The 72,089-nt window shown below is 31.3% G+C and overlaps 4 protein-coding genes across 6 annotated transcripts; 3 read left to right on the top strand and 1 right to left on the bottom strand.

The window, feature by feature from the left end:
- Positions 1–20,810: 20,810 nt before the first annotated feature.
- Positions 20,811–24,231, top strand: LOC100252982 (fasciclin-like arabinogalactan protein 17). Of its 3 annotated transcripts, none has more exons than XR_786348.3 (3): positions 20,846–22,310; positions 23,682–23,815; positions 23,930–24,231. XR_786348.3 is itself a non-coding variant. In XM_019221776.2 (3 exons), the coding sequence occupies exons 1-2, from the start codon at positions 20,984–20,986 to the stop codon at positions 23,753–23,755; spliced, it is 1,401 nt and encodes a 466-aa protein (XP_019077321.1). In that variant the 5' UTR covers positions 20,846–20,983; the 3' UTR covers positions 23,756–23,798; positions 23,930–24,231. The 3 variants fall into 3 exon arrangements, 2 of the variants coding, with proteins under 2 accessions (XP_002270321.1, XP_019077321.1); XM_019221776.2 differs by having other exon boundaries at positions 23,682–23,798; XM_002270285.5 differs by having other exon boundaries at positions 20,811–22,310; positions 23,682–24,231.
- Positions 24,232–30,233: 6,002 nt separating this feature from the next.
- Positions 30,234–32,491, top strand: LOC104879996 (uncharacterized). Its single transcript, XM_059738834.1, has 3 exons — positions 30,234–30,690; positions 30,934–31,412; positions 31,523–32,491. Exons 1-3 carry the CDS (start codon positions 30,234–30,236, stop codon positions 32,489–32,491), a joined length of 1,905 nt encoding a protein of 634 aa, XP_059594817.1.
- Positions 32,492–40,582: 8,091 nt separating this feature from the next.
- LOC100247863 (ubiquitin-ribosomal protein eS31 fusion protein) lies at positions 40,583–41,449 on the bottom strand. Its single transcript, XM_002270134.5, has one exon. It carries the CDS (start codon positions 41,244–41,246, stop codon positions 40,776–40,778), a length of 471 nt encoding a protein of 156 aa, XP_002270170.1. The 5' UTR covers positions 41,247–41,449; the 3' UTR covers positions 40,583–40,775.
- Positions 41,450–51,207: 9,758 nt separating this feature from the next.
- Positions 51,208–55,404, top strand: LOC100247929 (beta-xylosidase/alpha-L-arabinofuranosidase 2). Its single transcript, XM_002268590.5, has 7 exons — positions 51,208–51,774; positions 52,802–53,089; positions 53,177–53,346; positions 53,439–53,536; positions 53,695–54,045; positions 54,161–54,571; positions 54,663–55,404. Exons 1-7 carry the CDS (start codon positions 51,340–51,342, stop codon positions 55,232–55,234), a joined length of 2,325 nt encoding a protein of 774 aa, XP_002268626.2. The 5' UTR covers positions 51,208–51,339; the 3' UTR covers positions 55,235–55,404.
- The last annotated feature ends 16,685 nt before the right edge of the window (positions 55,405–72,089 follow it).

The following is a 72,089-nucleotide window of genomic DNA, read 5'->3' as shown; positions in this document are numbered from 1 at the left end:
TGTTACAAAATCACAAATTCATGTAAAACATTAGGTGGTGTTTTTTTTTTTTACTTAATTTTAAATAGAACTTTAATATTTAATAATATTAAATATTAGGTTGTTTGTTTTTATAATATTTTATTTCTATTAAGTATTAAAAAGTAAAGAAAAATCAATATATTATTTTTTCTATTTAAAAAAAAACTACATATTTTAGCTTTTTCTATTTAGTAAAAAGTTTATAATAAATTATAAAAAAAATAGAAAAATAAATAACCTAAATTCAGAAAACAAAAAACAAAAAAAACAAACAGCACCAAGACTTGAATTAATAAATTACCGCAACCGGAGAAAAAGTCAATTGTAAATGATATTTTCAAAAGACCTCTAAATTTCACAGATGGATGTTAATTGTTGAAGTTGGTGTGGTAGGTCAAAATATGGAGTTGGGGCAACTTTGCTTTAAAGGCAAAATATCCATGTATCATTGTATCATTGTGTAAAAATTAAGTTCAAGAAATGTCCAAGCATGTAAAAATGAGTCACACAAACAAACCTTTCACCGGTTATTTTTTAATTTTTTTAAAAAAAATTTTGTGGATGTTTCTAGAAAGTTATTCTCTCTCTCTCTCTCTTTCTCTCTCTCTATTTTTATTTTTTTTTTAATTGTTGGTAATATATAAGCATGTTTGCGATAAAAAAAAATAGTATCAATTTCTCCGATTACTAGCATTTATCACATTTTATTTTATTTTATTTAAAAAAAAAAAAAAAAAAAACGAGCCACCGACCAGAGGGTGGGGAGTGGGCGAGAGCAGAGTGTGTTTATTCCAAGAAACCCAACCCCATATGCCAAATGCCAAAGTCTGGTTAATGAGGAAAGAAGTGTGAGAGCGACAAAGGATCTTCCGGTGGGCGAAACGTCGCCGTTTTGAGGAACGCTCTCGTCACTCCTCCTTAAAATAATAAAATATGAAACAATGCAAGGCTTGGCGTAGAAATGAGGCCATTTCTTCAATGGTCAGACACCGACACTCTACTTGTTAGCCAATAGCCACCCCCACTTCCCACTCGGCTCCAGCCGCCTCTTCTCTTTCTCTCTCCCACTCGGCTAAGACTTTTACAACCATGCCCCTTCAAGTATTTTCAGCCTCATAGTCCTTGTTTGCTATTTAATTATTGATTAATTATTTATTACTTATTCGGTAGTCAGTAGCATCCCTCACTGCGACCATTGAATGAAGGGAGTCCAAACAAATCTTTATCATTGATGACATAGTTTGAACTGCAACTTACCAAGTTTAAGTAACCGTATATTCTTGTCAATTACCAGAGAATTGTGTCGGTGGGATCCCATATACATAATCATTGAAAATAAAGCCCAATACTATATTATATAAATGTAACGCTTAGTTGAGATGCCCAATCCAACTAAATGAAACGTGTTTTGATTAAGACCCTTTGTTTGTTGAGTTTCTACCAATTTTTTCAGTTCATCAAATTCTACAAATGTGGGTATTTACTTTTTGAAGAGGAGAGGCCATACGGCAGATCACATCATTGGACACAGCCGTCTCTGTAGTTGTGGGCTCGCCATGTGTCCTTTTTTCTAATTAAACTTTGAAGCACGACCACAGGCTCGTGGGTCCCATTTCTGGCTTTATTGGCCGAACCTCCCTATTTTTTCCCCCCTTCTTAATATTTGTCTTAATTTATTTTTAGGTGGATAAAAACTCAATCATATGATAAATTATTATTAAATAATGGTATAATAATTAAAATTAATTATTTCTTTTATCTTTATTCTTGAAATGGGACAACATGATGAAATATCTGCAATTTTATCCTTGAAAGAGAGCAATAATTGTCTTTTTTTTTTTTACTATTTTTATAAATCATGTTGAAATCATTTAAAAATAATTTATAGTTATATATTAAATGAATTTTTCAAATTAAGATTTTACTTTCTACGGGTTTAATTTATTTATTTTTATCATTTTAAAAAATAAATCCCTAAGAAAATTATAAGCCCAAAGAAAAAAAAAAAGTAAGGTATATTATAAATGATACAATATAAATTCATTTTATATCATTTTCTTATTCTTTACGTATTTTGGCATTATAAAAAAATCGTATCCTTTACACATTTTGTGTGCGTTACGTTAGGCGATTATCATATTTATCTACATAATTGTCTCATGTATGAATTATAGAGCAATAACTTGTTTGTATAGGTTGGTAGATTGAGAGAGATGACAAGGTTTCCAAACCCACCACCCTAAAAGGGGAATGCATTATGGACTGCCAATGTTGAAAGGTGGGGTCACATTTTGAACAGAGAGCACCATCTTTATGGGAAATTTGATGTGCTTAAATGGTTGGCTCACACTTTCAATACTCCAGAGAAAGGCCACCGCCTTATTTATGGAAAAATTGTTGTTGATATTCATTTAAAAGGGAAAAAAAGACATTAACATTGAGGTTAATGCCCTTAAAGGAATTTTATTAATTGGATAGCAACGACAGTCATAATAATTAACCCTCTCTCAACCAAGACAACAACACCTCACCACACAATCAAAATAAAATTGATATTTAGAAACTTTTTCAAGATTTTATTTTAATTTTTTTAATTTTTTTTTTGCTTTAACTTTAAATAGAGATTTAAAGTATTAAATTCTTTTATAAGTTCATAGTTTTAATAGTTAGATATTATCAAGAAATATGAAGAATATTAGATAGAAATTAAGAATAAAAATATAAATAACACGAATATTGATCAAAATTTATAGAAATGTAAAAAAAACTTTGAAAATCATATATATATAAAAGTTCATAGTTTTAATAGTTAGATATTATCAAGAAATATGGAGAATATAGGATAGAAATTAAGATTATAAATATAAATTACACGAATATTGATCAAAATTTATAGAAATGTCAAAAAAAAACTTTGAAAATCATATATATACATAAGTTCATATATATATAAAAGTTCATAGTTTTAATAGTTAGATATTATCAAGAAATATGGAGAATATCGGATAGAAATTAAGATTAAAAATATAAATAACATGAATATTGATCAAAATTTATAGAAATATAAATAAAAACTTAGAAAATGATATATATATATATATATATATATATAACAATTTTGAAAATATGCATTCAATACAAATGTGAAATAAATAATTTTTTTTATATATACATTTAAGGATCATAAAAAATTATAAAAATTAAATTTTAAGAGGAATCACATAAAATAAAAATATAAAATAAAAACAAATTAGAGTAGTATGAAAGCATTAAGGATTGCAAGTGAATTTTTGATATATAATAGGATGAAAATGAGGTACTTATAGTTAACAAAAAAAAAAAAAGGCCAAAATGGGTCATTGGAAAGTTGGTTAGCAGTTACAAAATTTTTACCATTGAATCACATCCATATTGAAATCTAGTTGTTAGATCATAGAAATAGCAATTGGGAATTGTTTATGACGGTTGGATCACATATAAAGGAAATTTGGCCCTTGAATGCAGGAATATTACCTTTAGCCCTTTTTTATTTTTTTATTTTTTATTTTTTTGGAGAAAAGGGCAAAAAAAAATTGCCAATATTTCATTGATTTAGCATCACTTTTTTACCCCTACATAGGCTCAATCATTTGACTTTTTTTTTTTTTCTGGATTTATTGTCCATAAAATGTGGATTAATCTGTGATTTTTTTGTCGCCTTTCCACATCATAGATTATCCATGCAATATTTTCTTTCAAACCTTAATTCCTAACATTTTAATCATTGTTTATACGAAGCCCAGTATAATGACATTCCTCATTACCTAATATTCGACTTAGAAAGTATTTGGCTTTTCGTAGATATTATTTACTGTGAACAATTTTACAACTCACTCTCTCATATAAGCTTGATATATCATCATCCCCATCAATCCATGGCTCACAAGTTGCACTTTGTATAATTTCGACAAAAGACTGACAAACTTACTACAACTTCACAATTCATGTGCTCATATAAGCTCAACATAATGTCATCCCTATTAGTCCACAACTTTTGATTGAGAATGAGTAAAGTTTCAAATTCAACAGACCTTTTTCTCTCTAGTTGAATGATTTTTATAGCATATTGTTCATATTGTTTGGTTAAGTTTGACTATGCCACTAATTAAGCACTTTAAGTCATTTTGCACCTTATTAGTGTGCTATAGGTGTTGGTTACTATGGGAAAACATGAATTATGGTTGAAAATTAATGGCTTGTATTTTGCTGTGTATAGTAATTATGCTAGTTTAGGAGAGTTTGTTTGTAACAGCCAGAATTCCTAGAATTAGGTTAATTTAGTTAGTTTCCTATTTTGTTAGAATATCCCATAAATCATGGGATTTGATATAGCCTAGTAATTAGTTTCCTTTTCTATAGCTAGGATTTTTCTGTATAAAGCTAACACCAAATGTAGTTTTCTAATATGAATGAAAATAAAATTATTCCATAATTCTGCTCTCTCAATTTACGACATGGTATCAGAGCTAAATTAGGATCCTTGGAATTTATTTTGTTTTGGCCTTCATTGTTGAATACAGTGCCCTATTTTTCTTCTGTTTTTGAAACTCAAAACCGAGCATTTGTTTCATCTCTTGGAATTTTCATTTTCTTCTTAGCCTTCATTGCCATTCATTTGTTTTTTTTGCCTTCATTGTCAATCTGATCTCTTGACCTTCAACACTGTCTATTGTTGACCTACGTGCTTTGCTTGAATCACCTAGAAATTGCCGTTTTTTTTTTGTAAAAAAATGTCAGAGATTGCATAAACAACCGCTACAGCCCAATCAGAGGAGATTATTCGACCCCAACATTCCGGAGAATTGTAGAATATCCAGACTACATATAGGCTAAATGGAAAAAATTATCTGAAATGGTCCTAACTTGTTCGCACCGTGTTGAAAGGGAAAAGGAAGATCAGCCATCTTATGGGTACAGGGCCGAAACTAGGAGATCCTCATTTTGAAACATGGGATGAAGAAGACTCCATGATTATGGCATGGCTGTGGAATTCTATGATTCCTAAAATCAGTGACACATGCATGTTCCTAGCTACTGCCAAAGACATTTGGGATGCGATCCAACAAACGTACTCTAAGGCGAGAAATGCGACCCAAGCATACGAGATCAAGGTGAAAATTGTTGCTGCTAAACAGGGAGATAAAACTGTTACTGAGTATGCTAATCAATTGAAATCTTTACGACAATAACTTGATCATTATAGGGTGATAAAGACCAAGTGTCCCGAAGATGCTGCTATTCTCAAGGATTTCATAGAACAAGATCGAGTTTATGATTTTCTTGTTGGACTCAATCCAAAATTTGACCAAGTGCGAATCCAGATTCTTGGCAAGCAAGAAGTTCTGTGCTTTAATAAGGTGGTGGCATTAATTCGAGGAGAGGAAAGCAGAAGATGCCTGATGCTTAATCCACATAACACGGACAGCTCGACTATAGTGGTTGGCAGTGGTAACAATTTAGCCACAAATATGGAAAGAGTACTAGTTTCTGGAAATGGAAGATCTAGTCAACCAAAGACTCAAAATCGTGACTATAAGGACAACTTATGGTGCACTTATTGTAAGAAGGCACGCCATACCCATGAGCGGTGCTGGAAACTACATGGAAAACCACCAAGTCGAGAGTGGGGACAAAATGGAGAACAACCAAGTAATAATGGTCAGGCCCATGTTACAATAGTACAACAGAATGAAGCAACATCGCAAGAGATAGGCAGTCTTAATCAAGAAGAAGTTGAGAGGGTGAGGTCTCTTATTTGCAACCTTGACAAACTAGTAGGTACTGGTTTATTGGCGTATTAAGGTAAGTTTCCATTCTCTATTGGATTAAATGTCTCGGATATAACCTTTGCCAACTCCTGGGTCATTGACTGAGATGCTATCGACCATATGACTCATTCACCAAACATTTTTTCCACATATTTCCCATGTTCAAGCAGTAGAAAAATAGCCACAGCTGATGGCTCCTTGACCACTGTAGCAGGTATATGAGATGTCAAAATAAGCCCATCACTAATGTTAAAAAAATGTTTTTCACGTCCCTAGGTTAACCACGAACCTCATTTCTATCCAAAAACTCACTCAAGATTTACATTGCAATGTGGTTTTTTATCATAGTCATTGTGTATTTCAGGACGAGGATTCGGGGAGGATGATTGGATATGATAGAGAACGGGATGGACTCTACTATCTCAAAGCACCAAGTCAATCAAAATTACCAAAGGCAAATCATCTCATTCTTTTGTCTCAGAAGTTTTTTCATTCAATAAAAAAAAATTTGGTTTCATCATCGCCGACTTGGACATCCATCATTTAGGGTTATTAAAATTTTGTTTCCTTCTTTATTTAAAGGTCTAGACATCGAACATTTTCATTATGAAGCGTGTTAACTTGCTAAACACAAACATGTGTCTTTTCCAATTAGCAATAAAAGAAGTTCTATTCTTTTTTATCTCATACACAATGACATTTGGGGTCCTTCTCCTATTCCTAACATTACTGGGGCTAAATAGTTTGTTTCATTCATTGATGATTGTACTCGAGTCACTTGGATTTTTTTGCTCAAACATAAATTTGATGTCAGTACCGTCCTTCCAAATTTTTGTTCTATGATTAAGACTCAATTTGGAGTCAATGTCAAAAGATTTAGGTCAGATAATGCTACGGATTATTTCAATCAAATCCTAACTCCATACTTTCAGAGGGAAGGAATAATACATGAGTCATCTTGTGTTAACACTCCACAAAAAAACGGAGTGGCAGAAAGAAAAAAACGGTCGCCTTCTTGACTCAACCCGATCCTTCATTTTTCAGAAATATGTGCCTAAATCCTTTTGGGGAGAAGCAGTTCTTCCAGTTGCTTATCTCATAAATAGATTACCTTCTAGGATCTTGGGATTCAAGAGTCCAATGGACATACTTTCAACATTCTATCCAAACCTACACACTACAAATAATCTTGTTCCTATGATATTTGGGTTTGTGGCATTTGTCCATGTTCATAATCAAAACAGAGGGAAGTTAGATCCACGTGCATTAAAATGTGTTTTTGTGGGTTATTCTTCAACTCAGAAAGGGTATAAGTGTTACCATCCTCCATAAAAAAATATTCTCTGTCTCGGTAGATGTTACTTTCCATGAACAAGAATCTTATTTCACCATTCCTTATCTTCAGGGGGAGAATTCAGTAATGGAAGATAAGGATATGGGGGTTTTTTATTCCTTGATCTGTCATCACTTCCTTTGTTAAAACAATCTCGTCCCACTGATCCTTTGATTGAAACCTTACCTAAATTGCCCAATCAGCCTGAACTTGTGCCTTAAAATCCAAAATTTGCCCCTGAGAATGTGAGATTTGACAAAGTGTTTTCGAGGAAGAAGACAATTGTCCCTGAATCTGTGCAAATCCAAGACTTCAACCCAAATTCTGAGAATGAGGTAACAATTTCTAATCCTTCATTGCAATCGGAATCTTATGTGAATAATGATGACCAGGACCTCCCTATTGTTGTTAGGAAATGGATTAAAGAATGCACAAATCGACCTCTATACCCTTTTACACACTTCCTATCCTTTAAAAAAATTTCACCATCTCATAGAGCCTTCCTTGTCAGCCTAAACACTATTTCTATCCCTACCACCGTATCCGAGGCTTTGACCAATGAAAAATGGAAACAAGCTATGAATGTGGAGATGGAGGCATTAAAAAAAAACAAAACTTGGGAGTTGGTAAAATTGTCGGCAGGAAAGAAACCCGTGGGATGTAAATGGGTTTATACTGTGAAATACAGAGCAGATGGATCAATTGAAAGATACAAGGTTAGATTGGTTGCCAAGGGTTATACTCAAACCTATGGGATTGATTGCCAAGAAACTTTTGCTCCGATTGCAAAGATGAACACTATTAGAGTCTTGTTGTCATTAGCAGCTAATAACAATTGGGATTTACAGCAATTTGATGTCAAGAATGCTTTTTTTTCATGGAGAACTAGAGGAAGAAATTTATATGGAGGTCCTGCCAGGTTATGACAATAATTTAGCTGCTCATATTGTATGTAAATTAAAATAGGCCTTGTACGGACTTAAGAAATCACCACGAGCATGGTTTGGAAGATTCGTAAGAGTGATGATAACCATGGGATATAGGCAAAGTCAAGGAGATCATACGTTGTTCATTAAACACTCATCTTCAGGAGGACTCACAGCTTTCTTGGTGTATGTCGATGACATAATAGTGACAGGAAATAATGACAAGGAGAGACAAGTTCTAAATCAATGTTTGGCTAAGAAATTTGAGATCAAGGCGTTAAGGAGTGTAGACCCTCAATTTTGTCCCTTTAGCACATGTCTTTAAAATTCATTTTCAATGCTCCACAATAGTTCCTTGGTGGCCCATGGCTACTCATACCACTTACCTTTTTCTGAGTCACCTCGGAGATTTTGGTTGAGGGATTATTTGATCCCTTATTGTGACCCTTGGCAGCCCTAACTTAGACTTAGGCTTTTCTTGTTTTTTTAGGATAGCTTTTAGATACACTTGGCCCATTAGGCACTACCCTAGGCCCACTTAGTCTCACCTTAGGCCCGTTTAGGCACACTAGGCCTACGAAGACTTTTATTTTATTTTATTTTATTTTATTTATTTATTTATTTATTTTGTTTTTAATTTTAATTTTATGATTATCATTCACTTTTTATTGGTTATCTTCCTCTTTATATTATTTTCCTTAACTTATTTATTTATTTATTATTTTTACCATTTTTTAATTTATTTACTTATTTATCTATACATGCAATTATTTAACTTCAAAAATTTCATGTTTTTGCAAGGAAACTTACCATTGGAGTTTAAGGAAGATGGGACTCTCCTTGGAAGGTTTTGGAGGGGAATTTGAAATTGGGAAGATTGCTTTTGATTGGAGGATTTAAAAAAAGAAGAGAAGAAGAAAGGAAGGAGGAGAATTTTCCTTTTTGGAAACAAATTTAGGTCTTGAGGGGTGATATATATAGGTGAGAAAAGGAAAAGAAGATGAGATTTTTCTTGGGGGGCAAAGCACACGGAATTTTGGAAAAAAGCAAGGGACTTCGAACGGAGATAGGGCTGTCATTTAATCATCAAGAGAGGATTTTCTCTTTCACTTCAAAGGTTAGTTTTCTATATAGTACTTTTATTTAGCCTAGATTTTTTTTTTTTTTTGGAAATTTTAGTTTTTGATTAATTCTTTGTGTTAAAGTTTATATTTTTTTCTTTTTAAATCCCCAATTAGTTTAATTCTAATCTATCTTTTAGTTTAAGTTTGTTAATGATTTTAATTCTTAAGTTTAAATAATCATATTGAATAAAGTTTGTATTTTTAATCCCAATTAGTTTGATTTCAATTCGTTTTTAATTTAAATGCATTAGTTGATCTTAATTCTTTGTTTTAAATAATCACGTTAAATAAAGTTTGTATTTTTAATCCCAATTAATTTGATTTCAATTCGTTTTTTAGTTTAAATGTATTTTGTTGATCTTAATTCTTTAGTTTAAATAATCATATCGAATAAATTTTGTATTTTTAATCCCAATTAGTTTGATTTTAATTTGTTTTTTAGTTTAAATGTATTTTGTTGATCTTAATTCTTGACTTTAAATAATCACGTTAAATAAAGTTTATGTTTTTAATCTCAATTAGTTTGATTCCAATTCGTTTTTAGTTTAAATACATTTTATTGATCTTAATTCTTAAGTTTAAATAATCATATCGAATAAAGTTTGTATTTTTAATCCCAATTAGTTTGATTTTAACTTGTTTTTTTAGTTTAAATGTATTTTGTTGATTTTAATTCTTAAGTTTAAATAATTGTATTGAATAAAGTTTGTACTTTTAATCCCAATTAGTTTGATTTCAATTCATTTTTAATCTAAATGCATTAGTTGATTTTAATTCTTAAGTTTAAATAATTGTATTGAATAAAGTTTGTATTTTTAATCCCAATTAGTTTGATTTCAATTCATTTTTAATTTAAATGCATTAGTTGATCTTAATTCTTTGTTTTAAATAATCACGTTAAATAAAGTTTGTATTTTTAATCCCAATTAATTTGATTTCAATTCGTTTATAGTTTAAATGTATTTTGTTGATCTTAATTCTTAAGTTTAAATAATTGTATTGAATAAAGTTTGTATTTTTAATCCCAATTAGTTTGATTTTAATTCATTTTTAATTTAAATGCATTAGTTGATCTTAATTCTTTGTTTTAAATAATCACGTTAAATAAAGCTTGTATTTTTAATCCCAATTAATTTGATTTCAATTCATTTTTTAGTTTAAATATATTTTGTTGATCTTAATTCTTGACTTTTAATAATCACGTTAAATAAAGTTTGTGTTTTTAATCTCAATTAGTTTGATTTCAATTCGTTTTTAGTTTAAATACATTTTGTTGATCTTAATTCTTAAGTTTAAATAATCATATCGAATAAATTTTGTATTTTTAATCCCAATTAATTTGATTTTAATTTGTTTTTAGTTTAAATGTATTTTGTTGATTTTAATTCTTTACTTTAAATAATCACGTTAAATAAAGTTTGTGTTTTTAATCTCAATTAGTTTGATTTCAATTCGTTTTTAGTTTAAATGCATTAGTTGATCTTAATCCTTAAGTTTAAATAATTATGTTAGATAAAGTTCATGTTTTTAATCCCAAAATAGTTTATTTTTAATTTATTTGTTAGTTTAAATATGTATGTGATTTTAATTTATTAGTTTAAATAATCATGTTAGATAAAGTTTATATTTTTTTAATTCTAAATTAGTTCAGTTTTAACCTATCTTTTAGTTTAAGTATATTTGTGATTTTAATTCATTAGTTTAAATAATCTTGTTAGATAAAGTTCATATTTGAAATTCCGATTTAGTTTAGCTTTTATTTATTTTTAATTTGGATGTGTTTGTAATTGTAATTTAGTAGTTTAATTAATCTTATTAAATAAAGTTCATGTTTTTAATTACAATTTAATTTAGTTTTAATTTGTTCTTCACTTGTATGTGTTTGTGATTTGAATACATTAGTTTAATTAATCCCATTAGATAAAGTTTAATCTTGATTTAATTTATTTTTTTAGTCTAGAGGCATTTATGTGTTTAGTTAATCTTATGTTAATTATGGATTGTTATTCTCAATTTATGCGCTTCTTGAATCCTTGTTGCTAATTCTTGATGGATATTTCATTAGCTTATTTGATCTAAATATTAATAATTTATTGCTTTGATAGTTTCCTTTTTGTTCAAAGGCCATTGGAAAATCATGAAGATTGGCCTCTACCATCACCATTATCATTTTTGTTAATTACTAAAAAAATTTTACTTTGAGGTTTCATTTTTGTTTTGTTGGGTATTTTATTTCTTATATTTTATTTTTTCCAAATTAATTCCTTTTATTTTAAAATAAAATACTTTTCTCAAAAAAATCATTTTAAAAATCTATTTCAAAAACTCATTTAGAGTCCTCAGGATCAAAATCTCTTTTTTTTTTATTATTTAAAAATAATATGCAACCATATCTTGTTTGGTTTGCATCCTTCTCGGTTTTCAACAAAAATTTTGGTTTTGAACAAAAACACGAATCAAAGCTTGTGGTCCCAAATAATGGGATGATTCTGGGCTAAATTCGTATATATCAATTGGGGAATTGGTGAAACCCCTACATAAGAAAATCTTTTCAAAAATTATTTTTGTTGCCATTTTTGTCACTTGTTGAAATTATGTCTATCTTTTTTAGGAATTGTATATAAGATGTGTGTGATAATTAATGTTTTCATATACTTTGATAATTTTTGTTATGCTAATTAGATAACAAGCATGCTAGGGTTTCTTTATTTTATTATTATCTAATCCCTCATGTCTTATGGGAGCGCATTGTAAGTTATTTATGCTATCCAGGTACGCCCCCCCTATCGCCTACTTTCTAAATTTTGTAAACAATCGTGTCACTATGAAGTATGCATATGTTTGATAATCCTTAGGTGTTTAGATATATGTTTGATTCACTATGATTAAATACATGTTGTGTGTTATACTTCTATACTAACTCTGATGTTTTATGATAGCGCTTGAGAAGCGGTCCGGGTACGCATCCTAACCTTTCTTTTATGGCAATTTGATCTTGTTTAGCATGCAAATTTTTTGAAATCACCTAGCCTACTTAGGTATCCATAATTAACCGATTAATTGTCATATTCCCCTTAACTTAATTAGTAGAGACCTCTTTAGGGCTTAGAGGGGTGCTACCTCCTAGAGGTACCTTCCCAATAAGTAACCTGATCCCCGGACCAAGACTTGGGTTTTCAAAGACACGCTTTTCCAAAAATTATGGAGTCATTTTTTTTAGGGTTTTATTTCTTGTTTTATTTTCCCTTCAAAAATAAAAATAAAATAAGTGGCGACTCCAACTTTTTTTCAAAAAATCAAATTTTCACAAATAAATAAAAAGCGAGTCTCGCCGATCGAGTGGGGACGCACGTGAAAAATGCGGGTCCACAAGGAGGTTGAAATATTTTCTTGGTATTGAGGTGGCTCACTCTAAGCAAGGCATTTTTATCTCCCAACAGAAGTATGTTATAGATCTTCTCAAAGAAACTGGCAAGACGGCATGCAAACCAGCAAGTACTCCGATAGATCCAAATCTTAGACTTAGAGAGACAGAAAAGGATGCTACAATAGATAAAAAAATGTATCAACACTTGGTGGGAAGACTCATTTATCTATCTCATACATGACTAGATATAGCATATGTAGTGAGTGTGATTAGACAATTCATGCATAGTCCAAAGGAAGCTCATCTGTAGGCAGCTTATCGAGTGTTACAATATCTCAAAGGGACACTAGGTAAAGGTATTCTGTTCAAAAGGAATGAAGGGTTAGTACTTGAGGCATACACAGATGCTGATTATGTTGGCTCAATTATTAACAGAAGGTCAACCTTTGGATATTGCACCTTTCTTGGTGGAAATCTCATAACATGGAAGAGTAAGAAACAAAATGTGGTAGCACAATCTAGTGCGGAGGTTGAATTCCGAGCAATGGCTCAGGGTGTGTGTGAACTACTATGGTTGAAGATCGTTTTAGAAAACTTAAAGATTAAATGGGATGGCACAATGAGACTCTATTGTGATAATAAATCTGCAATCAGCATAGCTCACAACCCGACACAACATGATTGAACGAAGCACATTGAAATTGACAGACACTTCATCAAAGAGAAGTTGGATAGTGGATTGATATGTACACCTTATGTGTCTACACATGGTCAACTTGCCGATATACTTTCCAAAGGGCTAAGTAGTTTAGTGTTTCAAAGTTTTGTATCCAAGCTGGGAATGGTGAATACCTATTCACCAGCTTGAGGGGGAGTGTGTGAAAACGTGAATTATGGTTGTAAATTAATGGCTTGTATTTTGTTGTGTATAGTAATTATGCTAGTTTAGGAGAGTTTGTTTGTAACAGCCAGAATTCCTAGAATTAGGTTAATTTAGTTAGTTTCCTATTTTGTTATAGTATCCCATAAATCATGGGATTTGATATAGCCTAGTAATTAGTTTCCTTTTCTATAGCTAGGATTTTTCTGTATAAAGCTAACACCAAATGTAGTTTTATGATATGAATGAAAATAAAATTATTCCATAATTCTGCTCTCTCAATTTATGATAGTTACAAGTCAATTGCTTTGTAGCTCTATATATATGTTGTAATTATGAGGTTCATAACCTTTAATATATGTCTTGTATTAATAAAGGTTATCATCATAAGCCAGACATTGCTTTGGAAATGGGCAATGGTTTTACATTTTTCATTCTCAAGTTGTCTAATCCTTTTTTTACTCGTGTCTCTTGGGGTGGCATGCTTATCTCAATTTGGGTATCCTTATAGCTTCCCCACTATTTTCTCTCATTTTCCAAGTAGTGCATCTCCGTGAATAACCCTATTATAACTGACCCCTAGTGGCCAACCCTTAAAGACATTTGCCTAATTGTACATAGTCATATCAAGATAAACATCTCCCTCAAACGACCTTATCACAATTAGCCCCCAGTAGCTAATCCATCAAGAATATTTATGTAAGGGTGTAAAGCCATTTCGAGTTGAGTATCTCCTTGAAATGATCCTATCATAATTGACTCCCTAGCTGTTAAACCTTTCAAGAGTATTTGCTTAAGGGTATAAAGTTATTTTAGATTGAACATCTTCTTGAAATGTTGAAAGGAACCTATCATAATTGGCACCAAATGGCCAAGCCCTCAAAGGCATTTGGCTAAGAGAATAAATTCATTTCAATTCGAGCATCATCTTGAAATCACCCTATCATAACCAACACCTAGCCAAAACCCTCAAAGGCTTTTGCATTATGATTCAAAGTCGTTTTGGGTCAAGCATATCACTAGAATGATACTATTACAAACATTCCTATAAGCCACACCTCAAAGGCATTCTTCTAAGGGTACAAAGTCATTTTGGGTCAATCATCTCCCTAGAACAACCCTATAGTTACTAACTGATGTAGAAGCATAAAAATAAGAAGAAAATAGCTAACAATAGAAAATTGTGCAAAATGATGCATGTTATTAAAATATGAGTAAGAAAAGGAACATCTCCCTTAATACTATTCTCCAAAAAGAAAAGACATAAAAGTTATAAACATAAAGGATAAACTCCTATGCCTTGTTCTGTAGGGAAATCTTATACTACTCCATTCTCATTTATGGACTAATTAGTGTGCATGCAATTCTTTCTAAGCTCTATAGATCTTAGCAATAAACATAAATATAACATTTAGAACTTTTAGATCTAGCATGGAAACGTTTACCTTAGATTTGAATGTTCCTAGATCTAATCTAAGTAATGAAGAAAAGTTTTGAAGTTGTGGTAGTGATTGTAGATCTCGTGAACCCATCGATCTTCCACCACAATGACTGTCTCCTAGAATCTTAACACTAAAAGGGTAGAATCCTCTCTTTGGGGTTGGTGGTTATAGCTTTATGTTTCTAAGTGAACAAGAAGACTGTCAAAAGGATGAAACCCTAACCTTAAAGAAATGGTATTTATAGGCTTCTAGTGAACTTAAACGACTTGAGCCCATCTTGGGTTTGGGTCACTTAAATTAGCCCATCTTGGGTCCTAATTGATTAATTAACCTAATTAGCTTTGATTAATAAATTAACCTAATCTAAAGAGACCATTAATGAAATCCTATGTAATCTTATGTATTTACTAAAACACCCTTATGCAAACAAGTGAACAAAAGAACTCAAACAACCCTTGTAAACCTTGTCATCAAGATTACCTGAACCATTCTTAAGTTATAGATCCTCCTATTATGTACTCAATTGGCATATTTAACCCACAAAAAGCTTATGTCAAATTCCATTTAATAAATTACCACAACCATAGATTTCATGATCACATGTTTTTAGGATCACCCAAGGGGATATAGTGTCTCAAAGTCTATGAGATATCATAGTGTCTTTATTGAGAATACTTATTGTTACTAACTTCTATCAATAGTGACCCAATCTATAAGGAATATATGATCACCTTAAAATCTCCCTTACAGGTCAAAACCACTACAAATTTCAGTATAAACTCAATATTCTCTCAAGGTTGAGAGACTATATAGTATAGCCACTTGGTAAGGTTATGACTACCCAATAGTCTTACATCATGACTCATCATAGGTTTTATTTAATATGTAACCATGCACAATAGTGCATTCACCATGGAAACCTCATCCTGATGACCAAGATCAATCATCCCTTCAAGTAGGAGGTAATGTACTATAATCTCAAATGAATTGCCTAAGTCCATGAACTAGTTGTGAACTAATCATCTAGTAGCAAGGAACCCATGACTTGGATCTTTCGTGCAACTTTTAATGCACTCAAGTCATGTACAATGCAAAATATACTAAATCAAAATGCTTATAATATGTAATGCGTGGAATGGATATTAGGATAGGGCCTTTAAAATCAAGACATGATGTAACAAAGTTAGACTTAACTTTTCACTTTCTATCTGTTTTTTTCATTGATATTGATTTGAGCATTCAGACTCATATTACTTGCATTGTTCATGATTTAAGTGCATTAAAAGTTGTATAAAGATACAAGTTATGGATTCCTTACAAGATGAAAGTAGTTCACAATCGATTCATGGATTTAGACATAAATACTATAGTAGACGACCTCTTAATTGGACGAATGACTTATCTTGATCGTTGAGATGAGTTTCCCATTATGAGTGCACTAATATGTATGGTTACACATTGGATAAGGCCTATGGTGAATCATGATGTAAAACTATCAGATTGTCATGATTCACTAAACTATTATATTACATAAACTCTCAACCTTCAAAGAATATTGAGTCTATCTTGAAATTAATAGAAGACTTTAACATATTGGTGAGACACTAATGTAGTCATATATCCCTATAAATTAGTTCACTATTGATGAAGGCTAATGATAACAGGTATTCTCGATAAAGACACCATGATATCTCATGGGATTGAGATAATATATCCCCTTTAGTGATCCAAAGGACATGTGATCATGGAACATGTGGTTGTAGTAGTTCCTTAAGTAAAATTTGGCATGTGCTCTTTATGAGCTATGTCAATTGATCACATAATAAGGCGATTTATAACTCAAGAATTGGAGAGGTAATCTTGATGTGTTGATAGCACTACCCAAATGATTATGAACACTAGTTCATAGAGAGTTTGCATGCAATAAATAGTAGGTCACTAACTTGAGTTTTATCTCATTGTAATTTCATAGGATACTTGATCAGAGTTGTCTCCTCTAGTGGAATATTGAGTTAAAATTGGATTATAAGGGAATCAATATTTTCCTATGAGTGATAGTGGTCCCCACTCGAATCCCTAGTTCACGATGACATATTTTATTTGAGGGATTTGAGTTTGTAGTTCATAAACGTGCATAAAGGTGTTTTAATAAAAATGTAAGATTGCACTAGATCTTATGAATCGTATTTTTGACTTGGTGGTTGGGTTAATTAATTAATTGGAGTCTATCAGGACTAATTAATTAATTAGAACCCAAGTGGGTTAAATTAGGTGACCCAAGCCCAATTTAAGCACAAGTTACTAAGTCTATAGGGAACCCTATATACAAGGGTGAAAATATCAATTTCAATGGATATATTGAGAACTTAATTTTATAAATGTATTAGGAAATATCAATGAATATTTTGACATAAAATATCAGTAAGATGAAAATTGACAAAAACTCATGAAAATGTTGAAAAATCACCAATTCACCACATCTTTTGGTGTTTCCTATTGGACTTTTGGTTTTTCATTTCTCAATCTATTATATTATGTCATGTTTTCTAGGGTTTTATCCCAAATGTCCTAGCTTACAAAGAGCTTATAGCAAGTTCCACTTAAGGAACTATGATGATTATATTTTACATTAACACACTTCCTTAAGATCATCTAAAAGGAATACACTATCTCAAGGTCCATGAGATATCATAAAGCCTCTACCGAGAATACATAATACTATCAATTCTCATCAATAATGACTCAATCCATAGGGGATATATAATACTTTAGGATCTCACCCACAAGTCAAAGCCCCTACTAACTTTAACTCAAATTCAGTATTCTCTCAAAGTTGAAAGACAATACAACATAGCACTTTGGTGAAGTTAAAACTACCCAATAGTCTTACATTATGATTCACTGTAGATCATTTCTACTATGTAAATGTACACACTACTGCATTCACCATGAGACTATCCCGTTAGCTAACACCAATCATCCCTCCAATTAGGAGATAATGTACTTTGAAATTTGGGTATGTTTTCAAAATGGAAAGTCCATTTTAAATTTTCTTGAGTCTCTTGCATACCTGGTTCAATGAACCATAACTTCCTCATTTCAACTTTGAAATCATATGTGGTTGTTCCTAAAAAGATTACATGAAGTGCTCTACAATTCACCTCAAATTCAAGGTATATGTTGTTGCTAGATTTTGAGTTCCAAATTTTATTTGAAGTTTGATTACATTTTCTTCAAATCTCCTCTTTCATGGTTGTTCGCCCTCTATCCCACTCTATAACATTCATTCCCCATTTTTCATGCCCATGAAATTCTCATTTTGCACTTACTTAGATCTTCTCATGCTTCTCAAGTTTTAAGTTAAGTTGAGTGAGTTCAACCTTTTATATTTCATAAATCATTGTTATGTGCCATTGGAGTACATATTTGAGCTCCAATCACTTGTGTAACCTTGTGCTTATGTATAGGCATGCTTTTACTTAATGTTTGTGTTTGTACTAGCTTTAGCATGCGTGTGCTTACATGTGTCATTAAAGGATGTGAGCTTACTTAAGTGAGAACCATGAGAACTTATAGGAAGATACTGACTCTCTTAATAACAAATTACAAAATTGGCTTAACATTTCACTAAAGAAAATTAACTACACTCTAGTATCCTAGGAAAATCAATTAATTTCTTAGGTTCATGACCTACTATCCATTACATACAACTTACCTATGAATTGATATCTATAATACAACAAGGTAATTCTATCAATCTCTAAGGATTACTTCTTCAATCCTTGAAGTCTTGAATTCATTTATATCATAATCAATTAAGATTCATAAAAGATATATGTCAAATTCAACTAAAGGAATTATTATTAAGGTGGTGTTTGTTTTTATGGCTTTTTGCTGAAAACAATTTGTTTTCAAAATTTAGGTTGTCTGTTTTTCTATTTTTTTCATGACTTATTATAAACTTTTTACTAAATAGAAAAAACCAAAATATGTAGAGTGTGTTTGTTTTTTAGCTTTTTGCTAAAAGTAATTTGCTTTCAGACTTTAGGTTGTTTATTTTTCTACTTTTTCATGATTTATTATAAACTTTTTACTGAATAGAAAAAATCAAAATATTTGACTTTTTCTAAATAGAAAAAATAACATGCTAATTTTTCTTTACCTTTTAATGCTTAATAGAAATAAAATATTATAAAAGCAAACGGTCTAATACTTAACACTATTAAGCATTAAATTTTTATTTAGAATTAAGTAAAAAAAAACACACTACGGTAGTTTTTTTTAAATAGAAAAAATAATATATTGGTTTTTCTATACTTTTTAATAGTTAATAGAAATAAAATATTATAAAAACAAACAACCTAATATTTAACACTATTAAGCATTATGGTTCTATTTAGAATTAAGTAAAAAAACAAACACCACCTAAGTTAATGTTTCATCTTTAATCAACCCATTTAAGTTGGAGTAAAATCACTCATTTTATAACTATGTACAAGAGCATTAAAGGAGCATAGGGAGAAAAAGAGGGTGGTGAGTAATATAATTAGTGCATTTTATGCAATAGAAATGAAATGAAATCCTAATAGTTAAGATATGAAATAAAATAGAGAAAAATCTTAATTTTAGTAGAAGGAAGTATTTGATATGGATAATAAAAATCTATAGACAATAATAAATCAAAAATAAAATATTCATTTTCATTCTTATTTCTCGTGGTTCTCTCACAGAAAGCTTTTTTTTTCTTCGAGTCTCTCACACGCAAATATTTGTGATCTAAAAACATGTCACAATTTTGATTATTTCTTTGTTCTAGAATTTGGGTTTCTTCGTAATGTTGCTTTATTCTTTTCTTTTCTTTTCTTTTTCCATTTTTCTTTTTGTTGAAAAAGGGTGCCCAATTTTCTTTTGTTTTTTCACCAGCCAAGCACACCAAAAAGAATGAAAGATTAGAGATCACTATCTTTCCTTCTATACTTTTTTATTTATTATTCATTTTTTATTTTTAAAAAAACTTTTATCATAGAGTATAGATATCATTAACATACATACATAAATTACAAACAATCCCTATTTCCCTCAAATTCTATGTAGATGAGGATTCTATATCACCTAAATAAGAAAAGCATGCAAAAAAAAAAAAAAAAAAAAAAATTTAAATAACCTAACTAGACTGAAAGAGAAGTAGAAGAAGAGAAGATGCTGAAAAAGGTGAAAGAATAAATTACGGTACATTTCTCAAAGCAAGGTTCAAAGGACAGGTGGCGTGGTGCTAAACGAAGGTTGGGACGGGTAGTGTAATGTCAACAATATGCCTTGCCATTTGTTGCTTGCATGGCGACGGTTAGATAATCATTCTCATTATATCTATCATTTATCCTTAATGGTATTATTATTTACAATTATGCCATTACATGACAGAAAAAAAAAAAAATCTTTTGCTCGAGGTTGTATATATGCATAATGGTATAATTGTAAATATTTGAACAAGTTAGGATAAATAAAGTATTAATAAAATGTATTATGACTTTATATACATATATTTCAAAAAATATTTATTTGAAATATTTCATTTATTTTTTCTTAAGTAATTATTGGTATAAAAAATTGCAACCCACTTGAATAATTTCTTCTATTAATTACAATGATTAAGTATTAATATAATAAAGTAAAAATTTTAAGATTATTGAAGGTACGAAATAATGAGAGTTATTTGATGACGGGGTGGGGTGGAAAGAGAATAAATAAATTAATAATGGAGGTGTGAGTGGTAACTGGTAGGAGAGGGGAAAGAGAGAAGCAGCTTGGCGCGGCGGCTAACAAGAGCCACCACAACTAAACAAAAGGCGCAAGAGAGTAATGATACAGACAAGTCCCATGTGGTCCCCACTTACAGCCTGTCTCCCTCGCTTCTCTCTCTTAACTCTAATTTACTCCCTTTCTCTCTCTCCCTCTCAGTCGTTAATGCCTCCTCCACCTCTCTCCTCTCACTCTCTCTTTTATCATCTCCTTTCTTCCCCCAAACCCACCCACTCTCTTCCCGAAAACAGAGAAACAGTCCATCTTTCTCAGGGCTTTGAGCCATGGATTATCACATCTATGGCTTCCCCAATCTCAAGATGATCAACATCCTCTTCCTCGCTTCTTTCTTCCTCCTCTCTACCCATGCCCATTCTTCTGCATTGCCCAGGAAGCCCTCTTCTTCCTCCAACTCTCCTCAAATCAACTCCAACTCTGTCCTCGTTGCTCTTCTTGACTCCCATTATACCGAGCTCGCGGAGCTTGTTGAGAAAGCCCTCCTCTTGCCCACCCTTGAGGACGCTGTCGGCAAACACAATATCACCATCTTCGCCCCAAGAAACGAGGCTTTGGAGCGTGACCTTGACCCTGAGTTCAAGCGCTTTCTTCTCGAGCCCGGAAATCTCAAGTCTCTCCAGACTCTTCTCTTGTTTCATATCATTCCTAACCGTATTGGTTCCGGTGAGTGGCCGGAGGGGCTTTCCGGAGACCCCACGCATAGCACCTTGTCCAATGATCGGCTTCGTTTGGAGAGTAAGGGTTCTGGTGTGAGGAGTGTGGATCTGGCGGCGGTGGTCCAACCCGACGCCGTTCTTCGGCCCGACGGGGTTATTCACGGGATCGAGAGGCTGTTGATTCCCCGGTCCGTCGAGGAGGACTTTAACCGCAGGAGGAGTCTCCGGTCCATTTCTGCCGTTCTGCCAGAGGGGGCGCCGGAGGTTGATCCTAGGACGCACCGCCTGAAAAAGCCAGTGTCGGTCCCTGCCGGAGCCCCTCCGGTGCTTCCGATCTACGACGCCATGGCCCCTGGACCCTCCCTAGCTCCAGCGCCGGCGCCTGGGCCCGGCGGTCCCCGCGGCCACTTCGACGGCGAGAGCCAGGTCAAGGACTTCATCCAAACTCTACTACATTACGGCGGGTACAACGAAATGGCGGACATTCTCGTCAACCTCACCTCTCTCGCCACCGAAATGGGCCGATTAGTCTCTGAAGGCTATGTTTTGACAGTCTTGGCACCCAACGACGAGGCCATGGCGAAGCTCACCACAGACCAACTGAGCGAGCCGGGAGCGCCGGAGCAGATTATGTACTATCATCTGGTGCCGGAGTACCAGACGGAAGAGAGTATGTACAATGCCGTGAGACGCTTCGGGAAAGTCCGATACGATACGCTGCGTTTACCGCACAAAGTTGTGGCTCAGGAGGCCGATGGATCGGTCAAATTCGGAGAAGGCGACGGCTCAGCATATCTTTTTGACCCCGACATTTACACCGACGGCCGGATTTCAGTTCAGGGTATAGACGGCGTGTTATTCCCGGCGGAGGAGAAGGAGACCAAACTCGAAGCCAAAACGAGTCGGGTCACCAAGCTTGTTGCCAAGCCCAGGAGAGGTATTTTTTATCTACGTCTTGTTTTAATTTTCACTGCACATTGCCATATGGAATGCTGTATATTTCTTGAGAAAGGATAGGAAAATTGCTTGGGTGAAAATGTGGATTAGTAGGAAGTCTTTCTTTTTCCTAGACAGCCAAACGTGGCCTTAGGTTTATGTCGAAAGGTCATAGTCTAGCGTGAGAGATGGGCATTGAGTTGAGTGTTAATTGATGGTGTAGTTAGTGGTGTTAGTGGGTAACTTGGAATCATGGCATCGAGCCTCGTTTTCCATTGCTTTTGACGAGTTCTTCTCCATCCTTTTATATAAACATATGCCCATATTTAGTGGTGGTAGCTGTCTCTGTAGCATCCACCTTGACTCAACTTTTGAGGTCTTTGATTTGATCTTAGGAGACTCGAGAGACTTCACCCACAACTGGCACATCTGATTGTGCTTTTCTCTTTTGTGGGAAAGGAAGCAAACAAGAAATTAGAAATTGGAGGGTGTGAATGGGTAAAAGGGGGTTCAATTGTAGAATTACCAAATAAAATGCTTTTTGTCACTTGGGGGTGGAAGGTTAGGAGTGGGGTGGGGATTTGTGGGGGAGAGATGATAGGATCCGTGATCATGAATATATATATATATATATATATATATATATTTAGACACACACATATCTAACATAACAAAGTGACAAGAAAGAAAACATGATCTGAAAGGTGCTTTTAAGGAATTGTTGATGCTTCTTTAACAAGGAACTATGTTGCAACAGGTTGTAGCCTCAAAATCCAGCTTACCCCAGCTGTGATCCATGATTTCTTTTCTTGCTCACCACCATATGCAACTTCAACTGCCTGTATATAAATGATATCCCCTCCATTTGACTCTGAATATATTATGCAAAAAATCCTTTGCATGATCAATTGGCATGAAATATTCCACCTGGAAAAAAAGGAAGAAAAAAGAGAAGAGTTGGCATGATAATTAATGTATCTATTAACCCTGAGGGGCAGTTCAATTGGTTCGGCCTTGGGTTTGCTCCCTAATGGTCACCAATTCAAGTCCCCTCAGGATCACTGGAGGTTTACCCAGTCGTTAACTTTAGGGCCCCATGAGATTAGTTGAGGTGCGCGTAAGCTGGCCTACACATCCATGATTATCAAAAAAGAAAAAAAAAATTATGTAGCTGTTGCCCTCTGTTTTATATGAATTGACCTTGATTTGGTAGTAGTTTGATGTAGGTAATAATATATAGATAAGTTTATGAAACATATGTATGCATTAGGTGATTGATTCAATATATGATTCTTAATTAATTATTTCTGTTATGCAATATAAATGCAGTTTCTGTATGCATTTGACTTACATTTAATTGTGTATGTGACAGGGAAATTGATGGAAGTTGCATGTAGGATGCTAGGGGCGTTTGGTCAAGATTCTCGTTTCACTACCTGTCAATAAAAACACTCTCCTCCCCAATTTCACAAAACAAAATATGAAACATGTAAAGATGAAGAAAGGGTAAATTCATTTGTTTTTACGCAGCCATCAACCATATATGTCATTTGTGTAATTTGGTTTAAGCTCCATTGGATTCTTAGGCTAAAAGTGCATGTGGGGTTATAAATCTTGCAGTTGTACGTAGATGCTGAAGGGGATGTGTGCTGGATTTGCTTGGAAACCCTGAGAAGAGAAAGTTCATTACTGTTATTTTGTTATGAATACTGTAATTATCAATATCCATTTATATTTTTTTTTTTCCCAACTGAGTTTGTGTTTGTGTTTGATTCATCACCACTGGAACACCATTGTCTTCCACCGAAACTCACTGTCATTTTTTGGCTGATGGGATCCTTGTGAGTCAAATATAAACCTCCTCTGTTTGATATTTTTGTTTTAGCTATTGATTAAATAAGAATGGGTTTTGTATGTGTGCATGGACATGGACCTTCATTTGGTTTGGTGGTGTAATTTGCCAGCAATGGTGGTGGCTGGTGGGTGGCGGTGCTTTTGTCTCATTGATTCTATTTGTCGTGTAGGACAGCTTGGGTGCATAGTTTCTCAGGGTAGGAGGGGCCACCGTCTTATTCCTCTAATAATTGTCAATGATTCCTCTGGTTAAACCCGATTTTTTTTCTATTAAGAATCGTTGGCTTAGTTTTCTTTAAGGTTGATGTGGGTTTTTGCCATTTCTCTTAAATAAATGGAACTCATTGTTACAAGGTAAGATCCCAGCAGCAATTCACAGGGGAAACCTTGAAGGAGGGAGGAGGGACGTGGGTTGGAGGGCAGCCTGCCCCAACTAGTGTTCTCTTGAACCATGGGACTTTTGACAAGAGTACGGTAATTTAAAAAAATTATTCTTAAATTAACGGAGGAGAAAAAGTGATACCAAATGTATGGTAGTTTTTGTCATGTAAGAGAGAGGGTCCGTGGATAAATTTTTTTTTAAGCAAAATTGCTTTTTGAAAAGATAATTTTTTTATAAAAAAAAAAATTAAAAATGGAAATCCAAAAAAGAAAAAAAAATTCAAAAGGGAAATTGTCTCAATTTCCTATTAAAAGAAATTAATATTATAAAAAATTGAAAATCCAAACTAATTTAAAAAAAAAAATTCAAAGGGAAATCATTTTTTGAAGAGACGATTTTCCATTAAAAAAAATTTAATATTACAAAAAAAAAATTTTAGAAAAATCCCAAATTAAAAAAAAAATTAATATGACAAAAAATTGGAAATCCAAATTAATTTAAAAAATAAAAAATAAAAAAGAAATCATCTTTTCAAGAGACAATTTTCCCATTTAAAAAAAAAAATTCAAAAGGGAAATCGTCTCTTGAAGAGATGATTTCTGATTAAAAAAATCGTTCCATTAAAAAAAAATTAATATTACAAAAAATAATTTTTTTAAAAATAAAAATCCCAAATTAAAAAAAATTAATATTACAAAATTTAGTTTGGATTTCCAATTTTTTGTAATATTATTTTTTTTAATGGGAAATCGTCTTTGAATTTTTTTTTTTAATGGGAAATCATCTTTCAATTTTTTTTTTAATTTAGTTTGGAAAATCATTTCCAATTTTTTGTAATAATTTTTTTTAATGGGAATTTGTCTTTTCAAGAGACGATTTCTCTTTTGAATTTTTTTTTTATTTCCGTTAATTTTTTTTTTTAAAATCGTCTTTTCAAAAGACGATTTTGCTTAAAAAAAAATTTATCCGTGCCCTCTCTCCATGGCAAAAACTACCATACATTTGGAATAACTTTTTCTGTTACAATAATTTAAGAATAATTTTTTAAAATTACCGTACTCTTGTCAAAAGTACTTGAAACATGGGTGTCTCTTAGCTTAGCTTGAGAGTGTTGAAGTCGTTGGAATACTAACCGCCCTTTAATCCAAAATTTTCATTCTTCCGATTCTCTTCATCTCTACACGCATGGAATACCTTGTCGTAGAATATAGTCGGTCACCACCCACTGTTGTGTGCAAAAGCTAAAGAGAGTGGGTCCTCCCATGAATGGAGTAATTGGGATCCATGCATGACTCACGGAATGGATTTGATGGAAAGGATTTGATAAAAAAGAGGAGGGAGGTTAATAATAGGGTTTGGAGGATGCGGGTGTTGCCAACATGGGACTTGACCTGAACCACAGTATTTTATTCGCCTACCAATCATTCCAATTCCCACACCCACCTTTAAAAAAATAAAAAAAATAAAAATTAGAAACAGATGTAAGGAATTTTTCGCTGATATATTTCATAACACACATGCCTAAGTTTAGAATAAGAAGGGAGATGAGAAAGAAGAGAAAATTTATTGGCAGGAAGAAATCAGGAGTGTTTGCCAACAGAGAAAATGGATGGGAATTAGTGTGGTCCAAAAACCCAATTTGAATTGGATGAACATGGGATTGAAGCAACAACCTGGGCAGGATTTTTTTTCATACTCTAGGTCTTTCCTTTCTTCAAGCTCTGGGTGGTTCAGATACTTGTTTTGGCTTTGCTTTCTGTCTTTCACTTTCTGCTTCTGTGGTCTTTGGTGTTAGTATGAGAGGTTTTTCATGGGTCCATCCAATTTAATCCGTAGGCCCTCAAGAGTAATTTTAAGCCATAATAGCTCACAAATTTCTTGTGTCATAGATCTCATTACAATTGATTGTTTTTTTACTTCTTCAAGTCATTAAGTTTCCTCCAAGAAAGGTGTAGTAACCTGATGTTGATCTCTTGTTTACCATTGATCCAACATAGTCAACATTCATGTAGGCTTCAAGGAACAAAATTGTACCTTTTCTAAAGAGAATTATCATTCCTAAGCTACCTTTAAGATATTGTAAAATCCTATAGATAGCTTGTAAGTGGACCTCCTTTGAATCATGCATAAACTGGCTCATTACACTCATGACATAGGCAATAGGCAATATCTGGTCTTACCTGTGACAAGTAAATCAATCATCCCAATAATCTTTGATACACACCTCAATCCACTCTGTAATGCTCCACCAAGCTTATGATTTGCTTCAATTAGAGTCTCTATCAATTTACATTCAAACTTTCCCGTCTCCTTAAGCAAGTCAAGATATGTGTATTAGGATACAAAAATTCCCTCTTTTAACTATGCCACTTTAATTCCTAAAAAGTACTTTAGCTTGCCCAAATCCTTTATCTGAAACTTCTCTGCAAGACGTTGTCAAAATGCCTCTTTTTCTTTTGGATCACTCTTGATCATAATTATGTCATCAATACACACCAATAAAGGTGTAACTCCCCTTATATCAAAATTTCTAATGAACAAAGTTTTATTTCCTTGGTTTTGTTTAAACCCTAAAGCTAACATAACCTTTATAAATCTTCCAAACTATGCCTTATTCTTGTCTAAACTTCCTCCAAAATCGAGAAGAACTTTCATATAGATTTCTTCATCTATTTCGTCATGGGGAAATACATTTTCTAGAACAAACTGTTGTAAATTCAAATAAAAAAGAGTTGCATTGTTGTAAATACATTTTTTTTTTCTCATTGTTATGTTTGTGGCATGGTGATAATTTCATGATTCGGGAACTTAAGATATGAAATAGTGTTGATTTTAGACTATTATATTTTCTCTTTATTTAACAAATATAGGAATAATGAGGGATAATTTGGGAACTTAAGGATGAAATAATGTTGATACTTGACTCTTATATTCTCTCTTTATTTAACAAATATAAGTATAATTAGGGAAAAACCTAGAACAAATGAAATTGAAAAGTACAAAAGTAATATAGAGGAAACAAAAGAAGGATTAAGTGTTGAATTATGTTGAACAATTTAAGAATGTTGATTCTAATTTGGGATTTCTTCATTAAATTTTCAAAATCCATGAATAAATTTTTTACTTTTTATAAAATATTTATTGAGATAAATGGAGCATTAATGGTTGTGATGTTTTGGATAGAAAACATAAATTTCAAGCTGGTTATCAATTTGTAAGTCTAAAATAACTGATCATTGAATTCACTATTTGCTAAATGTTTAAAATAATTCTTCCATGTATCTTAAACAGATTGAAGTTAAGATGTTTTTGCCTGCTGGATGTTCAAACAATAGTGTCATGATGTAATTAGATAGCTTTATATAGTGCTAGATTCCTAGGTCTATTGTTTTTTCATGATGTTCAATCTACTGAGAATGAATATTAAAAGAAGTTGCAATTAGAGTTGTCAACCTCAACATAAAAAATAAATGATTCAATCCAATTATTTTTGTCATGGGAATTTTTAAGGATTTGAATGTATTAAATGCTTAATTAAAAAGTTATAAGGTTTTAAAAAAAAATTAAAACTAAAAAAAAAAAATTAAATTTCGAAATTTCCAAAGAATTTGAAAAATATAGATAAACCTTTAAATTTTTAATTTTAATTTTTATTCTTTAATTTTTTTTTTTTTTTCAAATTAACTTATCAAATATAGATTTGATTTTAGAGCTTCTTAAAGGTGTTAGTGATAACTAAGACTGTTAACTTCATATAGTTTTGGATCATATATGAATTATGTTATTAGCTTTGATAAATAATTAAGTTCCTAATTTTTTGTGATGAATAAAAAGGTTAATATTTTCTTTTCTTTTAGAAACACAACTCATTAAATGCCATAATTTTGTTAACTAACTTGCAGGGAAGCCCAATTCTGATACTTGGATTCTGTCTCCCTAACGCTCTTCACCCTTTGGTTTTTGGTCTTTCTCCGGGTACACTATTAGAATTTTAATAGTTAAGTGCTGGTTTGGATACATTTTCTATTTTCTTTTCTTTTTTATTTTTTTGGGAAAAATGCTCATACACCCCTTAAACTTTTAACTACTGGTCAAAAGACCCCCTTAACTTTTTTATTGACCAATTTACTCCTTAAACTATTCACAATTGCCAAATTAATACTTCAGTTAGTCACACGTTAAAATACTAACGGAATAAACACATGCCACTCACGTGGCTTTTAAATACAAACTAAAAAAAACTCAAACATCCAAAACTCAACGGAAGAGAAGAGAACCAGTCCAGGTCCGGCAGAGAGAGAGAGAGAGAGAGAGACTGCACACCGTTCATAGCCATTGCCAAGCTTCTCTCCGCCGTCTCGCCGCCCTTGTCCCGGCGGCGCCTTGGTGGTTCCGCCGCACTGTTCAATCTGGGTATGTCTTTTTTTTTTTTTTCTTCTTCTTCTTACGTCTTGCTATTTAAATCTTCTAAGAACTTTTATTTTTTTTTAATCTCCATGTGCGAATTTTTATTGTAGAAATTCTTGTTTTGGTTTAATTTCTAGGTTGGGTCTCTATGAAATTCTTGGTTTTTTACTTTCTCCATGTGCCTTTCACCAAATGTTGCATTTGAGGATGCCATAGAGCTGTTTGATTAAATGCCTGAGAGAGATATGGCTACTGCTAAGGGGGTTTGGTTGCTTAGTTATCCAATTTTCCAAATATGCTGGCCTTCCAAGTTTCCCTTGCAACCCATTTGCTACAAAAAAATATCAAACACAATAATTGGTTCTGTAATGATCCAGAAGCCAATAACTAAATCTTCAATTAGAGAAATTTCATTAATTTTGTCACTTGCAAATATGCCTTGTATCCATCCAAGAAATAATGCAGAGCTACATAAGGATTGATCATGAACATCCAAAATCCTGTTTATGAATCCCTTGGTATTTTTAGTGTGTTCCAGTTTGGTCCAAACTTGCCATGTCTAATTACACTATAGAATTAGTGTAGCACTTTTCTTTTTTTATTATGAGAAGATAATGTAGTTTTTCCATATGTTCAGGCAAGGTCACTTTGTAAGTAAGCCTTACGGTCTTAATGTCTTAACAGCCATCTTATGCAACATTTGCAATGACGAAGCAGTTGATACTGAAAAATCATAAACATAGTTTCAAAATTTGCATTAAGTCACTAAAGATTTTACCTAGTTTGATCCAAATAAGTTTATTTTTTATGATAATTCATTAGTTGGGATAGAGGGAATTTGATCACCGAATGTCTTTGTAACTCAACTGATTTAAGGTTTCTAAATACTTTGGAATATGGATCCATTTAAAAGAATATTATTAATTTTTACATTTTTCTACTGTTGCTAGGTGCATTTTTTTTTTTTTTCCCCTAAAGATGCTGGGTGCAGCTAAGTAATATTAATATGTAATATATAGTTTACTGTTAAAGATATGGCTTTTGGTTAGTGTTAAAGATACTGAGTCTCGGTGTAATGATTCCAGCCATATGGTCTACTGACTAAGCTAGCATGTTGTAATATTTTGAATTATGTGAATTGAACTAGCAGCAATCATGCACATGTGCATGAGCAAATTGTTATATTTTTTTTCTCACTATTCTCTATATTGTTTTTTTTTTTTTTAATTATTTTTTCTCCAGCTCTTCTATTAATGTTCTTGTTAATTTTGTATTGTAGCCATGGATGAAAGTCCACTATCACTCCCTGGAAATTCACCTTCTATGCCAAATGTACAAGCCCCTCAATCCCAATATGATTTTATTGAGGCTGATGGCCAATCTGAAATTGTTAATGTTCCAATTGATGTGGAGGATGACAAGGATGACGAAGATTACAATTTGAGTGATTTTTCTGAATCTGATGATGATATAATTGAAGATTTTGGTATGGAGGATGATGGAATCAATAGAGCAATTGGAGGCAAGCAGCTTGAGGGAGTTTGGAATGGTGAAGGAGATTCAGATCATGGGGATAGTGATGAGTTAAGGAATGCAGAAGGGTCATCTGATGATGAAGGGAATTCAAGGCCTAGGTTCCTTGAGTTTAACCAGCGCATTGGCATGGAGAATGTACAGTTAGTGAAGGATCAAAAATTTGCATCACATGTCATCTTCAAGGAGGCACTAAAGGAGTGGTGTATTAAAAAAAAACATGATTTTGAGTATAAGCACAATGATAAGTGGAGAGTGACAGCTGTATGTAAAAAAAAATGTGGTTGGAAGATACATGCATCCCAAACACAAATGGGAGATGCCTTTCAAATCAAAAGTTTTAAAAGCATTCATACGTGTGGCAAGGATCATAAGAATAGTAAGATTTCTTCAAGGTGGCTAGCCAATAAATATTTGCCATTCTTTAGAGATGATCATACTTGGACAGCAAATGCATTGAAAGGTGCAGTGTTTAGGGACCATGAAGTTGATGTGACTTTGGACCAATGTTATAAGGCTAAGAGAATGGCATTCAAGATGATACATGGTGTTGAGGAGAAGCAGTATGAGAGACTTTGGGACTATGCAACTGCTATTAGGAAGTGGAATGTGGGTAGCACAGTGAAGATACAAACTACGAATGATGTGTTTGAGAGAATGTATATTTGTCTTGATGCTTGCAAAAGGGGATTTTTAGCAGGTTGTAGGCCACTTATTGGGATAGATGGTTGTCATTTGAAGGGGACAACAGGTGGACAGTTGTTGGTTGCTGTTGGAAAGGATGGGAATGATAATATCTTCCCAATCGCTTTTGCTATCGTTGAAATTGAGAATAAAAGCTCTTGGACCTGGTTTCTACAATGCTTGTTGGATGACATTGGACATGTGGATGAGAATGGATGGGTCTTTATCTCAGACCGACAGAAGGCAAGAAACAATTAATGTGCATGTGAATTATTTATTTATTTTTTAAAAATATCATGATCTATAACCTGAATATGAATAACTAATGTATATTTGCGTATTTTTTATGGCAGGGATTAGTAGAGACCTTTAAAGATTTGATGCCTAATGCAGAGCACAGATTTTGTGTTAGGCATTTACATGCAAATTTCAAGAAGGATTTTCCTGGGAAGGTACTCAAAGATGCAATGTGGAGTGCTGCTAGGGCAACAACAAAGAATTCTTTTGACTTCCACATGGATGAGTTGAAGAAGCTAGATGTGAAGGCATATGAGTGGCTTGTGAAGTTAGATGTGAGAACATGGAGCAGACATGCTTTTAATCCAAGAAGCAAGAGTGACAATCTAGTAAACAATATAGCAGAGTCTTTCAATGCTTGGATTTTGGAGGCTAGGGATAAACCAGTGTTGACAATGATGGAGATCATAAGAGTGATGTTGATGCAAAGGTTGCAAACCAAAAGAGATCATATGAGAAGGTATGAATGGAGGGTTTGTCCAAGAATCTATAAGAAGCTTGAGAGGATAAAAAGCGAGGTTGGACATTGCATTTCTCGTTGGAATGGAGAGTCCAAATATGAGGTGGAGTATATTTATGGTGGAAGATATGTGGTGGACTTGAATGAGAGGACTTGTGGTTGTGGGAGATGGGGATTGAGTGGAATCCTATGTTTTCATGCTGCTGCTGCAATAATTGAGCATGGAGAGCAACTTGAGACTTATGTAGACATTGCTTACACTAAGGAGACATTCCTAAGTTGTTACCAATGGATGATAAGCCCACTTCCAAGCCATGAACAATGGCCAAAAACACCCTATGACCTAATCAAGCCCCCAAAATTTACAAAGAAAGTAGGCAAGCATAAGAAGGTAAGAAAGAGGGAGGCAGGAGAACCTATTAATGCATTTAGGGTGAGCAAGAAAGGAACTGCCATGAAATGTGGGAATTGTTTCCAGTGGGGCCATAATCAAAGAACTTGTAAAGCTCCTGATAACCCCAACAAGAAGGCTTATAAAAAGAAAAAGAAAGGGCAATTAGAATAATCATCTACATCTGGAGCTAAAGGGAGTAAAAAATTATTGGTAAATTTCAAGTACTACTTTGTTGAACTTTTCATCCAAATTTCAAGTACTACTTTGTTAAACTTTTTCAACTTTTTTGGCTTTTTATAGGGTACTCAGCAATCAAATATAGGTACTCAACAGTCAAGTCAAAGTCGTACAAAGGACAACACTAGTGGAAGTAAGAAGGATAAGGGAAAGGCTAAGGTTTAGTGGCAGCAAGAAGATAAATAATTTTTTAGTTCAATAATTTGTTTAGTGATACACAGCCTTCTAAAAATATTGATGGAGCCAGTATACTTTTGTTTTTCAATATTGCTTGGAAAGTGTAATTATTGATTCATTGAGTGTTATTTTTTTGGCAAACAATATACCATTTGTGAACACTTATTTGATATTTCAATTCATGGCATATTGAGATCCTTTTAAGAATACTGATGGAGCTAGTATACTTTTGTTTTTCAATATTGCTGGAAAAGTGTAATTATTGATTTATTTTCTTAGAGTTATTGCATAAAGTTCAATTCATGGCAGATTGGGACACATTCATTTTTGGTGGTTATTGCATAAAGAGAAGAAGTATGCATCAACCAAATCACTCATACAACTTGAATCAAAATAAAGAGAAGAAGTAAGATCATCCCAAGATTGTTTACTTTCCTTGTTGACTACTTGAATTATTACAGTGTCAAATCTACATCACACAACTCAAACCCTCCATAGCAACCTCTCAATTTAATGGCTGTAAGAGAACCTATAACAGAAGGGGGACATATCCCATTGGCTTCTATTTTTCATTTCTCCTATATGACTTGAAACCTTTACAAGTATCAATGGAAGAAGAAAAAAAATGTAACTATACATTTCTTCCATCTAAAGAATAGAAACAGATTTCATAATTCTTGCAGTCACAAGGTTCCTAAAGATCTGGTAGTGTTATCTTCCCAAAGTTGTTGCGATCAAGCTTACTAAAGTAATCGCAGATCAGCAATATATCTTTCTCCCCAATCTTTCCCATCTCTTTGAGCTTGTAAATTACATTATCTGATTTGCTGAAACAAATAAGGGAAATATTTAGGGTTGATTTCTACATGAAGAAGGAGAAAATTAAGAAATAATAATTGAAGTGCAAATGGGAAGAAATAATAATTCATGTTTGATATGTTTTTGTTGCAAATGGGTTGCAAGGGAAACTTGGAAGGCCAGCATATTTGGAAAATTGGATAACCAAGCAACCAAACCCCCTTAGCAGTAGTCATATCTCTCTCAGGCATTTAATCAAACAGCTCTATGGCATACTCAAATGCAATAGTTGGTGAAAGGCACATGGAGAAAGTAAAAAACCAAGAATTTCATAGAGACCCAACCTAGAAATTAAACCAAAACAAGAATTTCTACAATAAAAATTCGCATATGGAGATTTAAAAAAAAATAAAAGTTCTTAGAAAATTTAAATAGCAAGACTTAAGAAGAAAAAAAAAAAAAGACATACCCAGATTGAACAATGCGGCGGAACCACCAAGGAGCCGTCGGGACAAGGGCGGCGAGACGGCGGAGAGAAGCTTGGCAGTGGCTATGAACGGCGTGCAGTCTCTCTCTCTCTCTTTCTCTCTCTCTCTGCCGGACCTGGACTGGTTCTCTTCTCTTCCGTTGGGTTTTGGATGTTTGGGTGTTTTTCAGTTTATATTTAAAAGCCACGTGAGTGGCATGTGTTTATTCCGTTAGTGTTTTAACGTGTGACTAACTGAAGTATTAATTTGGCAGTTATGAATAATTTAAGGAGTAAATTGGCCAATAAAAATGTTAAGGGGGTCTTTTGACCGGTAGTTAAAAGTTTAAGGGGTGTATGAGCATTTTTCCCTTTTTTTTTAAAAAACAAGAATTAGTGCTAAGTTATGTATAAAAATTTTTGACATTCTTTTAATCATTCACAAATTTTAAAAATTTTAGCATTATTTTGATCCTATTTGATAGCAAAAGTGATAATTATTTTCTTACAAAATTCCTTTCATTATAAAAACAAAAACAGTGAGAAGTTTCATTTTGTTTTTCCTTTTTTTAGTTCTTTTCTTTTCTAAAATGTAAAAATATTTAAATAATTTTTTTTATATAAATGATAAGTCTAGAATTATTATTTTTTTAAAAACTGAAAAATGTATTATCAAAATATTATTATACTATTTTTTTACTTTTTCTTCCTCTAAAGAAAAAGGAGTTTTTCTTCTTTGTAGTGTGAAAAAGAAATATGAAAACAAAAATTAAATTATGATTGTGTCATTGCCTTAATATTGAGGTGATGGTATTCCATCATACCTTGATGTGGTATAATATGGTGGATGCTTGAGGACATGCAAATATAGGAGAGGAGGCAAACCCTTCACAACATTTACACTTGTGCCTCATAGAGCATGTCTTCTTCACCCCATATTTGTAAATGAGGACCATATCCAATGCCTTTACCATGGTTTAGTATAAGGAGAAGTAAATAAGCAAAAGTTTACTTGCTATACTAATAAAAACTTACAATATCAATTAGTAATACATAAAATCAAAACAATTGCTTGCTCATGGGTACTAATAAACCTTGGAAATGATGATGGATGAAGTTTAGGTTGGGAGTGCTAGATGGAAAATGTTGTCAACACGATTGCTTAATGTAAAAATAAAATCATTGTCATGTATGTTTTGAGCAATAGTGAATTATCTTGATTTGGCCTAGTAGTGACTCTCCAATAGCCTTCCTTCTTTGCAACCTCCAGCAAGATTTAAAATCCATACTAAGGTATATGCATTGAGATCTTTCGATCTATTGATTTGAATGTATGCAACGGGTTGAAAGGTATGTTGACTTGGATAGTATGGGATGATTCATTTTATCTATTTCCTTAGGTTATCAATTTTAGGCTATTTGATTCATTGTTAATGAGATCTATATTGATGCATGTATCATCATTGATTCCTTAGGTTCAATTGTTGCTCTTCCCTTGACTGCATTATTGAAAATGGGTTCTTGGCTTTCAACTAAAATTCAATGCCAAGGTGAGTCAATTTTTTTCCACATTTCATTTGATATTGGTTCTAACTATTATATTTTTCTTAAACATATGAAAAAAGTTATAATTTCAATTATACTTATTAGTCATTGCATGTATAATTTAGAAATTTTCTATCCTTCCTATCTTTGTTACAAGTTGGAAAGGAAACTAGTTTGTTGAAAGAAGAGAAATCATTATGTTGATGAAGGCATGATGCCAAAAACCATGAAGATTACATCGATCAATTAACTCATTAAGAGGTTAAATTAGGTTTTTGTAGATTATGGTTTATCTTAATCGTCATTGCATTCATGTTTGTTCTTTTATTGAAGGACTTAGAAATTGTTGTTGAAACATTTTGATATGATTAATAAATTTGGATGTAATTATTGTATATAAACTAGTTATATTAATTATTCAAACTAAGTTATTTTACATCCATATTTGAAGATATTTTAATTAGTAAAATTTGAATTCAGTTTATAATTTTTAATTGTTTTTTATTTAATTATACAGGAAATTTATTATTTTAATAAGAGGATATAAATATTATTTTTAATAGCAAGTGTTCAAAGATGACGTTCTTATAATTGTCAAAATTGGTAATTTTGTAAAAAAATATTTCAATAAAAATTATTCAATTATGACACTCATACGAGTGTCATTATTAATATTATTCAAAGATGACGCTTTTTAAAAGCGTCATTGTTGGCTAATATATACACTGACAGGCCGGAATATGACACTTTAGAGAAACGTCATCTTTTCTCTTTCTTGACACTTAAAAAACGTCATTGTTTATCTTTTTTTCTTGTAGTGAAATGTGCAAGAGAGCAAACACCATAGGCTTCTTTAATGAACCTAAAAAAATTTTAGCTTTTCAATTCTCCAAGTTCTATATTTCTGTACTTTGATTGTTCCTCTCTAGAATTCTCGTCATTAGCGACATACACTTGGCTTAGCTATTGTCCCTATTTATTTAAAACCACTAGCACTGTTGATACTCTATGGTTTACCATGAAGTTTCCAATGGTTTCTTTTGTGTATTGTAGATTTTTACAATATGTGCACCAAATATTGTCCTTAGTCATAGAAAAATCATATCTACCATCGTTTGAAATTGCTATCTCTTGGTTTTGTTGTAACAAGGGGTTTAAGTTTCAGCTAGTTGAGAATTAATCATAATACCTAGTCATCTTTCTTCTACTCAAATAATGGATGATAAATCTTCCTTTCCCAAGACTTAACTCAACTTGATCAAATTCAATATTAAGGCTAGTAAGAAACTAAAAAATCTGTTCCCTTTGAACAAACTCTCTTAGCATTGCAATGTTTTCACTATTTCATTTTAAATACTTTGGTAATAATCTATTTCTTACCAAAGACTTTTTCATGAGATTATAAAATCTAATCACTAATTTTTCTCCTTATTTAGTGGTTGAATGATTTCATAAATTCGAGCCATGCCACATACCTTAGAATAAGTTTGTCTTATTGTCTCCCAAATCTCTTTAGCCATGGTAAGGAACATACAAGTGTCATTAATTTTGTGCAACATAAAATTCCATGATCACAGAATCCACTTCATCCCATTGGTTGAACTTGGATCTTCAGGCCTCAAACCTATGTCAATTAGATGACTTAGTTTGTCTTTCCCTTTCAAAAAAGTTTACATTAGTTGAGATCATTGGAAATAGTTTTAGTCATTCAACTGATACGTTGAATTGATATTAAGTAACTCTTCAATGGTTTGATAAGGCAAAGTTTCACCAAAGACAACTACGGGTGTGGCAAAAGTCTCATATATGTCAAACATGATGAAATCCCAAAAATTGCAATCAAAGATTGAACTAAAAAAATGAATGAAAGATGAAAAATAAAATAAATAAAGCACACAGCAATGAAGGCTGAAAGAATTAGGCTTGAAAACTTGAACAAAAATCATCCATGAAAGCTAATGAAGAATGTCAAAATGGCTCTAATACCATAGAGGAGAAAGTGTTAAAAAATTCTTATGGTATCAATTGTTACAATCCTAATTTATATCCTAGATTTATAAAGAAGTTAAGAAAATAAATAAACTAATAATCCCTATAAATCAGGGATTATTCTTCCTAGTCTAATTTACAACTATACATAATTTTCTAATCTAATTTACATCTATACACAGTTAAAATGGGAAAATGAAGATTTCTAATAGAATAAAAACAATTTTTAAAAGTATTTTACAAAAATATTGGTGTTTAATAAATTTTCTTTAAAAATAAAAAACTAAAAACTTATTTGGATTAGTTGTTTTTAAAATAATTTTATATTTTGATTTTGAAAAAACATTCTAAATTTAATTTATATAATATTAATTAAATTTAATTCAAGTCTTATTAAATTTAATTTCAAAGGGCCATGTGTTGCAGCACTTCAATTGTCTTCTCCCTTCCAAGCTTCGAAGATTGCCCATGTGGTTGGTGGTATTTATTAAAATTAATAGGCACAGCATTATTATAATATCAAAACAAACTATATACTTATAATACCAAAAGCAAGTCAAACCAAGTAGAGAAAGGGAAGAATGGAGAATTTGTGCCTTAAAATGCTCTGCAAAACCGATGAATTTGGAAAGAAGCTTCCCATATATATCAATCGGTTGAATGAAAGGTTTTTTTGGATCCATCCATGTAAACCTAGTTTTTGAATTAATTGTCTAAATCCATAATATTTGCCTTAGACAACTAATATTACACAATCTGATAAGGCTCCATTTCAGTAAAACTGGAAGTGACATGGGAAGGAGAGAAAAAAAGGGTAAGGAGGGAAGCCATTCTGTTTCAAACAATGCCAGCAATAGATTTGATTGTTGAAGAAATGAAACCAGATGTATCAAGTTCTTTTGAAGGCTTCATCTGGGCAATTGTCTTACTCATTTTCACAAAATAGCAGGAGAAGATCAAATAACCAAATTTTTAGAACATGACGTGACTCCTGCTCTCCCGCCCACATCTCAGCCGAAGATAATTTTACTAGTGAGAAATTGCTGAATGTTGTGCTATATTAAACGTACTATGTTTGATAAAAAAAATTGAGACATAGCCTACATTTTCTATCCACCTATTTTTGCAAACATCTTCACTGCACAGGAATTGTATTCACATTACTTGTATTGAAACTCCATGAGCCTTCCCCATTAAACAAAATCACAAGCAATAGCAGTAAAACATAACTCTTTCCAAAGAAGCAAACCATGATGAGTCCAATGTTTAAAAGGTTAAAGGCAGGCTTGAGGGGTTTTTACCTAAATGAGGTGAGCCGTAAGCCTAAATAACAAAAAATTATCATAAAAAAAAAAGGCACAAAGTCACAATAATATTAAGTAATAAAAAAGACATAAACTTCATAAAGATTAAATTAGTTATTTTTCATTGTTAATAGCTCTAATTTAGTTCTTTTTTCTCTAATAAAAGTTATCTTTCACTCATGGTTTTACCAAATAATTTTCAACATATCCTATTGCTATATCATCCTCCTCCCCATTGGTGTTAAAATTCATCCATCCTTCTTCTTTACCCACCAATTGTAGCAGCATCCTTTTTGTCTATCCATAATTAGATTATATGTGAGATCAACCACTAGGATAGTCAACAATTCTCTGATTCTTCTCAATCTCTGTTTTTCCTTTCCATTTGAAAAGTTAATTGAAAGTCAAGTAAACCCTTAGTTTGTAAAAGGTTTAACCAAAGTAGGGACCCAATACAAAATTCATGAAATCTATATCAGAAGTCCACAAAAGCATAAATGATACAACCTATTAAACCTCATTGAATATTGAGGCTTAAGTCTCTTATAAAATATATACAAAAAGCCTACAAAGGCTGAAAATCCTTTAGATATTTTATGCTTAGGCCTCAACAGCATTGAGGTCATAGGATCAAAGCTATAAGCCTCGACAGGGTGAGGAGTAAACCTGAATAATCCTTTAATTGAGGCTATAGCCTCAAGGCTAATTTGTAAAGCCTTGCCTTGAGATGAGCCTCCAAGCGTTAGCCTCAATAGCCTTCTAAAACATGGTATGAGTCTAAATTGAATCCTTTTACAAAGACATGATGACTACAGGGTTAAGGTTGGGAGAAATTTAGCAAATATCTAAGAGAATACAACAGGATTTTTTGAGGTTTTATTGTTGATCAAATAAATTATGAACTTGTTCTCTCAGGCAAGCAGCTGAATATTTTCCAGCAGTCATGAACAATTCTTGATTAGGACTAAGGATACTTGCTGGTAACAAGAGAAGAAACTCTTTGAACAGTAGAAGATATTAGTTTAGAAGACCAGTTTGGGTTCCAAGTCTGTAAATCTTGCATCCATATTAGATGTAACCAGATTCAACAAGATGGCAAAAAAATGGACAATTCACTGATTACAGAGGCCCCATTTAGATAGCAGGAAGAACAAGATGAACAAAGAATCTTTCCTGCCTATTGTTGCTTCAAAGATCCAAACAGAGAGACCAAGTGTTTTGCCACTTTTAAAGGATATTTTGGAAGGATTGTTCTCCATTAACACATGAAGCTAGTGACATTTCTCTGATAATGACTGTCTTTTAGTAGAGAGCAACCCAATGGAAGTACTAATCCAACAACAACATTAGACATCTAAACAATAAAAAGTAAAACAATCCAATTGCAACAAGCTAATCTAATACCATATAAAACACCCAAAATACAAGTTAACGACATTTTTTAACATTAGAGAATATTACAAGACGATGGTTTAAGCTTATATATTGATCTCCAAAAGCATGTTAAAAAAAAAAACCGAAATACAAAGTCCTTGGTTGAAAATGAAATGGATCAACAAAACGATGACATACTTCACGGCAGATTCATGACATCCATATATCATCTAAGTATGAATAGGCCAGCAGCCAAAAGGATGTTATAGACGATAATCATGTTGAACAGAGCCATTTACCATGACTGGTATAAACCAAACAATCACAGAATTAAACACTCCTCAGCCACAGTATAACAACAAAAACCCATTACAACAATATAAGCCCTTGTAAGATTTAGATCAGTATAAGCCCCTCATACGGCGCAAAATTCATGATTAAAACATATATAGATCATTTAAGTTCAAAGTCAAATTCCAATCCATTCGAATCAAAATTATAATCTCTAGAATTCTACAAAACCGAAACGCAAAACAGGGACTAAAAGTAGTTCAAGTTATAACCCCTAATCTCCGCCAGCCTTCTGGTAAACATAGGTGAGGCCACACTTACCACAGTAGTGCCGATCAAAATGGTTTGCCATAAAGGTACCCGCACCGCACTCAGCATTGGGGCACTCCTTCCTCAGCCGCTGAACCTTCCCGGAATCATCAACCTTGTAGAACTGCAAAACAGCGAGCTTGACCTTCTTCTTCTTGTGCTTGATCTTCTTGGGCTTGGTGTAGGTCTTCTTCTTGCGCTTCTTGGCGCCACCACGGAGGCGGAGCACCAGGTGGAGGGTCGACTCCTTCTGGATGTTGTAGTCGGCTAGGGTTCGGCCGTCCTCCAGCTGTTTTCCAGCGAAGATGAGACGCTGCTGGTCCGGTGGGATGCCTTCCTTGTCCTGGATCTTAGCCTTGGCATTGTCGATGGTGTCAGACGATTCAACCTCTAAGGTTATGGTCTTCCCCGTTAGGGTTTTCACGAAGATCTGCATCTTGGCTCCTTTTCTGTGGAGGGCCTTCAGGGATGAGGATTATCTTTGCATTTATATAGTGGAGCGTGTGTTAGAGGGTTAGGGTTATAATGTGGTTGGTGGGCTGCGGGTCTACGAGGGTTGATGCAGATGCGGGGTTTTAGACACGTCAACGATAATCGGCAATAGTTTTAAAACATGAAGAAAAATGACATTGTTTCGCCCTTTCCACGAAAAAATCGATAATATATACATATATATATATATATATATATAGATATATATGTATATCGATAGATATTTTGACACAAAATATCGATAAACAAAAAATTCATCAAAACTTATGAAAATGTAAATAAAAAAAACTCTTAAAAATGAAATTAGATATATTGGATATATTGAAGATATTGGAGATATATCGATAGATATTTTGACACAAAATATCGATAAACAAAAAATTCATCAAAACTTATGAAAATGTAAATAAAAAAAACTCTTAAAAATGAAATTAGAAGTATAATAGACGTTTTGAAGTTGTTTTATTGAAGAAATTAATATATGTATGATATGATTTGTAATATTAAATTTAATTATATAGTGTCGGTTGATAAAAAAAAATGTGAATTTTGTAAATGTAGACTTATTATGAGGTTAAATTATTACAAATATATTAATAATGTGATTTAAGTATATTACCATGTTAAGTTAATTTACTTACTTCTATTAAAAATATTTTAATTAATTATAAAAATATACTAATTTAAATTCAATGTTATACTAATTTAAAAATGTACTAAGTTAATTTATTCTCAATATATTATTATTACACTTGAATATCAAAATAAAATAAAATTATTAATTTAAAACTAAATTAGTGCAAATATACTAATTATGTTATTTAAATATATTTATGATTTTTATTTAAAAATATTGGTAAATTTTGATACAAAATATTTTTATTTAAAAATATTGATAATTTTATTTATGACTTTATATTTGTTTTATATTTAATTAGTATACAAATTTAATTATAAGATAATTAAAATTAACTTATTTATAATAATTTAATTTTTTTACCGATTTTTCACCTATATATCTCCGATATATCCAATACATCCCCGAAATTTCAACGATTTTTTCTCATTTATGATCGATATTTTGCTTATATCGCCGATATTTACTGATATTTCCTTCGGATGATATATTTTACCTATATATCGTATCCACCTTCTCCGATACACGATATATCGGTGATATATCCCGATATTTTCTTCCTTGCCCCAACCCATTCCACCTCACCTTACCTTACATCACAAAACTAACTATTTTTTAAAATTATTTTGATATTTCGTACAATAAAACTTTATTTAGAAACTTGAAATGTTTTTTTATTTATTTTCTATTTTTAAAATAATATTTTATTCTTAATCATTCTTCATATTTACATATTTATTTTATGAAATAGTTTTTAAAAAATAAATAAAAACCATTAAAATGTGTTCTTAGAAAATATCTTATTTTATATATTTAAAAAAAAAACTAAAAACCGTTTTTGAAAATAACTTCTAAACAGACTCTTAAATTTTCAATTTTCAATCTCATCTAAATGAATTAAGCTTTCTTTGATGGTGATGCTTGCCACACTACCAAGTTCTTATAACTAATGAGACTCCCAATTTAGCAATTTCATAAGTGTAATTTGTCCCATTTCATGAAATGGAGAGCATCATTCTCATCCCATTAGTAGTTAGTTGTTGAGCTCTTTTTTTTTTTTATTATTACTAATGAACGTTTTTCAAGTGTTTCGGGTTTTTTTTAGCGGGAAGGTACGGTAAAGACCGTAGTACCCCTCTAAGTCCTTAAAGTCGAGTCTCTACTTATAAAATGAAGCTGATGTGACAATAAATAGGAAAATCAATGGATACTCAAATCGATCATGCACATATGGGAATCAAAACATGCATAGAGAATGACTAGAATGAGAGTGGATGCGTACCTAGGCCGCGAATGAGCAATGCGCTATCATAAAAATGAGGTTAGTGTACAATAAAGAGAACATAATATATCACATGTATCACCAAACAAAAATGAAAACTATTCAAGGGAAAATTGGAGTCTTAGAGATTATTTGAAAATTGGATTTTTAGAAATTAAATGTAAGAATGAGAATTTTAGAAATTAAATTTGAAAGAAATTGGAAATTTGAAAATTATTTGAGAGTTTGGGATTTAAAAAAAAAATTAAATTACGAAAATTGAGACTTCGGAAATTAAATTTTGAAAAAAAATCAAAAGAGAAAATTATTTGAGAAGTAGAAACTATGAAAATTGAATTATAAAAATTGGAAATCATTCGAAAGCGGAATTTTTAGAAATGAATGAATAAAATTATAATGATAATAATAAGTGAATAACTGAATAAATGCGAGAATTGGAATATTGGAAACTAAAAATTAAGTTCGGAGATAGGAAAATTGGAATTTCAGATAACTAAATTTGGAAATCGGAATTTTGAAAAATTATTTAAAGACGGAATTTTAAATAAATGAATAAGTGAATAAATAAATTAATGGAATAATAATAATGACGAAATAATAATGATTGAATAAATAATTGCGAAAGTTAGAATTTTGGAAATTAGAAATTGAACTTAGGAATTGGAAATTTAAAGAATTATTTAGAGATGAAATTTTAAATAAACGAACAAATGAATGAATAAATGAATAGAATAGCGAAAATAATAACAATTAGATAAATAATTGCGAAAGTTAGAATTTTAGAAATTGGAAATTGAATTTAGACGTTGGAAATTTGAAAGATTATTTAGAGATGAGATTTTAAATATGTGAATAAGTGAATAAGTAAATGAATGGAATAATAATAATAATGAAAATAATCATTAAACAAATGAATGTGAATAGTGAAATTTTTTAGATTGGAAATTAGATTTGAAAGTCAAATTTTTGAAGAATTGTTTAAAGACGGATTTTTTTTAAAATAAATAAATAAATGGAATAATAATAATAATAACAAAAATAATACTTAAAACGAATGAACGTGAATAATGAAATTTTTGAGATTGAAAATTAAATTTGAAAAACGGAATTTTGAAAAATTGAACTTTAATGATTAGAATTTTTAAAGGAAATAAACAAAATAATAAATGAAATAATGATAATAATAACAAAAATAATATTTAAACGAATGAACGTGAATAGTGGAATTTTTTAGATTGAAAATTAAATTCGGAAGTCAAATTTTTGAAGAACTAAACTTTAATGATTTGAATTTTTAAAAGAAATAAATAAATAAATATGGAATAATAATAATAACCAAAATAATGTTTAAACGAATGAACGTGAATAGTGGAATCTTTGAGATTGAATATTAAATTTGGAAGCCAGAATTTTTTTTTGAAGAATTGAACTTTAATGATTGGAATTTTTAAAATAAATAAATAAATAAATATGGAATAATAATAATAATAATAACAAAAATAATGTTTAAACTAATGAGCGTGAATAGTGGAATTTTTTAAATTGAAAATTAAATTCGGAAGTCAGATTTTTGAAGGATTGAACTTTAATGATTGGAATTTTTTAAAATAAATAAATAAATAAATATGGAATAATAAAAATAATAACCAAAATAACGTTTAAACGAATGAACGTGAATAGTGGAATCTTTGAGATTGAATATTAAATTCGGAAGTCATATTTTTTTTTTGAAGAATTGAACTTTAATGATTGGAATTTTTAAAATAAATAAATAAATAAATATGAAATAATAATAATAATAATAACAAAAATAATGTTTAAACGAATAAGCGTGAATAGTGGAATTTTTTATATTGAAAATTAAATTAGGAAGTTAGATTTTTGAAGAATTGAACGATTGAAATTTTTAAAAGAACTAAATAAATAAATATGGAATAATAATAATAATAATAACAAAAATAATGTTTAAATGAATGAGCATGAATAATGGAATTTTTTAGATTAAAAATTAAATTCGGAAATTGAGATTTTGGAGGATTAGTTAGAGATGAAATTTTAAATAAATGAATAGAATAATAAAAATAATAATGATTGGATAAATAATTATGAAGGTAGGAATTTTGGAACTTGGACATTGAACTTAGAGATTGGAAATTTGAAAAATTATTTAGAGATAGAATTTTAAATAAAAAAAAAAGTAAATAAGTAAATGGATGGAATAATAAAAATAATAATAATTAGATAAATAATTACGAAGATGGGAAATTTGGAAATTGAGATTTAAAACTTAGGACCAAAAAAAAAAAAAAAACCTAAAAAAACTAAAGATGAAAGATTGTGGAGTTGAATTATATGGGAACCGGATTTTTCGAAAATCCATTTTTAAAGTCTGTGGGCCTTGAAAATGGGCCAAGGAGAGTAGCCATGCAAAATGAGTGGAGGCTTCAAAACACACGGATTAGGACTTTTGGGCTCAGTTGAAATCTAAAAAAAGGAGCACAGAAAGCTTTCTTCTCTGGAGCTCATTCAATATGCTTAACATATAAGGTGTGGCCTTAGAGCGCATGCACATAAAATGTTGCTCGAACCATTTGACATTCAATCATACATCAACATTACAAACTTCAGGAGCCCAGCCGTAAGAGCGGTGGGAGACAGAGAGCATGGAATTGAACAATGCGGAAGCCATGGCTGCGTGAAATGGAAGCCTTGATTCCACACAGCAACCCATCTCAATAGGAGACCGGAAAATGCGGCAAGAGAATGGCTCCCGGTTGGAAATGCCCGAAGAGGAGAAGGAGCTTTTTGGTTTGGATTCGACTCCTCCGGTGAGTCTCGCCGCTGGCGCCACGGGCAGTGGTGGAGCGGAGAACAGACCTGGCCATCGCGACGACCATCTCTAGAACGGTGGTTTTAAGAGCTCGGGGTTTCCTAGGGATTTCATTTCATCTTCCGACGAGCTGTGAGGCGACAATAACGAGGAAGAAGAAGCTTTGAGGCTATCGGCAAGGACTGTGGAGGGGCAGCTGTTCTCGTCGGCCTTGGGCTCCAGCGTTGCCGATGCGATTTCCATCGGGTTGTAAGCATCGAAACCAAAGGCTTCGGCGAGTCTCAACTCTGAGGCTCAGTTCTTAGGAAGAGGTCAGAGTCGGTGGCCGCTCAATCCTCTCTTAAAGGCACGGAGTTTGGGCTCAGGAAGGAAGGCTAGGAAGTCATGTGCATGGACTACATGCACATGGGATGGATAGGGAATGAATGATGTGGGGAATGGGTGTGGCGGATATGAAGAGTGTAGGCATCACGGGTGAAGTGGGGTAGTGTGAGAAGTGAACGGTGATGGGTATAGTGATGGAAGCATGATTCTGGTGTATGTGCCTGAGCGGGAAATGGGTACGGTAGGCATGAAGGTGGCCATGCGCATGAGATGAGTGAGAAGCATAGCCACGGGTAGTGAGAGAAGAAAAAGAAAAAATGCATTCCATGCACAGGTACTGGAAACATGGGAAGATGAAAAAAAACGGAACCCAATAGAAAACAAATTAAAAAAAAAAACTTCAGAGGCCTCACTTCATGAGTTATCAGTGAGCTTTATGATTAGGTGAAAAGAAAACCACGTCAGACGCAATCATGGGTATAATCTTTGGGTATTCCACAATAGAGGCGAAGTAAGCTAAGATTTACAGCAAATGAGAATCCTGAATCATGTTTCAACAAGCAATCGAGTGACCTTCATTATCCACCCCAAACCAGCCAACAAACATTCAAATGCCAACAGGATATACAGAGGAATGATTAACAGCCAAATCAATTGATAAGTCTGTAGCGTTCATACCTGGGAAAGCTCTTTCCGACAAGGTCCTGTTCAGCCCCAACGCCCTCAATCCTCCTCCAAAGCCAACGAAAAACTCCTGAACCCGCCTCTCCAATCTCCATCCCCTCTCTTTTCTTCTTTTTCTCTCTTTCCTCCCTTTCCTTCTTTTTCAGAAAACGAAAATATGGAGAATTGTGTTTTGGTCCGATTGGGCCAAAAATTAACATTTGGTCCATATAACTTCCATAATCGATGGAAAATATATAGGATGTTAAAAGACCAATATATCCTTCAAATTTCTATATATTACCTTTTAAGGATATAAATAGTGATGGACTAAAATACTCAATCTTTTACATAAACTTTTTTTTTTGTGTTTATTGCACTACTATTCATACAACCATAATAATTCTATTTTAATAATTTGGATTTTTCATTGTTTTTTTAATTTTTTTTTTATAAATAATTGAAAATCAGCATTATTTTCTATTTTAAATTATAAATAAAGAAAAATTATGTTCAAAAACTATTTTAAAAAATACTTTCTAAAAAAATGGTAATATGATTTATATTTTTTATATTTTCTTTTTGAAAAAACATTTAATTAAAAAATGAAAACTATTTTTAAAAATAAAAATTGAAAACTTTATTTAGTACTATTTTTTATATGAAAATAATAAAAAGAATTAAATTTCATTCATTGATTATCCATTTTATTTTTTTCCATTAGTTATTTTAATAAAATATATATATATATATATATATATATATATATATATATATATATATATATATATATATATATATAGTATGTTTACAATTAAACAAAGAAATGGATCAATTATGTGTTTTTTGTGAGACTATCTTTTACATGAAAAATAATTAAATAACTAAATTATATATATTTATTACTCTTTTTAATTTTATTTTCTTTATTTATTTTTTGTCTAATAGAAAATTTTAATATATCCATAATTAACAAAGTAATAAATCAATTGTCCATATTTTAATCTATTAAAATAAATTACTTTCTAATTTAAATAAATAAAATGAAATAAGTAAATAAATTTGGGGTTATTTCTATTTTTTTAACCTATCTTATATCAATATTTTTTATTTCTTTAATTCCAAAAATAAAATGAAATAAATAAATAAATTTGGTATTTTCAAACTCATCTTATATTCATATTTCTTATGGTTAAATAAATTTTTTATTCTTTTTTCTTTATTTCCAAAATTAAAAGGAAATAAATAAATAAACTTGACTTAAATAATAGTTTTTAAGTAATTTCTTTGTCTTATTTTTAATTACATTTTGCATTGAAAATAAAATAAAATAACGTTTTATTTGAGTCACTGTACAAGGTATTTACACTAAGTGTACATGACAAATATACTAACTGTACAAGGGTGTACAAGACTATTATTTGTGAAGGATTTTGAAAATTTTGTTTATTTATTTCCCCTAACTGAGGATAAATGACATTCTTTACACACATTCGTTAAACATACATTTACCTCATACATTTTATTTAACTTGCATATGGTCATTTGAATAGGTACCTCACTTATGATGATTGTAAAATAAAATTATACAACAATTTTTTTTTTTAAACCAAACCAATGTAAACATGGTTAACCGTATTGTCAAATATTTATGAGATGATGTATGAAATTTGAGTTATTGTACAAAGGTATTATACTAAGGATTTCAAGTGATTTTGAAAAACTTTTCCATTTTTTTCCACTCAAAGATTTTTTCCCCACTTAAATTCTCTCACTCAAAAATTGTTTCGAATTTTATTTTTAAATTTCATCATCAAAATTTTGTAATGACATATTTTGTTTTTGTAGTTTTAGCAATGTTCTTTCTTTCCACTATATTTTTTTGTGAAATTTTATCCAAATGAATCTATATTTAAAATTATAATCATATTTATCAATTTTTTTACTAAGATTATCTTTAATTCTTTTAATATATTTATACTCATTTATTTAAAAAATGAAAAACTAATTTTTTTTGTAAACATGTTCTATTACATTCCAAGTAAAAAATTAGATAAGTTTGAAAGTCAATAAAAAAAATTAACTACCACTTTCAATAATTTTTAGATAAAATTTTATACAATATATTTTATTTGAAATTTAATTTCCAAAGTTTCACTAAAAAATTGTATTGACAATTTTCTTGTTGTGAATCAAAATACTTTGCATTAGTTTATCTAGATAAGAAAAATTATTAATATAATATTATAACTTTATATCTTAGTTATTTCTTTTAATAAATTTATTTTTTTTAAATTTTAAAATAAAAACATTAAAAATTAAAAAGCTAAAAGGATATATATAATAAAGTGAAGTGATAGTCAATTTTAATTTTTTTTAAAATATGGTTAATGTAGAAAATATAAAAAATAATTAAAAATAAGAGAAAAATATAAATTTAAAATAAAAAATGAAAATTAAACTAAAAGATAAATACAAAAAGATAAAAAATATTTGGATGAAAAATCCCAAAATTTTTATCATTACTTATAATAAGAGCAAAAAGATTCAATATCTTTAAAAATGAAAAAAAAAAAACATTATTGCTTTTTATTTGACATAAAATAGAAATATAGATTGGAAGAAAAAAAGAAGAAGTTAGAAATGGGTAATACTTAATAAGGAATAGAAAAGGGAAAAAAAAACAAAAAAAAAAAATGAAATTCACACTCACTTGTGCCTATGTAAGGGTTAAGGGTATTTTAGGGATTAATGAAGGACAATATTATTCATCTTAATTTTCATACTTTATTTGCGTCAATATATATGATATATGGATCAAAGGTTAATTTTTGGGCCAACCGGCCCAAAACACAATTCTCCCACGACAATATCCCCTCTGTCCCCCTGGCTTGCAGCACCAGCCCCCTCTGTCCCCCTCAAGCTCTTTGGGCTGCCCAAGAACGGCCCACCTCATCAGTCCCATCTAGCCGCCCCAAAGCCGCTCAACCTCGGGGTGGCCAACAGAAGAAGTCTCCGGGGTCTACAATCTTTAACTTGTTTTTAACATTTTCTTAGTTGTCCAAGATATTTTTTTTTTTTTTTTTGTGCAGAACAAAATCTCTCTCTCTCTCTCGTTTGCAAGGTAGACCATTTTATTAAAGTAAATTTTTAGTTAATTAAAATTTTGAAAATGTTAATATTATTCTTATTTTGGTACAAAATTTTCAAAATACAGATTTCCAACATAAAATTGTATTTACTTATTGTACTGCTATCTTCAATTCGCTTTCTCAAATACATAAAATAAGAATAAATAATTGGGAAAAATATTTGAAAAAAGTCTTTTATTTTTTCATAATAGACTTTTCAGAAACCAACATTCACACTTTTTGTATCAAGTTTTCCATGTCATAGTCGCGGGAGCCCTCTTTTTAGGTGTCCGGTGTCTCCCCTTTCGTCTCCTCTTCCCCTAAGGCCATGTTTGGAAACCCCAAAATCACAAAAGGCCTTCTCTTCCTTCAATTCCAGCTTGGCTATTATGAAGCCGAAATATTAGCCCTTGTAGCTTGTGAGCATGGAAAAAAATATCGGTAATCACGGATATATCGGTACTTCGATTTTACGAATATATCGGAGATATATCGGCGGATATTCTGGAAAAAAATATCAGTAGACTTAAAATTGTTAAAAACTCATGGAAATGCAAGAAAAACCTCATAATAATATAATTAGAAGTATAATTGACATTTTAAAGTTGTTTTATTGAAAAATTTGATATATATATATATATGATATAATTTGCGATAATAGATGTAATTACATCATGTCGATCTATAAGAAATATTAATTTTGTAATTGTTCTCAGTCACATAAAATATTTCATATATATATATATCAAATTTTTTAATAAAACAAAGCTTGTGACTTGTGAGTAATGGTAAGATCCAAAAAAAACAGTGTATACGACAGTGAGTTTATGTGCATGCTCCAACCAAACAGAGCTTCCAAACAAACAGAAAAGGCTTCTCCATACAGTACACTGAAAAAGAATAAAAGAAAAAACAAACTTAATTAATTAATTAATTAAAGAAAGAAAATTACTCATCACGGGCTCTTATAAGATTCACAAACTGCTGCGACTAGATTCTCTTTCTTTCTTGTCAGCCAACAACCGCATTCAATGGAGTTTCACCGTCTCCCTCCCATTATCCATCACGGGCTGCTAATAAACAACATGTGTTTAAAACCCAATTTATTAAAAGAGAAACTGACTCTTGCTACTGAAACTACATTCTACAGAAGCTCTGTGTAATTCTCCAATGGCTTCTGTAATCAACAGTGCACCGAAGGTCACTGTTTTCCTATGCTTTCTTTCTTGCTTCTCTCATTTTTTGTCGAGCCCTAAGTGGGTTTTGGGCCAGTCTTCCCCTGTTTTTGCCTGTGACGTTGAGAACAATCCCACGTTGGGGCAGTTTGGGTTCTGCAACACTTCATTGGAGACGGCCGCAAGGGTCGCAGATTTGGTGAAGAGGCTGACATTGGAGGAGAAGATTGGGTTCTTGGTGAACAGTGCTGCCAGTGTGAGCAGGCTTGGGATTCCCAAGTATGAGTGGTGGTCTGAGGCTTTACATGGAGTATCTTATGTGGGTCCAGGGACACATTTCAACAGTATCGTCCCTGGAGCCACCAGCTTTCCTCAGGTTATCCTCACTGCGGCCTCTTTCAATGCCTCTCTCTTTGAAGCCATTGGAAAGGTAACCTTTACTAGTGTTTCTCTCTTCTCTCTCTGTTTTCCTCTCACTTCATCTAATGTTTGATCTTCCAGATGATGAGTTTTTGATTCAAAAACTTGATTTCGGATATGGGTTTTTGATCATATAAATTGCATATAAGCACATTTGCTTGCTTCCACAATTGGATTCAGTAATGGGGTGGATTTATATTTGCATTTTGGGGTTTTTTTTTTTTGGTGGGGGACAAAGATTGTTGGTAAATTTATGAGGTTGAGAAAGGTATACTATACATTCAGTTCTGTTTCTATGTTTAGAAAAAATGAGCCCTTGATGACATGAACAAGACAAGGAGGTCTAGTCTTGGATTTGATCCATGTCTTTGTACCGTAGACATTACTACATCAAGTGGCTACCACATTTTGTGTTCTTTATTCACTGCTTTATATTTAGTGGGTTCTATTCGGATAAGCTTTTTACATGATGATTCTTGGCTCGGCCAATTGGGAACTTTTTGGATTAGATTTTGACTGTCTTTGTTGTTTGAGGATTTCGATGATGCTTATGCTATTATTGTTGTCTTAAGGACTTGGATTGTGGTTTTGCTCTGTTCACCCCTGTATCTTAAATTTGATTCACTAGTGTAACAGAGTATCAAATAAGAAAAAAATCTGAGGAGTTTTCTCAAATTGATTGAAATAATTGTTTAGATGTAATAGCTGAAGCCATAGTTATTGGACTCGAAATTATGTATTTCTGCCGTTTCCAGGCAATTTGCTACTCCAGAGATGTATATCATCTTTTAATGGTTGATCACAGGAAGTAGGTGGAATTTTAAATTTACCTGAAAACTTCCACCTGCAACAGGACTTTTGTGGATGACTTCCGGCTTCATTTTCAAAACGTATGAAGTAGACAATTTCCCAACATTAATGGGATGCTGTACTGTATAATGTGCTGGAAAATCTAATACCCAGGTCATTTCAAGTGAATTACAGCTAATTTTGATCTGTATACTGGCTTGAAAGATGATATCAGTGGTCATGAGCAGGTGGTTTCCACTGAAGCCAGAGCAATGTACAATGTTGGATTAGCAGGGTTGACATTTTGGTCCCCAAACGTCAACATATTCCGAGACCCCAGATGGGGAAGAGGCCAGGAGACTCCAGGAGAGGACCCACTGCTTTCAAGCAAGTATGCATCAGCTTATGTCAGAGGCCTGCAACAAGGCGATGATGGTAGCCCTGACCGGCTTAAGGTTGCTGCTTGCTGCAAACACTATACTGCCTATGATTTGGATAATTGGAAAGGAGTTGATCGCTTGCACTTCAATGCAGTGGTAATTTTCGTTTGAAGTATGTTCCATTACTCTAATATTTCTGTTTTGTACAACCAACACTCTTGCATATTCTGTTGGGTGAGTTAGGTGACAAAGCAAGATATGGATGATACATTTCAACCCCCATTCAAAAGCTGCGTTATTGATGGGAATGTTGCCAGTGTTATGTGTTCTTTCAACCAAGTTAATGGGAAGCCAACTTGTGCTGATCCTGATCTCCTCTCAGGGATTGTCCGAGGTGAATGGAAACTAAACGGGTATTATGAGTTCTACCTAATCTATAAATACCATTTACAGTTTGGCTGAGCTAATGCTCTGTTATATTTACATGAATCTTGGGCTGCTGCAGATACATAGTTTCGGATTGTGATTCAGTAGATGTGTTCTACAATTCTCAACACTACACCAAGACACCTGAGGAGGCTGCAGCCAAGGCTATATTGGCAGGTGACTTCACTGCTCACATCTTTAAATTTATGGCTTCATGTACATTAATACAGCATAATCCTTGACTCTGAACAATACTAAATAGTATGATTTATGAAAATAGGAATGCTTAGTGGTTAGTTGCTAAAGGGGTTTGTGTTGTTGCTGTAATGCAACAGGGTTGGACCTCAACTGTGGATCTTTCCTTGGCCAACACACTGAAGCTGCAGTGAAAGGTGGACTTGTGGATGAGTCTGCAGTTGATAAAGCTGTCTCCAACAATTTTGCTACACTGATGCGACTTGGCTTCTTTGATGGCAACCCAAGTAAGGCAATTTATGGGAAGCTTGGTCCAAAAGACGTGTGCACATCAGAGCACCAAGAGATGGCTCGGGAAGCTGCCAGGCAAGGGATCGTGTTACTTAAGAATAGCAAAGGATCCCTACCTCTGTCTCCCACTGCCATCAAAACCTTGGCAATAATAGGACCCAATGCCAATGTCACCAAAACAATGATCGGAAACTATGAAGGTATTCAATGATTAGTGCAATCTCACTATGTATCTCTGCATTCTCCTCAACTAGCCATGTGGCCAAATGATTCAAGTATTGTTACTTTTGCTGATATTATTGGAAAGTTTTGCAGGCACGCCATGTAAATATACAACCCCTTTGCAGGGCCTAACGGCCTTGGTTGCAACTACGTATCTGCCGGGATGCTCCAATGTGGCATGTGGCACTGCACAAATAGACGAAGCTAAGAAAATAGCAGCAGCAGCAGATGCCACGGTTCTTATAGTCGGTATTGATCAATCTATAGAGGCGGAGGGCCGTGACAGGGTCAGCATTCAGCTTCCAGGACAGCAGCCACTTTTGATAACAGAAGTTGCCAAGGCATCCAAAGGAAACGTGATTCTTGTTGTAATGTCTGGAGGGGGATTCGATATATCATTTGCTAAAAATGATGATAAAATTGCAAGCATCCTGTGGGTCGGTTACCCTGGCGAAGCTGGTGGAGCTGCCATAGCAGATGTGATCTTTGGTTTTTACAATCCAAGTAAGTGCATCTCTGCTTGGATTAGTTTTCAACTTATCAGACATTTTTCATTTTGGTATGAGTCTTATAACCATGAATCATTATCTTTCAGGTGGAAGGCTACCTATGACATGGTATCCTCAGTCGTATGTAGACAAGGTTCCAATGACAAATATGAATATGAGACCAGATCCTGCCAGTGGCTACCCTGGTCGGACTTACCGGTTTTACACTGGGGAAACCATTTACACATTTGGAGATGGACTAAGTTACACCCAGTTCAACCACCACCTTGTTCAAGCACCTAAATCAGTCTCCATCCCCATAGAGGAGGGTCACAGTTGTCACTCATCAAAATGCAAGTCTGTGGACGCTGTGCAAGAAAGTTGCCAGAATTTAGCCTTTGATATCCATCTAAGAGTCAATAATGCGGGAAACATAAGCGGAAGTCATACAGTTTTCTTATTTTCTTCTCCCCCATCAGTACACAACTCACCCCAGAAGCACTTGCTGGGCTTTGAGAAAGTCTTTGTGACTGCAAAAGCTGAAGCCCTGGTGAGGTTCAAGGTGGATGTTTGCAAGGATTTGAGCATTGTTGATGAGCTTGGAACCCAAAAAGTCGCCTTGGGACTGCATGTGCTTCATGTGGGAAGCTTGAAACACTCCTTGAATGTGAGGATTTGAATACTCTTCCAGCAGAAAAATTCTGGTCTTCAGATGAAAAGCGTAAAGATCAAGATGGAAATTGAACTACAATAAGTTGAGAGAGTTTAAGCAAATTCTCAAAAATGTCATCTGGCCCCAATTTGTTCAAATTAAAATTTTGAAATCCAAATGAAGTTTCCATTTTGAAATTTCTTCCTGTTTTCGTGCGTGTTGTAGAGGTGGTAAAAATGCATGGTTTCTCAGTGTAGACAATCAAATTATCAATACCCAAGTCTATAAGCAAACTGCTTCAAATATTCTGCTGTTTTTAATTTATTGAAAAACAAGTTTTTGCTGGGTTGGCTGGCTTAAAATGCCTGGTCAAGGGTTGGCTTCTGTGGAACCAACTGCTCTGATCTCTTATCTCATATCAATAGATTAGAGTTTTATCTCTTTTGATTCAAGAGTAACGTTTTACCTCAATCCATTAAAGTTCAACATTGGGTTGATTAAAGGCTGTGAGTCTTTGTTTGACTGAGAATAAAAATTAAATTCAAAAGGCTTATTATTGAATTATAAGTTCTAACGGCGACAATCTTATCTTATTAGAGGTATTTGTGCCTCAACTTACCATTTTTTTTTTCATAAAAAAAGGAGATTAATTTTGTATTGATATAAGGTGGAAAAAATTGACTTTATTTTGATTGAATTTTTTTTTTTTTTTTTTCCTTTTCGATCTTTAGTTTATGAAACACTAAAATCCAACTTCTTACTCAAAATCAATTTTAAAAATTTCTTGTATTTATTGACTTAAAATATATCAAACCACCTTAATTTCATACCAATTCAATTTATCATAAATTAACCAAGTTGTTATAAAGGAAAATTGAATAAAACTAAGATACGAATGACCCAAAATTTTTATAAGAGGATTGTGGATCCCGCATTTCGCTAGATGCGTTCCCACTCGATGGTGAAAACTCGCTTTTTCATTTTGTTTGGTGAAAATTTGATTTTTTAAAAAAGACTTGGAGTTACCACTTATTTTTGTTTTATTTTTAAAGGGAAAAACAAAATAAGAAAGAAAAACCCTAAGTGTGACTCCTGAAGGAAAAAACGGGTCTATGAAAAATCGAGTCTGGGTCCAAGGGTCAGGTTACTCATTGGGAAGGTACAGTGGTGAGCTGTAACACCCCTCTAAACCTATATACGTACGGTCTTTACTAAACGAATTGAGGAGATTATGACAATTAATTAATTAATTATGGATACCAAGAAAAATAATCAATATATAAGTCATGGTGAAAATTAATATGTAGAAAAACAATGATAAAATCTAATTACAAAAATACACAAAATAAATAATAAGAGAATTATGAAAAATGATTTATTGAATTAAATAAATAAAAGATATTAAAAAAAAGTTTTAAAGAAATTTCAAAGGATTTTATTAAAAATGATTTTGAATTAATGATTTCCATTTATTGTTGGTGATTAATTTAGGATATTTGGATTATGTCAATTGCATATTGTTTATCTTATTTGGACTTGGGCTTATTATTTTTTGGTTACTCATTTGCGCTATTTTTGTTTTTGCATGGACCCATTTTGCAATCTTGTTGGCTGACTACGAATTTATGACACGTGGAACATGGAATTTCATGGAAGAAAGTGAGACTCGAAAAGCTGTAGGAAGACATTGAGTTTGTTATAAGCTTGTTTGGGTGCATATTTTATTTCCCACTCTTATTTGATTTTATTTCTGTAAATGTTTATCTGTGTATATTTACTTGTTATGTACAAAATTGAATATCGAATAAATTAGAAATTTTGTTTAAATGAGGGGAAGAATTCAATAAACATGTTTTAATAAAATAATAATTTTAAAATATTCTGTTTAATGAAAGATTTTTTTTTTATTTATAAAAATTTAGAAAAATACATTTAGAAAAATACATTTAGAAAAATCCAAAAGAATTGTTTTTAATAGAATTTGAAAAATTATTTTTAATAAAATTGTCCAAAAAATGTATTTTTAAATAAATTCTTTTTCATTAATTAAAATAGGTTTAAAAGCAATTTTTAGAAATAAGAGATTGAATTTTTTCTTCTTTTTAATTAAAAATTCTTTTGCAGATAAAGTTATTTTTTAAAATAATTTGTACAAATTACTTTTCTTAAATAAAAATAAATTGAAATACTTTTGTAAATAAAATTGTAAAAATTCATTATTTTCTAATAAAAGCAAGTAAAAATAATTTTTGTACCCGAATTGAAATTTTGTAATAAATTCTTTTGATACAATAAGTGTAAATAACTTTTTTTTGAAAATTGAATACAAATGAAATCGAGAAAATAAATTGATTCTTTTTTTTTTTTTGTAAATAAATAAATTCAAATCATTAATTCAAAAATCATTTTTAATAAAATCCTTTGAAATTTCTTGGAATTTTTTTTTAATATCTTTTTTTTAGTTCAATAAATCATTTTGCATAATTATCTTATCATTTATTTTGTGCATTTTTCTAATTAGATTTCATCATTATTTTCGTGAATATTGATTTTCATTATGACTTGTATATGCCCATTTGCTTAATTATTTTTCTTGATATCCATAATTAATTAATTAATTAATTGTCACAATTCCCTTAATTTGATTAGTAGAGACCGTATGTATATGGGCTTAGAGGGGTGCTATCGCTCACCACCGTACTTTCCCAATAGGTAACCTGACCCCCGGACCCAGTTTCTGTTTTTGCAGACATGTCTTTTCCAAATAAGGAGTCACATAGGGTTTTCTTTGGATTAAAATGGCGACTCCAAGTATTTTATAAAAATCAATTTTTACCAATAAAAAAAAAAAAAACAAGTTTCACCATCAAGCAAAATGCAGGTCCACAAGGATGTTTGTTTTTTTTATTGAAATTAATTTATTTTTTATTTGTGTTTTTTTTTTAATTTAATTTTATTTACTTTTTCGTGATTTATTATAAATTTTTGATTGAATAGAAAAAAAATATTTGATTTTTTCTAAATAGAAAAAGTAATATGTTGAATTTTATTTTTTAATGTTTAATAGAAATAAAATATTATAAAAATAAATAATTTAATCCTTAATACTATTAAACAATATTTAGTTTTAATTTCTATTTAAAATTTTATATATATATATATAAACAAACATAAGATGCACTATTTTAGGAAGTGATCATTTACAATATAAATAATAAGTAGAATTTCTTCAATAGATTATTGTTGGCCTTATACTTGAGGCTAGTAAGGTTTATTACACCAGTTTATTCTAGTTGCCAATCACCCTACTCCATTATTCAGATAAATCATTTCATTCTCTGTTATCCGATAATTTCTCGAATGGGGTTTTGGTTTAGAAGTTCATTTATGAAAGGAAGTTGAAATTTCAAAGGATTTAAGTCAAGGAAAGATTAACTAAGCAAAAAAGAACATTATTACACACCTTTTCAATAACTGTTAATCTTTAATATTGAAAGCAAGTTTTGAAGTTAATATTTGAAATAAATTCACTAGTAATGATTGATAATCTACCATATAATCAATCGTTATTATGAATATAAAAAATAAGATTGAATTGATATGTTAAAGTTTTATAGGACATTTATTTTTTTGTTTTATTTATTGTTGAAAATAATTTGTTTTAAGATTTTAAATATTTTTTAAAACTTTCTATTTAATTTATTACTTATTCTTAAATAATTTTCATAGAATAAAAAATCAAAATATTTATTTTTCTTTTAATGAAAAAAGTAACATTTTTAAACCCACACAAAAATTTGAACCCCCAATCCTTGTCATCATAACGAGTCTCCCTAGCCTTTATCACCTTCCTCTTTCTTCATTTTACTTGAACCACCACCTTCTTTCTCTCCTTCCACGACTTCAACGTCAGCAACCTTTAAAATAATTTCTATTATTTTAAAATTTTTAGAAATATGTTAATTTATTTTTCATCAAATAAGAATTAATTTTAAAATTATTTTTCTTAATACATTAAGATATTGATTTTTAGCATATAAAAACAAATAACTTAATACTTGATAAAAATAAAATATTAAAAAATAAATATTTTAATACTTAATACTATTAATTACTATTAGTTTTAAGTTAAATTAAGTTCCATACATTCAGCACCTCAATGAATGTTTAATCATTTTGGAAAGAAATGCAATGATAAATCCTTGGTCCATTTAATATTAAACATTTATATATTAAGCTAGAATAATTAAAAGCCATAACAATAAATTATTATTACAGAAATGGTCAATCATCCTCAGGCCGGAAGGTGACATTTCCAATATAAAAGCAAGATGATCAATTTTATTTTATTTTTTGATCCAAAACAATCAATTGCCTTCTCTTTATAGTTGTTGAAATAGGAACAAAGGGGGTTTAAAAAATCACATAAAGGATTTGATCATCTTTACCATCTATGGTTGTCCCATGTACAAAGAGGGTAACAACCAAATTCCTAATGATATGTTTGGTTTTGGAAAGCACTAAAAAAAAAACCAGGGAAAATAATTTTTTTATATTTGATTTTACTATGAAAAATACAAAATAAAATAAAGTATAATTAAAATTAATTAGAAATTTATGTATTTTAAAATTTTTTAATTTTTATATAATGAAATAAAATAAGTAAAATGAGTTTGAAATAGCATATCAAAATAATTTATTGATTTAATTTTTTTTTAATTCTATTTTCTTTCATTTTTTCTTTACTCCATTTTTTCTCTATTTTCTTCTCCTCGCATTTTCTCTCAAATTTTGTGGGAACCAAACAAAGCCTAAGGGAATTCCGATGCAAGGTTATAAACATTATGTAAGCACATAATAACATCACCACTAATGTGTGGCTGAAAACAACCCCCTTGTCTTCATTTCAACCTAACTACATAAGCCTTAATGCAAATACTGGTGGCATGTACAAAATGTATTTAGGGACGCTCATCATTCACAGGAAAAGGAAACCTAAGAGTTGTTTAAGTTAATAACATCTTATTTGCACCTCCTTGATTTAAATTTTGATAAGTTTTCCTTCTCTTTTTCTTTATCCCATATGAAATTTTTTAGGCTACAGCATAAAGCTAGTAAGGTTGAAGTTAGAATAGGTAACTCTAGGTTAGCAAATCTTGGTAATCTTCATCACAAGTAGGAAAGATTTTAGTTTGAAACTCACAAAATCCTTTGACAAAGTTGTATTAATCCTTATGAAGGAAGAGAAATATCTTTTATTAATCCTTATGAATTATGATATTGATGGGTAGTTTATACTCAATGGAGTTAATGTGTTAAAATTCGAAGTTGGTGACTGTTTGGTGAAGTTATTAAATATATGAATAAGATGCATGGTGGGTTGTGGGTCATGTGCTGGATTTTGTGATATATATATATATATATATATATATATATATATAAATATATATATATATATATAAATAATCATGGTTTGAAATGTTACAAAATTTCGGTGATACTTCGCTTATGTCGGTCGACAAATCGATAAGTACGAATTTAGGCCAAAAGGTTTGGGTTGAACCCTGGTTACCACTAGGCCAAGTCAACGTTTATAAATATTTGTTTACAATAAATATATTGAAGTTCATTATTAAAATAAATAAATAAATAAATTATTTCTAATTATTTTATTTTAAATTTTATTTAATGGATTAATAAAAGTATAAAAATCATTATTATAATTTTCTTAACAAGTCTTTTTTTTATATCATTTATATGATAATTAAATATAAAAATATAAAAATTAAAAAATTATATATGTATCATCATTTATTTTACATTATTGAATGTATTTGAATTAAATAAAGTATAGTTTTAATATTAAAGGTATTATCATTTATCTCATTAATCCTATTTTAAAAAATTACTATCACTTCACTTTTAAATTTTTTATATTTATCCTTTTAATTTTATTTAATTTTGAATGTTTTTATTTTAAAATATTAAAATATAAATTTATTCAAAAAATACTAAGATATATTAATAATAATAATGAAGTTCTAATATTTTATAAATTAAAATTAATTTGATAAGATAAATAATAAATTATTAAAATCGATATATCCTTTCTTATCAATATTTTTCTCCTTGACCATACCTATATCAATTACACTTATAAAATAACTTTAATGTGTATTTTTTTTTAATCATTTTTTGGAGTTTTTCCAAATAATTCCATGAATTTTGCATAATTTTTGCCTCACCTATATTTTTGTCAAAATCTCCATCAATATTTTACCAATATGTTTGTATTTATTAATATTTCAAACCATGCAAATAACTAACTCCAACATAAGACTCATGCATGAACAACATTGTAAATGGTGAGTACTATAGATGGTGCTTTAAGGCACAGGAAATGGTGAATCTTGCATTAGTATTGAATGTAATTAAGAATTGGAAAAAATAAGAAAAAAATAGAGATTGACACCAAGGAAAGGTTGGCCTTATAATTTAAGGAGGCATGATTGTTTGGTGAGAGGCCTTAGGAAAAAAAAAAAACACTGATTTTAGCATTGCTTTAGGTGCACTTGTGAATCAATGGAGGAGCAATGGTTCTTGGGTGAGAGCCCTTATAGAAAGAAGAGTAAAGTATCTTAGAGTGAAAGATCTAAAACATATTTTTAGAAAATCTTAGTTAGATAGTAGGGGTATAGATATATGTCCTTAAAATACAAGTTTAAATGGCCAATGCTATTGTGAGATTGGTGTATTTGAATTTCCTTGGTTGATGATGCTTATGGTGCTGTTATTGATACCATATGATTTGAAATGTTATTGTAGACCCCCCCCCACCCGAGGAGCTGGGCTTTCTGGGGATTATGATTTTTTTTGCTGCTTCTCTGACGGCTTTCGAGTGGGCTGCTCTGGGGGGGGCGGCAGATGGGATGTGTAGCAGAGGATGGTTGGCTTGCAAAAGAAGACTAAAAAACAGAGGAAAAAAAAAAAAAAAAAGGAAGAGGGAGATATCTGAGGAAGCTGGGAGTATCGCAGGGGGGGGGGGGGGCTTTTCTTCAAGCGGGACATCCAGAGCAGAAACAGGGGAGGCGACGGCTGAGAAAAAGGAGAACAGAGAGGAGAGATATTTTGGGACCTTCTGCCCAGGAAGATATTTTGGGGGGAAACAAAAGTTGCTTTTTGGAGGGGCTGCCGGGAGATATTTCGGGGGAGAGAAGGTCAAGATAGAGGGAGGTTTTCCTTTTAGGGCTAGCTTAGGGGGAGCAAGCTTTCAGGGAGTTTCTGGGCTGGTTTGGAGGATATTCTGAAGCATTGTATTTTTGAAGTTGAACGGGAGCTTACCACAGAAGGACATCTTCAGGTATGTCCATTATAATTTTCCCATATCCCTCCATTTTAGATCTCTCTCATGTCTCACTTTCTGTAATCTCTACATTGTTGGCTGGATTGCTTGGTTGAGGGATTATTACTTTGATATCTGAAATAGTTTGAGATATTCTATGCTCTGCTCTGGTAAACATTTTTCACCTTAATCCACCGATTGTTGGACTCATGGAACAAATAATGAAGTGAGTTCAACACGTTCGTAAAAGGTTTCATGTTCATTTTCCTGTTGCTATTTCTCTTTTTCCCCTGTTTATGGCTCCATTTCATGATGATGATGGAGTAATGTCGGAAATGGACGTTTGTGTCGAGTCTTTGGAGGTGGACGAGCCAGATTATGTGTCCAGGTTTGCATTTTCCCGTTTCTAGGTGCCGGTGGTGACTGCAGATGGGGCTCTTTTATTATGCCAGTAGTGGTTGGGAAGTTTGATGAAACAATGTTGGTGCTTGAAAAGATGTTGGCAGAGAACTTTATGGAGAAATGAATTTTGGAATGGGTCCCACCAGCATGATTTGCATTTAATGATGTACATAAAGCATGTGTTTGGCTCAGCTATGCATGACTACTTTCTCTCAGGGTGCGTGTCCTCCTTTTAAGAGTATTTACTTATTTGTTTATTTTCTTTCCATGTATTTAAAAATTCCATACAAAAAACAATTTCCTTCAAAATTTAGTTTTTTTTTACACACTGTTCTCAAACAATTCTTCGACATCCCGATCTCTGAATTTGTTTTTTTAGGTATTACTATTATTCCAATCATTTACTTATTTTAAAACTTCACCTTTAAATAATCTTTCAAAGTTCTTGTTTCTAAATTTAATTTTCAATTTTCGTAAATTCCCAATATTCCCACTAATTTATTTAATCATCAGCATTTTATTTATTTATTTTAAAACTCCATTTTAAATCAAATTCTTTAACACTTCTGATTTCCGAATTAAATCCCTAATCCCGAAAATTCCAATATTCACATTAATTTATTTAATTATTATTATTAAACAATTCGTTAAAATTTCCATTTCCGATTTTAATTTCTATTTCCAAAAATTCCAATATTCACATTAATCTATTTAATTATTTTATTTTATTTATTTATTCTAAAATTCCATTTTAAACAATTCGTTAAAATTTCCATTTCCGATTTTAATTTCTAATTCCAAAAATTCTAATATTCACATTAATTTAATTTATTATTATTATTTTATTTATTTATCCTAAAATTCCATTTTAAACAATTCATTAAAATTTCCACTTTCGATTTTAATTTTTAATTCCAAAAATTCCAATATTCACATTAATCTATTTAATTATTTTATTTTATTTATTTATTCTAAAATTCTATTTTAAACAATTCATTTAAAACTTTCGATTTCTGAATTAAATTTCTATTTCTGAAAATTCCAATATTCACATTAATTTATTATTATTATTTTATTTATTTATCCTAAAATTCCATTTTAAACAATTCATTAAAATTTCCACTTTCGATTTTAATTTTTAATTCCAAAAATTCCAATATTCACATTAATCTATTTAATTAATTTATTTTATTTATTTATTCTAAAATTCCATTTTAAACAGTTCACTTAAAACTTTTGATTTCCGAATTAAATTTCTATTTCAGAAAATTCCAATATTCACATTGATTTATTATTATTATTTTATTTGTTTATTCTAAAAATCCATTTTAAACAATTCATTAAAATTTTCACTTTCGCTAATTCCAAAATTCCAACATTCACGTTAATCTATTTAATTATTATTATTTTATTTATTTATTCTAAAATTTCATTTTAAAACAATTCATTAAAATTTCCACTCCCGATTTAATTTCTAATTCCAAAATTCACATTAATCAATTAAATTATTATTATTTTAGTTATTTATTTTGAAATTCCATTTTAAACAATTCTTCAAAATTCCAATTTCTGAACTTAATTTCCGATTTCCAAAATTCTAATTTCTTTCAAATTTAATATCCAAAATTCCAATTTCTTAAATTTATTTTTTCAAGCCTCCAATCTTCAAATAATTTTCGAGACTCTAATTTCCAAATAAATCTCAAAAATCCAGTTTTCTCTCGAATAACTTTAATTCCACTCTGTTTTTTTAAATAATATTCTATTTCTTTTGATGTTTACACAAGCAAGAATGATGAATCTTCATAATTCCGAAATAATGGGATTCGCGAAATTAATTCAGGCAAGATCAATCGGGTTTTTGGTGGGGCCCCCACATATGTGATTTTATGACTGACTGATTGATTAATTGATTTATTTACCATGCTTGTTTGATTTATTCTGTTCCTTGACATGCGCATAATTTTATCTATTCGTCATTCGCTAATCTTGTTTCATGATAGCGCATTCGTGACTGGAGGACTAGGTACGCATCCACTCATATTTTGTTCATTTTTTATACATGCTTTGCTTCCTACATCGTGCATGATTAAGGTGAGTATCCATTGACTTTCTCATTGATTGCCGCGTTAGCTTCATTCTATTAGTAGAGACCCGATTTCAGGGACTTAGAGGGGTGCTACGGTTCATACTGTACCTTCCCGATAAGTAACCTGACCCCCGAGCCCGATCCGGTTTTTCACAGACCACCTTTTCCAAAATAAGGAGTCACACTTAGGGTTTTTCTTTCTTATTTTGTTTACCCTTTAAAAATAAAACAAAAATAAGTGGCGACTCCAAGTCATTTTTCTTAATCAATAAAAATCATTTTTCAAATTAAAATCGAGTTCGCCATCGAGTGGAAAACGCATGAGCCGAAATGCAGGGTCCACAGTTATGCTACTAATTGTACATACTTATTGACTACATTACTTGGCACTTTATAACTTAAATTTCAACATAAAATCATTCTCTACTAGGTTGCGTAATTTATCCCTTCAACTCATTTTTCAACTTTAGTTGAAGGTGCTTATTGTATTGAAAACTTGATGCATGACTTGAAGGTGATTGATCCCCTTTGTTGTGTAAAATATTGGAATAATTGGAAAAACCCATTCCAAACCTTGAGTCATCAAGGTACATGCAACTATCTTCCTAGGAACACTAGATCTAGGCAATGAAAGCATTAAAAACAATAACACTCTATATCTAGGTGCTAAAAAATATTACCTATGAAATGGATGTTCCCAAATAAATTCCTATTGAAGAAGAGAATAGTTGGTGCAAATCTTGAAAACCCTACGATCTTTGTAGACATACTCCGATCTCTCCGTTCCTTATCCTAAAATTAGGTTAGGTGTATGCAAAAACTTTTAGACTATGTTTGGTTGGCTAGATATAGCATGAGATAGGATAAGAGAAAGGATATGATATCCTATCCCATGTTTACTTAGTGATGGGATAAGATTGAGGTTTGAAATGTCATGAAATATTATTGAGATTTCGTTTGTATTTTGGATATTAGAGGCCCCTGAAGTGAAATTCCTCATTGAAAGCTCGGTTGATGGAAAAATCGGATAATATCGGCGATATATTAGAGATATATTAGTATGGTCGATAAAATAGACAATTCATTGCCAAGAATCAGGCTGGTTGCAGGAAATCGATAATATTTCGATGATTTTTTCTCAAAAAGTTGGTGATGTTTCCATTGCTTCTCCTTTCTCCAATCAATGGCTAGATTTCACCCAAGGTGATCCAATGGCTAGAATTTCACTTGTGTTTTTAAGAAGGCCTTCAACGGTCAGATTTATAATCCATGGGTGGAAAATGAATCTTGACTTGATCCGATATTTAGGAAGGGTTTCCAATGGATAGATTAAGATTTAATGGCCATATTTCATCCAAATTTTGATCCAATGGTTAAAATTTAAAGGCAATGGTTTTTTTACCATCCAAGACTAGTTTGACCAAAAAAATTTCTATAAATACCTAAATTTCATTCCATTTCATGCACAAGTGAATTGAAAGCTTCTTGATCTTATATTGCTCCTATAGTTATTTGTAATTTCTCTTAAAATTCTTTAATTTTGGGAATTTGATGTTGAATTTGTGGATTAACTCCAATTCAAGGCTAACTAAGGTAAGATATAGTAAATAGTACTTTAATATATGCATAGTTCAATTTTATTTTTAATTAGTAATATATTAATATTATATTGTGAAACATACAATAGTTTAATTGATATTACCTAATTAATATGTTTTCAATAATTTTAAAGAAATTAAATTAATGGTCTAATTTGATTAATTTTAATAAATTTAAATTTCAATTAGTAATGTTAGTTATAAAGTTTAAGAATAAAAGTAAATTAACTTAGATTTTTAATTTTAATAATTGTAAATCAATTTTATATTAAAGTTAAATTAAAGTGATTTGTGTAATTCATATCATATGTATGCATAATTCAATTTTAATTTTAATTTCAATTAGTAATGTTACTTATAAAGTTTAAGAATAATGACCAATTAACTTAGATGTATAATTTTAATAATTTTAAATTAGTTTCATATTGAAGTTAAATTATTAATTAATTAATCTAATTAAAAAAATCTCAAAATAATTAATCATAAATTTTTAAGCAATCTTTCATTTTTACCAAAATGTCCTTACACATATAAATGATCAATTCTTCATAAAACCTTAAAACTTTATGCCAACAAAGATTATGAGCTCAAATGGGGATCATTAAGACCCATAGGAAAATATTGAGTCTCTTAGAATCTAATTATAAAGTTGACTCAATATTCCATTAAAGAAAGTCAATTGTGCTCCAATAATCTATGACATTACATAAGATGAAAATTGATTAAAGTTAATTTAATAAATTCCTCGAGTTTGTGACCTACTATCCATTGGAGTTTGAACCGATATCCATTATCTAATGTAGTGAAAGTTGTCACTTTCTCAAGATTAGCTCTACCATCCTTGAGTCCCAAATCCTCATATTACTTGATTAATTGACATACTCTATCTCACAAAGAGCAAATGTCAATCTCTATTAAAAGAATTAATATGACTACAGATTTTATGATTACAAGTCCTTAAGATAACCTAAGAGGACACACTATCTCAAACCTATGAGATATTATGGTGTCTATCTTAAGAATGCCTATTGCTACCTATCCTAATCAATAGTAACTCAATCCATAGGGAATATAAAGACCTTAGAACTAGCTCAATATTCTATCATGGTTGAAAGACCATGCGACATAGTTGCTGGGTGAAATCATGACTACTCGATAGCTAATGTCATGATGCACCATAGGTTTTGTCCAATGTGTAATCATACACACTAGTGCACTCAGTATGAAAAACCTATCTAATGACCAAGGCAAGTCATATCTCCAATTAGGAGGTAGTGCACTACAAGCTCAAATGAATTGCTTAAGTCCATGAACTAGGTGTGAACTACTCATCAAAATACAAGGAACCATGACTTCAATTTTTTATGCAACTCCTAATGCACCTAAGTCATGTATATTACAAATAATGTAGTCTTGAATGCTAAAGTAAACCATAATGTCAAAGTGAGATAGTAAAGTGAATATAAAAACTCATAAATACATCATGTCATACTTCTAAGGGCTCTATCCCAACAATTGATGACCTACCAAATTAGATGCATAAAATTCATAAATAAAAACTTGAACTTTGTAACCAAATCTACAATTTTATATAAAACCCTGTCAAAATGGCTAATGAAAAGTGATTGATATTACAAAAGAACATAAAACTAATGCTGTGAAATGGGTTTTCAAAGTTAGTAAGTGCTCTAGGTATGTGATAAATGAAATCAAATATCAAAAGTCGAAGTCAATGACAAATGGTTATGTGAAGAACTTCTTGATTATGTAGAGTTCTCTCATATTCAAGATTTCTTATAGTTTACTTTGTCAATCATATGGTTATGAAGATGGCATTTCTATAAATTATTACAATAGTAGCTTCATCTTGACCATCAAAGTTTTTCTCATGTGGTGCTTGCTTTGATTTTTATGAAATCATTAAAATATCCATCATAAGGTTGTATAATCGACATTTCTAAATCAATACCATAACAAAGAAATTTATATAAAGAAACCTAAATGGGTTTATAGTTTATAAATTTAAATGAAATATAATTTCATCAATATCCACCCATCAAATATTTTTGGCTTTATATATATACATATAAAGTTTTTATCATGTTATCCTCATATAAAGGTTTAGCATGAAAACCTCACTGAAGATTTCAACCTTGTTGAAAAGATTCAATTGGAGTAGGACTTAGATTTGTGTTTGCATTTTGAAGCTGAAGTTGCAAGCATTTTATTTTTACATAAATAAAAGATTTTGTTCAGGAAGTTGTCATCACCAATAGGGGTAGGTTGTTTCCATTCGACCCTGCCCTTTTAGAGATAGAGGAAGATAAAAGTGATCCGATTTGCCGGTTCAATAAGGAAATCTTCGCTGTTTTCAGAAATAGGCTATAAATGTTATAAAGTTAAGATGTCAAAGAAGCTAACCACTAGAATCCTATAAAGGGGAGCCTAAATGCAGTTGATCTGCGGAAAGAGTCATTCTCTTTTTTTATTGAATGGACCCCTGGTTGGATGATCCCGCTTTATTAGAACTCTTTGTTTATAATTTAAGTCTCACACTTGGTCGTATCATCGATGGAAGAGAATACATCATCTTTGCCCTCTTCTTTGGGTTCTTTTCTTTAGTAGCGGGAAGAAAGCTTCCATTTTTGAATGAAAGGCGTAGTAGGACTAGGCCTTCTTTGGCAGTTCCAACGGCTACAAGGGCAAAAGGAGTACTGGACGAAGTGGAAAGCACAGACAACCTAGAAAGCAAGGAAATGACAGTTTGGTATACTATCAACAAGTCTTTCTCTTCATTTGAAAGTTCATATCTGAATGAGTCATTTTTCGTTTACTTACGTTATATGATTTCCATCAACTCGGAATTGGAAGACTTAAGGGAAGCTACTACTCTTGAGTACTGATTGACAGACCAGACCAAACAAAGTAAAGACTTTTAGTGTAAAGAAGCTGTATAGAGGGAGCTTGGATTCCATGAAGTTTATGATCGATCTTTTCTATTTGTTTTTTTCTTTAGTGGATAATCATCTTCATCATTAAAATCAGTTGATCTCTAGCTTCTGCTTGTTCTCGATTAGCGGCTTCTTCACGAATCAACCTCTTCCTGACCTTGCCAACAGATCCCTAAATTCCTTCTCAAATCAGATTTGCTTGGGCAGGAGAAATAAGAGAAATAGAGATTTGACAGGCGAGGCCATTAAAATTCATGTTAATATGCTTAGCTACCCCTTTGTGAAGCTTAAAGCGAATTTGGTGTGCTTGAATTGAGAAGTAAATAAAAAAGAGGAAGAAGAAAAAATAGAAGTTAGTCTATACTTGATATTTGAAGATGCATCTTATTAACATATTAGTTTCCTATTTCTTTAGACGTATTTCAGTTCAGACCCCTACTTCTTCAAACCCACCATCAGCACATCCCCTTACCTTTTCAGACCCACCATCAGTACAACCCTCTACCTCTTTAGACATACCTTCATTACAACCTCCTACCTCTTCAGACCCACCATCAGTGTAGATTGACACATCTACTCAGCTAGATTTACCGCCAGCCATTCCGATGGGTAGGCTAGGCCTACGTCGACTTAGATTGCTACCTCCACCACCACCTTTATTTCCAGCTCTAGCCCCATCACATATAGATATTCTTCATGTTTCGCATGCGGTACGTGCTACAGTTAGAGAGGAGCGTCCAAAAATGAAAAGAGTACCAGTTACGCATAGGTTCTCTCCTTGTGGAGACATATATGTTTTTTTATTTTCCACTATATTATTGTTTACTTGATTTTTTTTGTGACTTTGATTAAACTACTAAAAATTACATTTTGTAGTAGACTTTTTTTTAATTAATTTTATTAACTAATTTTGTCAAAAAAATTATATATGACAACCACGGCTTAAGAGTATACTATTATTTCGATAAAGATAAATTTGTTATAATACAAATAAATTAATATCTTAAATTAATAAATTATACAATTTTATATATTATTTATATGTTATATAAGTTTATTATTCCAAGATTATTAATTTATTAATAAATAAAATATTCATTTATAATATCTTCTATTTATCAATTTATGTTTGTTGAAGTAATACTAGATTCTTAAGTTTACATATAAATAATTTATTATTAAAGTATATATTTTTAATTTCAATAATAAATTTTAATTTAATATTTTTTAATTAAATTTGAAAGTAAAAAAAAAATTATAGTTGAAATCTCAATTAGCAATTGCGACTTAAAAATATACTATTATTTCGATAAAGATAAATTTGTCATAATACAAATAAATTAATATCTTAGAAAAAAAATTAAATATCTTAAATTAATAAATTATACAATTTTATATATTATTCATATGTTATATAAGTTTATTATTTTAAGATTATTAATTTATTAATAAATAAAATATTGATTTATAATATCTTCTATTTATCAATTTATGTTTGTTGAAGTAATACTAGATTCTTAAGTTTAAATATAAATATTTTATTATTAAAGAATATATTTTTAATTTCAATAATAAATTTTAATTTAATAGTTTTTAATTAAATTTGAAAGTAAAAAAAAAATTATAATTGAAATCTCAATTAGCAACTACGGCTTAAAAAATATATTATTATTTCGATAAAGATAAATTTGTCATAATACGAATAATTTAATATCTTAAAAAATAACAAATTAAATATCTTAAATTAATAAATTATACAATTTTATATATTATTCATATGTTATATAAGTTTATTATTTTAAGATTATTAATTTATTAATAAATAAAATATTCATTTATAATATCTTCTATTTATTAATTTATGCTTGTTGAAGTAATACTAGATTCTTAAGTTTAAATATAAATAATTTATTATTTAAGTATATTTTTTTAATTTCAATCATGAATTGTAATTTAATAATTTTTAATTAAAAAAAAAATAACTAAAGCCTCAGTTGACAACTGCAGCTTTAATTAAAAAATGAAGCCTCAGTTGGCAACTGCGGCTTCAGTTCAAAAATGAAGCCTCAGTTGCTAACTGAGGCTTTAACTAGAATGATTTAAAAAATATATTTTTTAATGACATGACGCCTACGTAGCACCAAAGAGGCCAATTTGAACATAAGTTTCAAAAAGTAGTTAGATCTTTTTTTTTTTTTAATAAATGGGTCATTTTGACCCAAAACTAAAAAATGACACCCATTCAAGTGCGCAAAAGCTAAAAGTGCATTGTTGTCCCTTTTTTAAGTGCACAAAGGGAGATGGTGCACTTCATTATGCCTAGAAGAAGTGCACCTCTGCCCACTTTAAGGGCGCTATCAGAAAAGCGAACTTTGAGTTTAGTGCTAAGGAAGAAAGCACATTTGCACCCCACTTAAGTGCAAAATTTCAACATAGCACATTTCATCAAAGTGCATAATCCTTCCAAGTGTGCTATTGCAAGCATGCTCTCCACTTGTGC

Source organism: Vitis vinifera, chromosome 8 (assembly GCF_030704535.1).
Source record: "Vitis vinifera cultivar Pinot Noir 40024 chromosome 8, ASM3070453v1".
In the NCBI taxonomy this organism is placed as follows: Eukaryota; Viridiplantae; Streptophyta; class Magnoliopsida; order Vitales; family Vitaceae; genus Vitis; species Vitis vinifera.
Note: the sequence above shows the minus strand (reverse complement) of the source record. Positions and strands in the feature narration are given on the sequence as shown.

Bases quoted from the DNA above. Each gene is read 5' to 3' on its own strand.
- LOC104879996 (XM_059738834.1), top strand. From the start codon at position 30,234: ATGGATGAAAGTCCACTATCACTCCCTGGAAATTCACCTTCTATGCCA. The intron at 30,691-30,933 runs GTATTAAAAAAA...ATACTTGGACAG, and splicing joins GGAGGCACTAAAGGAGTGGT to CAAATGCATTGAAAGGTGCA. The intron at 31,413-31,522 runs GCAAGAAACAAT...TTTTTATGGCAG, and splicing joins TTATCTCAGACCGACAGAAG to GGATTAGTAGAGACCTTTAA.
- LOC100247929 (XM_002268590.5), top strand. From the start codon at position 51,340: ATGGCTTCTGTAATCAACAGTGCACCGAAGGTCACTGTTTTCCTATGC. The intron at 53,090-53,176 runs GTAATTTTCGTT...TGGGTGAGTTAG, and splicing joins GCTTGCACTTCAATGCAGTG to GTGACAAAGCAAGATATGGA. The intron at 54,046-54,160 runs GTATTCAATGAT...AAAGTTTTGCAG, and splicing joins AATGATCGGAAACTATGAAG to GCACGCCATGTAAATATACA.
- LOC100252982 (XM_002270285.5), top strand. From the start codon at position 20,984: ATGGATTATCACATCTATGGCTTCCCCAATCTCAAGATGATCAACATC. The intron at 22,311-23,681 runs GTATTTTTTATC...TGTATGTGACAG, and splicing joins TGTTGCCAAGCCCAGGAGAG to GGAAATTGATGGAAGTTGCA.
- LOC100247863 (XM_002270134.5), bottom strand. From the start codon at position 41,246: ATGCAGATCTTCGTGAAAACCCTAACGGGGAAGACCATAACCTTAGAG.